At 35.4% G+C, this 72,089-nt stretch overlaps 1 protein-coding gene across 3 annotated transcripts; it reads right to left on the bottom strand.

Annotated features, from left to right (window-relative positions):
• Positions 1-51,367: 51,367 nt before the first annotated feature.
• On the bottom strand, positions 51,368-60,429 carry LOC127804953 (probable Histone-lysine N-methyltransferase ATXR5). 3 transcript variants are annotated; one of them, XR_008023774.1, is made up of 7 exons: positions 59,870-60,427; positions 59,686-59,766; positions 54,349-54,578; positions 54,131-54,231; positions 53,819-54,031; positions 52,672-53,582; positions 51,368-52,585 (listed from the first exon to the last, which is right to left on the bottom strand). XR_008023774.1 is itself a non-coding variant. In XM_052342074.1 (6 exons), the coding sequence occupies exons 1-6, from the start codon at positions 60,201-60,203 to the stop codon at positions 53,423-53,425; spliced, it is 1,116 nt and encodes a 371-aa protein (XP_052198034.1). In that variant the 5' UTR covers positions 60,204-60,429; the 3' UTR covers positions 51,369-53,422. The 3 variants fall into 3 exon arrangements, 2 of the variants coding, with proteins under 2 accessions (XP_052198034.1, XP_052198033.1); XM_052342074.1 differs by having other exon boundaries at positions 51,369-53,582; positions 54,349-54,575; positions 59,870-60,429; XM_052342073.1 differs by having other exon boundaries at positions 51,373-53,582.
• Positions 60,430-72,089: the final 11,660 nt, after the last annotated feature.

Below are 72,089 nucleotides of genomic sequence, written 5' to 3'. Positions count from 1 at the left end.
TTTATTTTTGAAGATTCCTTCGGGGCTCAAAATCAAAAGAAATATCCCCAAAATTCCCAAATTTTTAATTTTTTTTTAAAAAAATTGGCCCCCAGTGCTTGCTGCTGCACGCCCGCATGCCCATGCGCGCTAGGCCTCGCCTGCTGCCCAATGTGGCTCTCGGGGGGCCCTAGCTGCTGCCACCTTCCAACCTCACTCTTTTTTTTTTTCTCTTTCTCTTAGACTTCCTAGCCCAAAATTTTCAAAAATTAAATGCCCATAAAATGCATCATAAATCTACACATTTCCATCAAATTTTTTTTCTCCAACACCCAAAATTTATTCCAAAATAAAATACATCCATGGTCTTAGGCCTTAACAAGCCATTATCAACCATTAAATTATAACACATGAATCACATACAACAAATAGGCTTCCATAAGCCTTATAATGGTCTTGAATCTTCTTTATCATGCATTCACATGCTATCCCATCTTTACCTTGATTTTTCCATACCTTGACGACCTATATGTGAGGGTAAAAACCTCATGATCTATTAAACTCAGTAAGGGTGCAATGACAATAAGTATGAACATGAATATAAAATGTGATGCGAATGCATGTAATGCATCAAAGTTAGGGCTTCCACATCCTCACAACCACCTTGGTTTGAGGCTTTAACCTACCCTATCCCACACAACCTCATGGCCATAAGTCCTTGAACACAAACAACATGCCAATGCTCACATATTTGCTTACGAACCATACTTACAACCTTGCTAGCCACCATTGTAACACCTAGGATTTTTATAAGAGTAATCTTTGTTAAAGAAGATAAGATGGATTTAGGATTCAAGAAGGAAGGGATGAATTTCAGGCAAAATGTAGTACGTGTTAAGAAATTTTGGGCAAAAATGTAATTTTTCAAAAATAATTGGGGATCATTTCAGAGCCAATAATAGTACCCAAAAGTGAAGGAGCATTGTAAGAATGATTGGAAATGGAGGAATAGCATTTTGAAGGCCAAAAGTGGGATTCTCAAAGTTACGAGGGGTAAAAGTGCAATTTATGGAAACTTTGAGGGCCAAACCGTAATAACCACAAAAGTAAAAAAATATCAGCCCAAAATATCAGCCATGGGCTAATCATGAATGGCCAAGTGTCCCCCCTAGGTGTCACAATTGGATTGGTTGAAATCTTGTAATGATTATGGGTGTAATGATTAGCACAATCTCATGTGAATGCACAAATCTCTATGCATACGTGGCTTAATGATAAAGGGTGTAATGATGGAGCACAAATCTCCATGTGAATGCACAAATCCCAATGAATACATGGCTTAATATGGAAAATATCATGATGATTCCTTATCCCAATGCGACACGTGGCGTGATTGGATTCGTCGAAGTTGCCTATTAATATAAGGCTTTGGGGGAATGATTTTGGGCACCAAAACGAGAGAGAAAGGAGGAGATTTTGAGAAAGGAAACATTTCCAAAGAAGGAGGAAAACTCTACCAAAAACCAAATGAGATACAAGTTTTGTCAAAAAAACTACACGTCGTTGGAGTTTAGCCCGAATTGCTGAAAACCAGCAATTGAACCAGCAAGGTAAGTTTTTTTTAATTTGATATTCCTATAGAGGGACAAAATAGGAGTATGTAGGAAAAAATAGAGGTCAAATCGGAGTTAAAACAAGGGAGATATGGCCGAAAAACCAAAAAGGTGCAAAGCTGTCACGAAAATTAAGGGCGACACCTTTCGTCGGCATGTGAGGGTGCGTGACATCCCCTTTTCCCATGAAATTTCATGTATCAACCCCTTATTAAATTACCTACAATATTATGTAAAATTATTTTGGGTTTAGTTCACGAAAATACGTATTTTCTACAGAAAAACAAACCTGGTAAGGCATGAAGCCTTAAAACTCAGATCTCATCCAACCAAGTTGAGATATGTACATTATGAACTATTTATGATGTTTAAGCATACCCATAAATTATGTGATATGGTCCCTCGTGTTATGTTCATGCAAGTTTCGGGATCGGAGCTCGATAGCACTACGCACAAGGGTTGTGCCCCCATAGTTGGTGGAACCTGTTGTGTCTCCTTATGATATGTTATGTTATGTCATGACTTGTTTAAATACATATGATAGTTTTCTTCTACTTACTAAGACTTGCATGAATCTCATCTCATATTTCCCCCCCCAGGTGATAGCGAATGAGGAGATTAAAGGACGGACATGGAACGTGATGGCTTTTTAAAAAGGGATTTTCATAAATCTAAAATTAGTTTTTCTTTCCTTTATTGAAACAAGCTTTCAAAGTTAAACTCTAAATGTTATGAGAGAGTGGATTTTACTATTAAGAGTCTTGTTTCTCGTATTATGTTACCAATGTTTCATCATGGTATCAAAGCTAAAAAGCTATTATTATAAAGCTAGTCTTTGAAAGCTATTTTAAGGCGTACACTATTGCTACATCGTATGTCCTTAAAGCTTATATAAGTTTATGAAAAGGCCGAGTCTCAATTTAAGGCTGGATTTCTCAATATGAATACTATTGTTACAAAGCATATTTGCTAAGTTTTCTTTCTTATATTAAACCCATGTTTTCAATATCAAACGTTATATTTATGCGAAACATGCTCTGAATTCTATTATGTTGAAACATTACTTAAGTTCACAGAAGTATCATTTCTCAAGTTTCTTGTCTGGGTTAAACCTTGAATTTCATATGAATATTATTATTATTAAGCATGTTTTAAGTCACGGGTGTCACAACCATTCCATGGGGCTATTCCTTACCTCTTTTCTTTTAAGAGCTTCACCAACTTTGCTTTCAAGACTTTACATGCTTCCAATCCCTTAAAAATAAATCTTTTGATAATTATTTACTCTCTTGAAGACTAGAAAATAAATAAGCAAGAAGACTCTTCTTTCTTTTCTTCTTCCCATTACATAACATAAATAAAAAATAAAGCTTGCCTCTTTTGATCATTTTCTTCTTCCTCTCTTCTTCTTCTCCATTATTTCCTTTCTTCAAATGGCCAAAGGAAGACAAGTCTTCCTTACTTGCCATTATATATTTGTTCTCCATTTTTCAAAAATGAATTTATACCATTCACTAAAGGTACAATCTATGTGTTTAAGGAAGACTAAATCTCAACCATCCATTTCAAATAAACCAATCTTCTCTCTTGGAGAAAACACAAGAAAGCACAATCCATGTGCTTTTCTCATTTTAAATCCAAGCCTTTGGATTTTTCAAGAACCATCCACCACCCTTGGATCAAATCTTCCAATCCCAAAAATAGATTCTCTTTTTTATTTATTTAATTTGACCATTTTCCAACCATCACATGTGAGTGACTAATTTCACTCACCATTTCCTTTTAAATTTAAAACTCACATTTTCAACACTAATGAGAGACTAATTTCTTTTCCTTTTGGATTTATTTAAATCCTACACAATCATGTCTCCTATTTAATGCTCACATGACCATTTTCCCTTTTTCTTTTAGAATTATCTTATTCCATCTTTCTCTTGGAGGAGAACATGCCATGTGTCACTCTAAAACACAAGCCTTAGCCTCCAAGATTAAATCTCCACCCTCCATATGACTTCACCACATTAATTCACCAATTTAGGGAAAATCAATTATTTTCTCTCATAATTGAATATTCTCTATTTTCCATAATTTAATTTCCTTATAGAATTTCACTCCAAATTACTAAAATTCCCCTTGTGAATTATTAATTCCATTTATCTCCACATAAATACAAAAATGAGAAGTTAATTCACTTCCATACTTAATTTCACCTAGGAATTATTTTTAATTTACCAAATTATCCTTTATTGGACTTCACTATCCAAATTACTAAAATGTCATTCTCATAGGGCACCCTTATTCTCAAGGATCCATTACTTTTTCAAGGGCATTTTTGAAAATTTCTCACTTCCTTTCCCATTCTCCTAACACCAGTAACACTGGGTGTTACATAGGGCACCCTCATTCTCAAAGATCCATCACCTTCTCAAGGGCATTTTTTTAGAAGTTTCTCACTTCCTTTCCCATTCTTCTAACACCAGTAACACTGAGTGTTACATTCCACCCCCTTAAAAGAATTTCGTCCTCAAAATTCACTTTACTTTACTCTTCTGCCCAAGACAATCACATTTTCGGGCTACTCACCAAATTTCCCATACCATAACAAGCTAATATGGTTACACCCCCACCCTTGTATCGATCTTCTAGCCAAATTCACTCATCCAACTACAATTTCATTGGTACTTTTCAAATTTCATCATTTCTCGACAGAGCCTCATACTCTAGAGGCACGAAACTTTTCAGCCACCTTAAATCAGGTTCATTCTCAATTCGCATTAGACACTTAACTTAAACCATGCATAATGGTTCCCCCTTGTCCTCCTCGACAATGTCATTACCATGACCACAATGACACTTTTCCCAAGGTCATAGCATCTGAAATTCACAAGTTGTCTAAACCACCACGACGTCAATCTTTGATTAGCCTTTTCCTCATTACCATCCCTTTCTTAAATAATTTACTAATCCCTAAGACACTCCAACTTCTCCCTGGTTTTGCTTGTACCTTTCACTTTTAGCGAGTTCACACCATTTGGTTAGCAACCACATTAGATCTAATGCCACCCTCATCGGCTAAGACAGCCTCCTGCCATCGCTTGACGCCACATCCAGTCGAAATTGCAACTCCAGAGCCACCTACGCCACTGACCGACTACTCTCACGACACCGCACGACCATGGCCAGCCGTTGCTCGTTGTTGCTGCTATCATTGGTTAGTGCTTTCGGTTACCATTGGCTACCCCCAGCCGGTCACCAATCGGTTCCACTAGCTACTTTCTTTCACATTTATTAACCTTTAATCACGAGCTTAAATCTCATCAATTGCTCACACACCAAGGCATCCCCCTAGCTGTAACACTCACAGTTATCAGGTGATTTCATCACCTAAACACCATTCCTGGGAACCAATCTCATCCCATAAGCTCTTCCTTCGAGCTCTCGTCACGCATTGGCAGCATCTTAAATTCTCCCTCAACTTTCATCTAACAAACTCGATTAGCTCTTGTCGGATCGCTTGGCTCACAACCAACACAACCTTTCTCCAGGCACTACACTTGCAATCATTGACTATCACTTCGATTTAAGCTCTACCCACTAGAAATCACCCCTGCAACTTCTATGGAACTCACACTTCCACTCAATGCCGTAGGACTCACATTCCTACTTAGGCATTTTCCATCATGCTAGCTTTTCTCGGGTGATCCATCCTGTTAGAATTGTAGTGCATTAGGAAGTTCATTCAGTGTTGTTGCCCCATGTTCAACACTACCATCTCAAGTTCTACTCCAGCTACATTTCAACACTACTATTTATAACCTTCGTTACGGAGTAACACTCCTTCAAGAGACACAATTTTGTCACATCCAACCATCTTTTATAACCTTGGATCTCTTTCTCAAAATCTGCCTAGTTTAGCCACCAGGACTCGCTGAACCTTATATTAAAGGCATACACGGTAATCAATAAGGCTTTACATCACAGTCTTCGAGCCTCACGCTCCCATCATTGCCGTCAGGTCCTACCACCTGGCAATTGATCTCGTGTCATCAACTGGAAACCCATCCAGTGTTACATGAGGATACTTCCTCACTTTCACATTGACACATTCAGGACTAACACTAGACTGAGAAATTGCGAGCCTTCACGGATTTCGAACCATGCCTTAGCCACGTGTTCAGCCTGCCATAACTCACATAATAAGATTAGATATACCCTTACTTGAAACCTTCGCACGCTTCAGTATTCCCATCTCATGGTTGGCTTTCATCTCGTAAGTCTCACCCTCTACGACACTTACTTAACATTCAAGAGCCATTTACCAACTCCACCAATCAACCCATGTTCTAGCATTACTGCGACGTCACATTGGGTCCATCATCCCAATTTTTTCAGATCAATTTCAATCAAATTTAACTACAACTACATTAGCATCCTTTAACAAGGAGCATCACCACGCATATTGTTATCACACCATAAGATATCACCCAAATCGATTTACAAACCTTTTAATTGCCATGACAAATTAAAGGCATTACCACGATATTTCAACCCTCATGGAAATTTAGATCTAGCCCAGACATAACCTATAACATACCCCAGGTCTTCGGCTTCTAATCTTCTCCACCGTAGACGAGTTACTCCACACAGAGGGCTGCAGTCCCTTCTGTGAACTAACCATTTGTATCTAGTGGTCGCATTAGACCCATCACTGGTAGGCATCAACCGTAGTGTTATTCCCATGCTAGACTCATTTTTTTTCTACAAGTTTCTTTCTCAAACATCTCGAGACGCTACAACACCTGAACGTTCGCTAAACTATTTTGTCACCGCTTTACCGAAATAAAGGGCTTAGCCCCTACTTGGGAGTAACGCCCCAACAGCTCTTATTACTCGCAGCTGAGTTGTGGGACTGATCACAGCTTTCGTCACCCCTACCGTGCATCTCACAGATCTTCAGCCCCTAATCATCTTCATAATCACTGTGTTGCCCTGTGCTTTAGGCGAGCCAACACCTAGTCATCAATATCGTGTTACTCCCTTACGTTGGCCCAACAACTGTTCCCCATAGCATGGCTTAGCTTCATCACTGATTTGCTTCGCACCCGTAGCATGACTCCAGACCTTCCAGTCCCACCTCTGATATCAAACCCGGTGTGCTACGCCACCACGCTCGCAGTTATTATCCCCACCAAGCTTCCTACTTGGCTACTAATCCATCGGAACATTATCGCGTTCCGTGATTCCTCCATATGATTACTCTATATGTCCTATCCTTTGCAAGAGACTATCGATCTCACCTGACCAAATTTCCTAAGGTGCTGCTCCAGATCTTCGACATCTGATCGTCACCTGAGTTCATTATGTTGCTCTGGCCAATGGGCCACCTGCCCTAACCGTGAGCCAACACATTAGTCCTCTGCCATACGGTCCATAACATCAGATTTGTCACTGTGAGCCTTGCACTCGTAGCATTATGCTACTATAAAGCCTCCACGAGATATGTTGGCTTCGCCACCCTTGACCAAAAACAACCTCAAGCTCACACCATGAGCCTCGCTCCTCAAGATTTAACATCTCTTACCACCTAAGAGAATTTCAAACCACTCCAACTCTTGAGGCCTCATGATCTTACCCTACTAGATCATATCTCGCGGCTTCCAATCAACATTTGAAAGTTCCAACTTTCCATAACCATGGATCTAAGTCCACCATGATTCATTTCGCCACCTAGCTCATCCCAGAGCTTGACTATCAACGATCTCTCAATCCATGATCGACATGCTAAGCCTACCTCAAGCTCCGACACCCATAACCTAGAGCACCTACCATTACCCTTAAGTGATGAGAATCATGGAGGGCCGACTAAGAATGATGCAATCGGACAAGTCAACCTTGTCAACCATGTTGGAATTGGATCATTGACAAGATTTGCGCATAAAAAGGAATGGTTGTTGATTGACTGGTTGATTGCAAGATTTGGGCGTATGATTGATTGATTGGTTAATTGATTGACAAGATTTGAGAGCATAAAGAGGAATGGATGATTGATTGATTGCTTGATTAATTGATTGAAAAGATCTTGGAATATAAAAGGAATGATTGATTGATTGACCAGATCTAGTTATTTATTTATTTTCTATGTAATTTAGGATTTTTAGTAGTTTCCATGTAAAATTAGGATTTAATTATTCGCCTATTTAAAGGTTTTTCCATTGTAAACATTAGACATAGATTATTACGAATTTTTGAATTTGAGAGATTTATCTCTTCTATCTTGTTCTTCAATGAACAAAACTTCGAACTCATCAAAGGAATGATTCCTTTGTGGCGTTCAAAACCCGAACTTATCAAAGATCTGGGCAGTCTTTGTGGCGTTCAACAATTCTTGGTTCTTGTTTCCGCATAATCAACGGGTCTAGATTTTAATATAGTCTAGGGTCTTGGTTCGTGAATCAACGGGTCGGGAATTCTTTGCCTTTTGTTCTATTTTGGCTTTTCTAGGGTTCGTTTCAATCTTTTGTGGGTTCCTTTGGCCTTATCCCATCGCGGGTTCACATTATTTAGGTAAATCGAAACCTCCCGTCTCTCCTTGCACACCCATGAATGCATTCAGTCACTAGGCCCATCCTGGCCTTCCAGCACGCCTCACTCGGGCTTCCATGACTTGGAATTTCAAACTCGGGCCTCTACTTCACTTATCACACCCCTGCCCACTCGGCATCCAAAGTTGGCATTTCCTATGCGTGTATAGCCCATGGACGTCCCGTTGCCACACACTCATTGCCCTTGGCCCACATACCCCTCATGAGGTGACCTCCTTGTCTCCCCAACAAAGATCTCGTGATGTTAGGCATCATCCCCGACCTCAAGCATCACAATGAGGGTTTATTCACCTCTCATCTCCCGACCTTAGGCATCCCACCTGTCCCCAAGTGTCACCATTAGAGTTTAATTGACCCCTCATCTATCAATCACATGAACAATATTTTGGCCCTACACAACTAGGACTTCTAATCCAATGGCTCTCACACGCATATCAACGCATGCCCAACTCCTTAATTCCAAAATCTAGATTCCCTTGAATCCCAACTCGACCCACTAGGGATTTTCCATCTCATACAAACACCCGCTAGGGTCCATTTGCCACACATCTATCATTCCTTAGGATAAATCTCGTTTCCTCATGAAACCAACTAGGGTCCACCCATACCCTAGGCACATCCCCTCTGGGATCGCCATAACCATATGATCACCTCATAACATATACATTTATCATGCATACCTCACACCCGACTCCCCTTGGAGTCTTTTTGCAAGCTACTAACGTCATGTCATGCCTACCCTGGCCATGACATGCATATGCTTCACATGCTCGCTCCACCTAAAGCCTCACTGCAAGCAACATTATCTTACTCCCTTCTTAGACCTCGTCACACAACCTGTCGATGACTCCTTTCCTTGAGCTTTGAGTTAATTTCCACTTTAGCTCACTCTATCTCAAGCACACAACTCTTATCACACCACCTCTAAGGGAACTACTCCATTCCCTCCTGTATGCTTGCCCATCTCCCCAACATAGGAATGCTCCATTAATCCCTTCCCGTATTAGTTATATTTCGGGCTCTCCTTGCCCCATCATGATTCTTATCATGACTAAGCTTCATGTCCCCACACGAGCCTTAACACTTCAATCACCAGGAACTCTCATCCTTAGAACGCTTCATGTTCCTGTATTCCCATTTTCGGTTCTTGACACCAACACCCATACTTGGGCTTTTGATTCTTCTTTGCTCGACTCGTATACCTTTTACGGAATATCATCTCAACCCATGATGTTTTCTTATTCCTATAACAGGAATAACCGAGCACACCATTCGCACCACTATAGACCTCAATGCCTCGACCCAACTCTTAGGGTCCTTGGACATGTGGTCCTACTTCCAAGGTCTTCAGGTCAACCTTCTTCCAATTTACGCCAAGCATCCTCCACTTGGCACTCTAACCACTGCTCTGATACCAAACTGTGATGCCCCGCTCCCACTCACGGGTGCCACTCGTGAACAATCATCCGAACTGCTCACATGCCCGACCATTTGTGAAGGGCGGACTATGTTTCAACATGAAACGCCCTAGGTGGGAATTAGGCTTCGTCCTTCCCTTCCGTAAATCCCAGGATTAACTAGCAAATTTGGGTTTTAAAATATACTACACTTGGCTAATTAAATTCCATTAAGTTTTCCCAATCATCATTTTTAATTCTTCTTTTCTTTTTTTTTTTCAAGAATTTTACCGGGCTCCATATATTTCAAAATTCTAACAACCCAATGATTTTCCCAAAATTCGAGAAAAAATTCATAAATTTTCGTTTTCCAAAAATTCGGCATTTATCTCAAAAATGCCTGAAAAATCCCTTTATTTTGAAAATTCATTCGGGGCCCAAAATCAACTAAGAAATGCCTCCAAAATTCCCAAAGTTTTCAAATTTTTTTAAAAAATTGGCCTGCGGGGCCTACTTAGGGCCTCGCCCGCGCACCCCTGCACCTGCCCATGCTTCTCCTCGCACGTGCCTGTACGCCTGCTGTTGAGCGCCTAGGGCCTCACCTATTGCCCGTTGTGGCCTCGGCTGCTGCCACCTGCCAACCTCACTCTTTTTTTTTTCTCTTTCTCTTGGGCTTCCTAACCCAAATTTTCCAGAAATTAAATACCCATAAAATGTATCATAAATCTACACATTTCTAACAAAAATCATTTTCTCCAACACCCAAGATTTATTCCAAAATAAAATACATCCATGGTCTTAAGCCTTAACAAGCCATTACCAACCATTAAATTACAACACATGAATCACATACAACAAATAAGCTTCCATAAGCCATACAAAGTTCTTGGATCTTCTTTCCCATGTATCCACATGCCATTCCATATTTGCCTTGATTTTTCCCATGCGTTTACAACCTATATGTGAGGGTAAAAATCTCATGAGTTATTAAGCTCAATAAAGGTGCAATGACAATAAGTATGAACATAAATATAAAATGTGATGCCAATGCATGCAATGCAACAAAGTTAGGGCTTCCACATCCTCACAACCACCTTGGTTTGAGGCTTTAACCTACCCTACCCCACACAACCTCATGGTCATAGGTCCTTGAACACAAACAATATGCCAATGCACACATATTTGCTCATGAACCATACTTACAACCTTGTTAGCCACCATCCCATGGGGCTATTCCTTACCTTTTACATTCTTTGAAGCTTCAAGAACCTCCTAACTTCATTATCGTCTCTTCTCCTTAAGAGATCCTTGCACAACATAGATCTATATTATTAAAGGAGAAATAAAAAGAAAGAAATCTAGCCTTTAAATGGCTAAAACATAATCTTCTTACCTCTTGAGGCTTTAGTGTTTCCCCAAAGCCTTCTTGTTGGAGCTTCAAACCACATCCTTCCTTGCTTCCAACTCCCAACTCAAAGAAAGCTTTCTTCCTTCTCTATTTCTTTCTTTCTTCCTTTGAGAGATTTTTCCCTAAGTCTTGATATCCCAAACTCAAGAGCAAATCCTAGCCCTTGATCTTTCTTTTTGAGAGTCAATCGTAACCCTTGGAAGAAAACACAATCCATGCCATGGCCTCTTTAAATCTCAACCATTGGATCACTTTGCATTTTCAAGACTTAATCCCTCTCATTTATAGAAAGCACAATCCATGTGCTTATCCAAGAACTAATCTTAGTCATCCAAAATTAGTCTTTAATTTAATTCATTATTATGTTGGCAATCCTTGCCAACTTTCAAGACTAAATGATGGCCCTTAGATCACTTTCCAAATCCAACAATCAATCTCATCCCGTGAATTTTTCATTTCTTTCTCATTTAAATTAATGAGACTATTTTTTACCATTAATGCATGACTAATTTTATTTTTCTTTTGGATTTTCTTTAATCCATATAATCATGCCTCTCATTAAATGCTTGAAAGACTAATTTCATTTCTTTTGCATTTATTTAAATCTCTCTATTTTACATGAACAAGACTTTGTCAAGTGTCATCTCTAGACAGAAACCTTGGTTTCTAAGTTTCCATCCAAGCCATCCATGTGGCTGATATTTCACTCTTAGTAATAAAATAGTTTTGATAATGACTATATGAAAATCAATTTCTACTATGTGGATTATATGAATGAGTAAAATGAATTTTTAGTATATAAGCTTTGAAGCAAGATATGAAAACTTATAGAAGAAATATTGAGTATGGTTGAGAGTGATTTGAAAAACTTGCTTGTTGAGAGTGATTTGTTTCAAAATATACTTTTGATAATCTCAACTTGCTTTAAAGATAATCAAAAAGAGTTTCTAACAGAATCAATTAAGGATGTATTAAAAATTCAAGATTTTCTATAGAATAGTCGACTATCAGGATCATTCTGTCGACTATGCTTCAAAATAGTCGACTATTTTTGATGTTCTGTCGACTATTTAAGCATCTGTCGACTATTTCAGTAACTGTCGACTATCGAGTAAAAATAGTCGATTATGCGTTCTGATCTGTCGACTATTTTTGTTCATAAAATTCAAAAATTTCTTCTCATTTCAGCAACTGTCGACTATTCAAGTATGTCTGTCGACTATTGGATTTTTGTATTAAAAATAGTCGACTATCAGTATATGTCTGTCGACTATTCTTAGTTTTACTTGTAAAAATAGTTGACTAATCTTTTCTTCTGTCGACTATTATGTTTCACAGATTTTATAACGGCTAGTTTTTTGTGCATTAAATGCTCGCCAACCACCCACAACGGTCCAAATTTCAAACATACCCACCATCAACTATAAATAGGTGGTTGAAGATGCATTAAAGGCTGCTGAAAACATATTGGATATCTTGAACGATCGTGCCTTCACTGTTACATCGAGCTTTAACTTTTCTCTCTGTATTTTCATTTAAGAGGCTTTGATATTTTACTGTTATATTACTTTTAAGCCTCGATCTTACATTTAAAAGAGAGAGCTTGTAACTAAGAGTTGTACTCTTAGAATCTCCATTTCATTCTCTGTAATTTTTTCCTAGCGGTAGCTAGAGGGCCCATTAAGTTGGGAGGTTGTAAGTTCCCTAGTCAAGGACTAGAGGACCTGCTCATATTGAGTAGGGGTTTGAGAGTAAAGATTGGTTTTAAAATCCTTAGTTGATAGCTAAGGTAGTGGACTAAGCTTGGAAAGCTGAACCACTATAAATACGTGTCCTCACTACTTTCCATTTTTTTTTACTTCCTTTGCATTTATGTTTCTACTAACTTTGAATGCTCATTGATAAAATTCTATATTTACTCTTCACTATTTGAAAGTATGTTTGCTTCTCAAAAGAATTTTTTAATTATACCAATTCACCCCCCTTCTTGGTGTGTGTCACATAAGTTCAATTCTATCAATTGGTATCAGAGCCAAGTTCCCTTGTTTTTATCGGTTTAACAACCTAGGGAAAAAGATCTTATCATATGGCTCATTTTGCATCATCATCCCAATCCGAGGGTCTAAGCACCACTCGTCCCCCATTCTTTGATGGAACTAACTATAATTACTGGACGATAAGAATGCATATTTATTTGATGCAGGATTCAAGCTTAATGCAAGCAGTTTACAAGGACATCAAGTTAGCTGACATGGAGAAAATTGAGACCTGGACACCAGAAGAAAGAAGAGATATGGAGATTAATGCTAAAGCCATGAATACTCTTATCTGTGCACTGAGCTCAGAGGAATTCAACAGAGTGTCAACGTGCAAAACAGCTAAGGAAATTTGGGACAAATTAAAGGTAACACATGAAGGAACAAATCAGGTAAAAGAAACGAAAATCAATCTTCTTGTCCATGATTATGAATTATTTTCTATGAAAGATGACGAATCTATAAAAGATATGTACACTAGATTCAATGACATTGTTACTACTTTAGAGGCCTTAGGTAAGACATTTACAAATGGAGAAAGAGTTAGAAAAATTTTAAGAAGTTTACCTAGATCATGGGAATCTAAAGTCACTGCCATAACAGAAGCGAAAGACTTAGATACACTTCCATTTGACAACTTGCTAGGTTCTTTAATGACATATGAAATAATGATGAAAAGAAATGAAGTTGATGATTCCAAGAAAAACAAAAATGTAGCATTTAAAATTGAGGATGAAGATAAAAACTCTCAAAGTGAAGATGATGATTTTGCACTATTAGCTAGGAAATTTAGGAAATTTATGAAGAAAGGTAGGTTTAATCAAAGGAGAACATTTCAGAAAGAAAAAGATCAAAAAGAGTCTAATCCAACTAATGAGCTTCGATGCTTTGAATGTAAGAAGCTAGGTCACATTAGAAGTGACTGCCCTCAATTGAAAAAGATGGATCGCAAGGAAAGAAAAATGAAGAAGAAGGCTCTAGCTGCGTAGGGTGAAGAAGAGCTCTCATCAAGTGATGAATCTCAAGATGAAGAAGTTGCCAACATTTGTTTTATGGCCAACACTGAAGACGAGGTAAGCTCTCAGCATCTAAATTCAATTTCTGAATTTACATTTGAAGAACTTCATGATGCATTCAATGATTTGCTAGGTGAATGTGAGCATATGAATGAGAAAAATAGTGTTTTAAAAAGAGAATTAAATTCCTTAGAAAATAAGGTAAATGATCTGAAAATCAAAATAGGAATGTTGGAAAATGAAAGAGACAGTCTATGTACTGAAAAGGAAAACCTCTTGAAAGAAAACAAAGACATGAAGGAATCTTTAGAAAAATTAGTTGAAGGTAAAAATAAACTAGAGATGATACTTGGAGCTCAAAGAAATTTTGGAAATAAACAAGGAATTGGGTTTGATCCATTTCAAGCAAGCTCCAGTAAAACAGTGTTTGTTAAAGCATCAAACCAAAATTTTTTTCAAAGAAAATCATCTTTCAAACCAACATTTTCAAAAAGAGGTATTAACTGTCACTATTGTGGAAAAGATGGTCACTCAGTCAACAAATGCTTCATACGAAATTTTCCTCAAAAATTCAAACAAGTTTGGGTTCCTAAAGATGTAGTATCTTCTAACAAGTATGGACCCAAGATGATATGGGTACCAAAGGGAACAACATGAATGATTTCTTGTGTAGGCTGCATTGGTTTCAAATGATTCAAGGAGCAAGTGGTTCCTTGACAGTGGGTGCTCTAGGCACATGACAGGAGATCAAGATCTTCTCAGCAACATCGTTTTCAAGGAAGGAGGTAAGGTTTTCTATGGTGACAACTCTCAAGGTAAGATCATAGGTATGGGCTCTATCTCTTTTGAAAAAATTACATTAGAAAATGTATTTCTTGTTGATGGTCTTAAACATAATCTGATTAGTATCAGTCAACTGTGTGATTTAAGTTATAAAGTTTGTTTTGATGCTAATTCTTGTAAAGTTGTATGCTCCAAGACAAAAGAAACAAAATTAAAAGGAAATAAAATAGGAAATATCTATCTCACATTTCTAGAATCACCAAAAATGGAGAACTGTTTAGTTGCAAATTCAACTCAAAATTCCTGGTTGTGGCATAGTAGGTTAGGGCATGCAAGTATGAACCTAATAAACAAGTTAGTAAAACATGATCTTGTTATTGGATTGCCTAAGCTTAAATTTGAAAGAGATCACATTTGTGGCACTTGCATGAAAGGCAAGCAAATCAGTATTTCATTCAAACCAATAAAAGAAGTATCAACATCTAGACCTCTAACACTACTTCACTTAGACTTGTTTGGTCCAATGAGAACTCTAAGTGTAACACCCCCCTCTCCTAGAACTGCCCGAGAAGAGGTGTTACTGGGGATAATAAAATAAACTGACGGACAACTGAATTTTGATACCAATATTGTATATATCAATTAACTGTAATAAGACTCTGAGTCAACAAAAACTGAAATCATAATTGCATCTAAGGGAAATTCCCTAAACTGGAAAATAAAATGAAACTAAACTGATCAAGTACTAACTAACATACTAACAACTCCCAAACATCTTTGGTCTTGAGCGGCTCCATGTACACACACTACTGGACACTGCTGCTAGGCCCCACATCTGATACTCCCCCACTAGGACCTGGAATGGTGAAGAGTACAAGGTGAGCTACAAAGCTCAGCAAGTAATAAACTGGAAAGAATAACTGAAGCTGAATCAAAGAATATCGATACTGATAAAATACTTACTGAACTTGAACTGAGAGATATAATAATCACTGAATGGCATTTATAAGATGTAATGCACATAAGCTGTAAACTAAATGCAGATATGCAACTTTGGCCCATAGGTCCACATAACTGTAACACATACCTGACTGATCTGAGTCCTGCAAACATAAAAACTGTAAGCACATACTTTGGGCAATATGCCCCTAGCTCCCTGGTCGACATTAGGTGAGCAACTCATAACTGAGATATAATTATACTGATACTAGTGGGATCCCCGCGGACAAGCCGCCTGGCGCGCATAATGCAATGCTCATATAAATGCTGGCACACGATATGTAGTGCTCCACATAAGTCGTGCTCAATGCTCATACAATGTGTATGCATATAATCTCACAAAATAATGCTGACTATGTCATAATGAACTGCTAAACATGGTATATGATTTTTACTAGAAATATTGAGATCCAAATATTCTGAAATTTCTAAGTATAGGCATGGCATATTGGATTTTATGATATCTTGGCATAAAAATTCAATATTTGAATAATTGAATATTCATATTAAATTTAAGACTTGAATCAAGAGTTTATTGGAAGCTATTTGGATGCCATTTGATACTATTTGGGTGATTGAGAAAGTCTAAGGGGGGTAATTTGAATGAAAAAGCAGCCCATTCGAATGAAAAAAGGATTTCAGCAAGCTCATTCGAATGGCAGAAAACTCATTCGAATGACAGAGACTCATTCGAATGACAGAAGGCTCATTCGAATGATAGATGATATTTAAAGGCTATTCGGATCTGATCTGGGACTCATTCGAATGACTCTCAAATTCATTCGAATGAATTTTGAAAATTTCCAACTTTTGAACTGGCAAAACTCGACTCATTCGAATGCAACAGTAACTTTATTCGAATCAATTTGAAGATCATTCGAATGACAAGAAGGCTCATTCGAATGCTATGCTACACAAAACAACAACTTATTCACATCTTCAAGGGCTCATTCGAATGACAACAAGGCTCATTCGAATGACAGTCTAAAAACCTCAAAAATTCATACGAATGATACGATATCTCAGGACTCATTCGAATGACAAGGAACTCATTCGAATGACTGATACATTATAAGGGAAAAACATTACGATAACACTGAAACTTATTCGGATGCTTTGAAACTCATTCGAATGACACAAGACTTATTCGAATGACTGGATTCTTATCAGATATAAAGCTTATGATAACAGAGATCATAACTTGAATCAAAACTTAGCTTTACTACACAATTCCGAAAGAAAACTTGAGAAAACAAATCCCAACTGATTCCAAACAAACTTGAGAATGATTCAACAACAATATTGATGAGAATCGCTGAAAGAAATTATGCATGCCTGTTGTGAACTCACTATACGCATGTAGATATATATTTGTAACATGCACTGAACTGATATAACTCATTGTAACGCACATATATATAGATATACATGCACTGGAACTGATTCAATTCTGGAAATCTGATATCAAACTCAATCAAGACCTGTAAGAAAGGATTACAGGGGAAGGATACTTGCCTTATGATCTTCTTAATTGACTCAATAATCTCCCGAGAGCCTTCTATGCAAAGCTTGAACTCACTGTATATGCATGAAAAATATATACATACATACTGACTGTATTAATCTGAATTACACTAAGAATCTTGAATCAACTGAGGGTATCACTGAACTATAATCTCGTAAGAATGGATTACAAGGATGGAATACTTGCCTTAAACTCTCTGATCGAACTCGAATGCTACTCACTGTTACTGCAATAGCTCTTGGCTTATTTCCTTCTTCTATGCGATCTCTAATCTCCACGGCGTGAAGAAACTTAATGCTATGGGAAGATATATATATATAGAGAGAGAAAGAGAGCAACCCTAGGGCATCTCATTCTCCTAATACAACTAGGAGACTCCATAAATCCAAAACCCTTTCTCGGATGGACTTCCCATTCTCATAATAACTTTTATTAATTAATTAAATTAATAACAACTTCTTAAATGACCCTCAAGTCCTTGCATTTAATTTCAAAAATAAATAAATAATTAAATGCTATTTACTCAATAAAAATCTAAATTACGATATTAAATAATTAAATGGCAAATCCTCTTAATTAATTACTTCAATAATTAATTAACTAATTCTAAATAAATACTAGGCCCTCTAACGGGTTGTTACACTAAGCTTAGGAGGTAAACAATATGTTTTGGTAATAGTAGATGATTATTCTAGATTCTCATGGGTTATCTTTCTTGCATCCAAAAATGAAACCTTTAAGTCATTTGAAATATTTAGTAAAAGAATTCAAAGAGAAAAAGGTTTTTGTATTTCAAAAATAAGAAGTGATCATGGAGGAGAATTTGAAAATGAATCTTTCAAACTGTTTTGTGAAGAAAATGGAATAGATCATAATTTCTCTTGTGCTAGGACTCCTCAACAAAATGGTGTAGTAGAAAGAAAGAATAGATCCTTACAAGAAATGGCTAGAACAATGCTTTGTGATAAAAATCTTCCTAAATACTTTTGGGCAGAAGCTGTGCATATTGCCTGCCATATCCTTAATAGAGTTTCAATGAGACCATTATTGAAAAAGACTCCATATGAATTATTTAAAGGAAGAAAGCCTAACATAAGTCATTTCCCTGTCTTTGGTAGTACTTGCTATATTCTTAATAATGGAAAAGAATCACTAGGTAAGTTTGATGCTAAAAGTGATGAAGGTATATTTTTAGGATATTCATCTCAAAGTAAAGGTTATAGGGTATTCAACAAAAGAACCTTAGTAGTAGAAGAAACAATTCAAGTAATAGTTGATGACATAAGCATTGGGGTTCCAAAACCTAGAGAAGATGGTGAAAATGATGTAACTCAAAATTTTGAAAGGATTTCAATAAGACAAAATGAATATAATTCTCAAGAAAATGATCCATTTGAAGAAGAACAAGAGCAGCAAGTAGAAAAAGAACCAACATTTCCAAGAGAAAGGAAATATGTCAAAAAGAATGAAATCATAGGAGATCTATCCAAAGGCATTAGAACTAGATCTTCCATTAGGAATGAATGTCAATTTGCTGCCTTCCTATCTCAAGTTGAACCCAAAAACATCAAAGAAGCTCTTGAAGATGAAAATTGAATTATAGCCATGCAAGAAGAATTAAATCAATTTGAAAGAAATGGAGTTTGGAAATTAGTGCCAAGACCAAAAGATTATCCTATTATAGGCACAAAATGGGTATTTAGAAATAAGATGGATGAAAATGGAGTTGTAACAAGAAACAAAGCAAGGCTAGTGGCTCAAGGTTATAGCCAAGAAGAAGGTATTGACTTTGATGAAACCTATGCCCCTGTTGCTAGATTAGAAGCCATAAGAATGTTGTTAGCATTCGCTTGTTACAAAAATTTCAAGCTATATCAAATGGATGTTAAGAGTGCTTTCTTAAATGGATATATTAATGAAGAAGTCTATGTAGAACAACCCCCTGGTTTTGAAAATCACAAGTATGAAGATCATGTGTTCAAATTGTCTAAAGCTTTATATGGTCTAAAACAAGCCCCTAGAGCATGGTATGAGAGACTTAGTAAGTTTCTCTTAGAAAAAGGATTTAAAAGAGGCCAAATAGATACAACCTTATTTATAAGAAGTCATGATAAGGACATCTTATTAGTACAAATATATGTAGATGACATCATCTTTGGATCTACAAATAAATCTCTATGTGATCAATTTGCAAATCTTATGCAAGGAGAATTTGAGATGAGTATGATGGGTGAACTTAAGTACTTTCTAGGATTGCAAATAAAACAAGAAAAAGAAGGTATATATATTTCTCAACAAAAATACATAAGAGATCTTCTCAAAAGGTTTGATGTTCAAGATTGTAAACCTATGGCTACACCTATGAGTAGTTCTCAAAGCCTAGATAAAGATGAATTAGGGAAAGCTGTAGATAACAAGTTGTATAGAAGTATGATTGGCTCTTTGCTCTATTTAACAGCTAGTAGACCTGATATTATGTTTAGTGTGTGCTTATGTGCTAGGTTCCAATCTAATCCCAAAGAATCTCACTTGAAAGCAGTTAAAAGAATTTTGAGATACCTAAAAGGATCTACAAATCTAGAACTATTTTATGCAAAATCAAATATTTTTAAACTAGTAGCATACACTGATGCAGATTATGATGGATGTAAAATAGATAGAAAAAGTACAAGTGGTTCATGTCAATTCTTAGGAAATTGTTTGGTATCTTGGTCAAGTAGAAAACAAAATACAGTGGCTCTATCATCTACTGAGGCTGAGTATGTAGCAGCTGGAAATTGTTGTGCTCAAATATTATGGATAAAATACCAAGTAGAAGACTATGGCATAAGGCTTCAAAACATCCCAATAAAATGTGACAATACTAGTGCTATAGCTTTAACAAAAAATTCAGTGTTTCATGCAAGAACTAAACATATAGAAGTAAAACATCATTTTATTAGAGACCATGTTCAAAAAGGAGACATAAGTCTTGAATTCATAGATACAAATCATCAAGTAGCAGATATCTTTACAAAACCTCTTGATAGAGAAAAGTTTGAATATTTTAGAAGTGAACTAGGATTAATCATAACATGAGTAAGTGTGTTGTGCTCCTTTCTAATGTTTGTTTTATACATATATATTTTTGAGAAGGCAAAGATTCAATTCTGTCAAATCAATTTATATAATTGACATAATGTTATTGAGCCAAAATTCATTTGTGATGTTTGGGGCATCTCTGCAAGCTTATCAATATTATTCTCAAATATAGTCGACAGCAGTTTCAGCCTAGTCGACTATTCGCCTTGTGTTAGCCAAATTAGTCGACAGCAGTTTCAACCTAGTCGACTATTCGCATAGTGTAAACCAAATTAGTCGACAGCTATATTGCATCTGTCGACTATTTCCTTGTTCTTTTTAATAAAATAGTCGACAACCCTTATCATCTGTCGACTATCCCATCGCGCCTATTTAAAGACCAGGCGACTATCGGCCCCCTTTTATTTTTAAAAACCCTAACCGTCCGTATTGTCGTTTCCCTCCTCTCGAAGTATCGATTTTTCCTTAACCTAGTGCATTCGGTTATTTTGGTTTCTCGTGCTCCATCAAAGTGCCAAAGCATTTCATTTCGTCCGCTATCCCTCGGCTCTATCTGTCACCCGATCTCTCGGCCATTTCGCATGGTTACTCTTGCTCTGTCTATCCCTCTTGCTCTGCTTCATGTTTCAATCACTCCATATGGCAAGGACTAAGAACACAGACAAGGGCAAAGGCAAAGGAAAAGGGAAAGAAAAAGAATCGGGTTCTTCAAGCTATCCTCCATCCCATTCGAGACCTCAACTCCAACTTTTCATTTCTGAAGAACAACAAGAAAGGTATTCCATGTACTTTGAGTCTCGTGAAGTCCTTGAAGGTCGTTATTTGGACTTATCATTTCTAGAATCCATTGGTTTTCCCTATATTCAGACATTTAAGGATTTCGGTTGGTGGGATTTCTTAACAATTCATCGATGCATATATGAAGATGTGGTTAGGGCTTTTTATTCCAATGCCAACAATATCTTTCATAAGAGAAAATCGGATAAAAAGTTCAAGACTAACATTGGGGATGTTCATATGGAAATCACCATGATGCTAATCCACGAACAGTTTAAAATTCCTTTAGATGGAGAGGACTATGCTTCCTGGACTCAAGATTTTCTTCAAGCCAGTAAAGAAGTCATAGGAGATGACTCACTTACATCTAAGATTTCTGACACATCCAAAATGGACTTGAACACTAGGATTCTACATCTGATTTGTTGTCAAATGATTCACCCTAGAAATGGAAGTTTCTCTCTTGTTACAAGACTTGACTTGTGGCTACTCCAATGTATTAAGGCTAGGAGAAGGCCAAATCTGTGTCATCTGATGATTAACTTGATGGTAGGTGCTCTTTCCATAAAAACTAGGTCCCTTCCTTATGGTATGACAGTCAGTCTTTTACTAGATCGTCTGGTTGGAGACATGGATAGTGCTAGAAAAGTATATCTAAGCCAATCTCAACACATTAATGACAAGACACCTATTAGAACTGGCTATGCACACAGGGATGGGGAATGGGTTAAAGCAGACCAAATTGAAAGGCATAGCAAGAAAAGAAGATCAGAAGGACCATCATCATCTCATGAAGACTTAGTGGTTCAAGGAATGGCAGATCTTAAATTAGATATATCAAGAGTTGAAGCCAGCCTACAAGAATTTCGAGAAGAAGTCAGGCTAGATCTACAGAGTCTTCATCAGCAGCAAGAAGACCTATCTTCTCAGATGGGGTACCTTATTCAGTTGTTCTTTTCTCAGTTTCCTCCACCTGTTGCATCTCCATCTATTCCACCAGTTGACTCTCCTTCATCTGCTCAGTCTTCTCCTTCATCCATCTCTCCAGATGTTTAGATGATGCCCTCATCATACATTTCACTTTATTTTTACCTTATGTATGCTTGTTTTGGCAGATTTACTAGTAGCTTTTGTTATATGTTTTTGTTGCACTCAACTATTACTCTATGAATGAATGTTTTAGTATTGACATTTCACTCTTGCTAATGTATGTTTAAATAGGGCTGAATGATCTGGTTAAATTATTTATGTGCACCTTGGTTTAAGGGGGAGCCTCAGTGTGTTTCAAAAAGGGGGAGTATTCTTATTATTTGATATTGACAAAAAGGGGGAGATAAAATGAGTAAATTGATTTTCACATTTTTCATATTTGTTTTGTCATCATCAAAAAGGGGGAGATTGATATTTCACTCTTAGTAATAAAATAGTTTTGATAATGACTATATGAAAATCAATTTCTACTATGTGCATTATATGAATGAGAAAATGAATTTTTAGTATATAAGCTTTGAAGCAAGATATGAAAACTTATAGAAGAAATATTGAGTATGGTTGAGAGTGATTTGAAAAACTTGCTTGTTGAGAGTGATTTGTTTCAAAATATACTTTTGATAATCTCAACTTGCTTTAAAGATAATCAAAAAGAGTTTCTAACAGAATCAATTAAGGATGTATTAAAAATTCAAGATTTTCTATAGAATAGTCGACTATCAGGATCATTCTGTCGACTATGCTTCAAAATAGTCGACTATTTTTGATGTTCTGTCGACTATTTAAGCATCTGTCGACTATTTCAGTAACTGTCGACTATCGAGTAAAAATAGTCGACTATGCATTCTGATCTGTCGACTATTTTTGTTCATAAAATTCAAAAATTTCTTCTCATTTCAGCAACTGTCGACTATTCAAGTATGTCTGTCGACTATTGGATTTTTGTATTAAAAATAGTCGACTATCAGTATATGTCTGTCGACTATTCTTAGTTTTACTTGTAAAAATAGTTGACTAATCTTTTCTTCTGTCGACTATTATGTTTCACAGATTTTATAACGGCTAGTTTTTTGTGCATTAAATGCTCGCCAACCACCCACAACGGTCCAAATTTCAAACATACCCACCATCAACTATAAATAGGTGGTTGAAGATGCATTAAAGGCTGCTGAAAACATATTGGATATCTTGAACGATCGTGCCTTCACTGTTACATCGAGCTTTAACTTTTCTCTCTGTATTTTCATTTAAGAGGCTTTGATATTTTACTGTTATATTACTTTTAAGCCTCGATCTTACATTTAAAAGAGAGAGCTTGTAACTAAGAGTTGTACTCTTAGAATCTCCATTTCATTCTCTGTAATTTTTTCCTAGCGGTAGCTAGAGGGCCCATTAAGTTGGGAGGTTGTAAGTTCCCTAGTCAAGGACTAGAGGACCTGCTCATATTGAGTAGGGGGTTTGAGAGTAAAGATTGGTTTTAAAATCCTTAGTTGATAGCTAAGGTAGTGGACTAAGTTTGGAAAGCTGAACCACTATAAATACGTGTCCTCACTACTTTCCATTTTTTTTTACTTCCTTTGCATTTCTGTTTCTACTAACTTTGAATGCTTATTGATAAAATTCTATATTTACTCTTCACTATTTGAAAGTATCTTTGCTTCTCAAAAGAATTTTTTAATTATACCAATTCATCCCCCCTCTTGGTGTGTGTCACATAAGTTCAATTCTATCAGTGGCTTCACCATATTAATCCACTATTTTAGGAAAAATTAATTATTTTCTCAAATAATTGACTATTCACTATTTTCTCATTTTCCACAATTTAATTCCCTTTTGGAATTTACTCCAAATTTATCAAAAATACCCTTTTTGTGAATTATTAATCCCATTTATCTTCTCAAAATTACAAAAATAGGAGATTAATTCACTTCCATACTTAATTTCACCTAGGAATTATTTTCAATTTACCAAATTACCATTTATTGGAATTCACTATCTAATTTACCAAAATGCCCCTCTCATATGGCACTTTCATTCTCAATGATTTATCACCTTCTCAAGGGCATTTTTTTGGAATTTTCTTACTTCCTTTCTCATGTCTTAACACCAGTAACACTGGGTGTTACAGCCGGCAGCTGGCAGTGTTCACACTATTAGCTTTTTCAAAAATTATGACTTTGCCGTTTTTAAATTTTAAAATTTCTTTCTTGTCCTCTTTTTTAACCCCTGACCTTTCCAAATTTCCATTGAGGTCCTCAAGATTTAAAATTTTCATTTCTACACCGAAAATCTAAAATTTTCGTTGTTTTGATCTCCCTCGGGCATTTTTAAGAAATTACATTTTGGCCCGAATAACCAATTGAACCTTAAATCATTTCATTTCAACCCAAAACCACTTAAGGGTTGTTCCTCACGATAATTTTGAGTCTTTTAAGGATTTCATTGACTTTTTGAAAATCCCTTACAACAATTCAATTTTTCAGCCTGAATCGAAGCTATACCGAAAATTATCTTTGACCCGATTTCTTTTAACACTAGAAATCATGCCTCGAGACACTTGTCAGGGACATACCTATTTCCTAAGGTATCTAAGCTCCTAGGCCTTTTTTCTGATTGATTCGATCATTCTCTCAGGGTATTCTGATCTGGATTCTCATGAAACTTTGCATTTTCTTCCTAAACACCTATTCCAAGGATAACCCAAAGTTTCTGGGTATTACAAAAGAACCCTCGACCATCAACCCCCTATTTATACTAGATTTTGAGCCAAGACGAGCTATACCTTGTAATCCGAGCTCTTAATCCTCTAATACGACCTTAGAGTGCCTTAACTCCTCATGATTTGCCTAGAAACCCCATCCTCATTTTTTCGGAAACTCACAATCATTTCGCCATTCTTTCGTCAAATCAAGTTCGATCTCGGCCCATACCTTTCCTAATCGACTACCTATGCCTTGGAGCCTATGCTGGGCCCTATGGCGACCCTCCGGCAGTGACAGGTGGCTGGTCGGCGGTAGCCATGGCTGGTTTTTGAGAAATTTCACTTTGACCCCTACTATTTTATAAATTTCATTTTGGCCCTTATTTGAAGTTCTTAAGCTTTGATATTTTACCACTTGAACCCCTAAGTTCCATGCTCTTCATTTGGTCCAAAAAATTTAGAAAAATATCATTTTCAACATCTTTCCAATTAGAATTAAAAATTACACTTAGGCTTATCCTCTAAAAATTTCCATTCAAATCCACTTTAGGGTTGTTTTACTTATAAAATCAGTATTTTTTGGGTTCTGTTGATTTCATGGGTGTCTCTCTTGACCTTTTGATTTTCTAGGCTGTATTTTAATTGTATAAAAAATTGTCTCTAGTTTGATTTCTTTCAGTGTCATAAATCTTGTCTCGAGACGCTCATCAATGACATACCCTTCTCTTTAGACATTTACGTTCTGGGGTACTCCCTTCCATTGATTCGATCATTAATTAACTAAATCCTCAAGCCAATCTCGAGTTTCTTGAACTTACTTAATACTACGAAATAAGGGGTATTACATTGGTCCACAGTTTAATGGTTTATTTACAGCTACGTATTTTTAGGCCTTAGGTGCTAATATGACTTATATGGGCCCAAAGGCCATATGTGTGCATTTGTGCATGTATATAATTTTATATGATGTTGTGAAGTATAGTGTGGGCGTGTTTAATGTAAATAAGTAATTTCATCACTTGTTTTGATTCTTATTAATTTTGTGAGTTTTAAAATTATACTTGATGAGTCTTGCAGCTTCTATTTACTTTTATATCATTCTTGATAACGGGAAACGAAGGTTGAGGGTGATTCAGTGGAGCTTGATTCTTATTGGATAGACTTGTGTATGGAGCATTCCCGACCAAAAATGTCTTTGGGGAGTATTTTGGGTACAGGGTCAAGATTGTCACATTTTGTTATATTGAACTTAATTTAACCTTTTGAGAATTATGGATGAATAAGACTATAGTGATTGTATTAAATAAATTTATGGTTTATTTACTTGAGTTTTTATGTACCAATCTTTTTGAAGTTTTCTCCTAAATTCCTTTGATTGTGGGATCTCTGAGAGAGAGTCTTCACATTCGGTTAAGAGAATAATTTGTAATGAACTTAAGGAAAGGGTTGGCGAAACGTCTATACAAGAATTTTTTTTAAAAAAAAAACCAAAAATATAATATGGAAACACATTTTAAAGAGATTAGGCTGCGTTCTCTTTGCTTTTCAATAATCAGTTTTGAGTTTTGAATTCATTTTTAGTTTTCTGTTTTGGTAGTCTATTTTTAGAAAATTGAAAACGCATTCTATTTCAAATTTTGAAAATATTTTTTTAATAATATTTTATTCAATAAATTTAATGATTTAGTAAATTCTAAATATTTAATGTTAATATATTATTAAAAAAAATATACATTTTAAAATTAATAAATTTTATAATATTTTTTTCCATTACAATAATAAAATATAAATAAATAAATAAATATGTTTTGAGTTTAAAATTTGTTTTGCATGAAAACACTCAAAACATCTTTTTGTTATTTTGAGTTTTTTTTACAATTTTTTTTTTGTTTTCAAAAATGTATTTTAAAAAATAGCAAAGAGAACGCGTTTTCATTATTTTAAAAAATTAAAAATTAAAAATAATTTGAAAACAGTAAAAAGAACCCAACCTTAATATTTCACCTTATATCTCAATTTTGTAGGCATTACCCCAAACTCTTAGTGCACATTGCTTGATGTGTGGCTCCTCAATCTACTTATACATGCACAAGAGCCTTGGAGATTATAGTGGTACATTGCACCACGAAGGATCTACTTTAGCCTTTAGCTTTTAGCTTGTTTGAGGTCCTTTCTCAGTATTGCCTCTTTTTTTTTTCCCTTAGCATACAATCCTTCTAGATATGCCCTGATTGATGACGGATGTGACCTTTTAAAATTTTATAGAGTTTTAGAGTATTAATTAATGATGAAAAATAATTGAAATAGATATGATTGATGAATAAATTGAAAATTTTAATATTAGTGAGACAATCCAAAACCCTTTTAGAGTATCAATTTTTAAAAATTTGGAGTGTTAGGGTAATTAACAAAATTTATCGAAATTTTTGGGAAATAAATTTTTAAAAAATATCATAAAAAATAGCTTGATATATGATTATTCAAAATTTTAAAATACCAGTGTAATTATTCAAAATTTTGATATTTGAGTGATTTGGGAAAGTAATTACTTTGGAAAATAAATTTTAGAATAAATTTTGGAGTAAAGGTTTTAAGAATTGGATTAAAGATAAATTTGATTGATAATCGAGTATTAATATGAGATATAAAAAGTGAAATTTAAAATTTTATTCAGAAAGCAAATGTGAAATTAAAATTTGTAGAGTTCAAACCAAACACAATTAATTCGAACGTGTAAATATGTATTGATATATAGATATAAGTGGGAAATAAAAATAAAAATGAAGTGTATGTATATATATCTCGAAGGAAGAAAAAAAATATATAAAATGCATAGAAAGAAAAGGAAGATAAGAAAAAAAAATTAAGTAAATAAAATAAAATAGAAATAATAAGCTGCGCATGGCAGCATGAAAGGGGACATCGTCCCTTTAGTAAAGTATAATTATTTTATTTTTAATTATTTATTAATTTTAAATTTTAAAAAAATAAATAAATAAATAAATAATATGAAAGAAAGCTGGTGCCGCCGGCAGGCGAGCGTGCCAGCACCACAGCAAGAGGAAAGGGACCGATCGAATTCCCTTTCCCAGCAAGCTGATTGCAGGGCAGCCACCTGCCAAGGCAATGGACAGACTTCCATTTCCTTTTATTTTTCATAAAATGGGGACTTTGTCCCTTAGCTCTAATTTTTATAGGACCCTCTTGCCTTAGAAATTTTATTTTGGAATAATGGGCTATTTTTACATCAAAATGGGAGGATTTTTTGGTAGTAAAATTTTAAACTTATTACCACATTAATAGGTGAGTAATTTTAAACGAGTTTAAATGTATTAAAATTCTAATTATCACATTTAATTATATATATATTTTTTACAAATGTTGATGTTTCAAAATAAATCAAGGGTGATACTCTCTAGTGACTATAGTGTAAACTTATTTAATTAAATAAAGATAAGTTAAGAAATTCCAAAGAAATGAAAATTAATTTAACAATAAAATAAAATTAATTATAATTATTTTTTTAAAAAATCTCAATATTTAATTTCGTAACATTTTTTTTTTTTTAAATAAGAGAGATATTACAACAGATGTATGTAGCTTATAACAATTCCATTTGCTGCTACTTTTAATCTTGCCACTCCATACCCATATAACCAAATATAAATGCCAATAAAACCAGGAAGAATCAGTTGCCAAAGGTCTCATTTATATATTATTTAGAATATAGTCATAATTTATATAATAAAGTGGCTAAGTAAGTCAGCATAGTATATATAACTACGTCACATTCTGACCTTCAATTCAAAACCATCCATCCATGCTCTAACAGTAGTTAATTGACCCCATGAGATGAGCCGTAAAGCACAATAAGACATGCAATGCAATGCAATGGCTATATATGCAATGCAGCACACAACATATGACATGCAAATCAGAAACAGTAATGAATGCGTGTGTGTCATGCAGACTCTTCTCAAATAAATGTACCAAAAGCTCGATCACTTGTGTGATGCAACTCCTTTTTGCATGCTCTAAAGTATGTCATTATATATGATCTAAACTATATAATAAGCATCAGGATCATCAGCATATAATATATATATATATATATGCATTAAGCTTCTTATAAAATAAGGGACCATTGGTCACAATTTAAGGATCGAGAGCTTCCTTTCGGCAAAACCCAGGTTTAGGTGGCCACCTCTTAAAAATTCTGCCTATCAGCTCATTATTGTTATCCAAAAATAACTCACCACACAAACAGCACCTTATTCTTCATGTAATCACACAACAGCATAACTTCACTAACCCACCTTAGCATTTTTACTAACAATCACAGGTAACAATTTAACTTCCAACTGATCAAGAGGTTCATTTACAATGTACTGCCCGTATATATGCTATATACTTTTGTTCCAGTTCCAGTTCCAGCAGGCTATACGTATATATATTTCACAGCTAGCCCAACTGTATATAGACTCTACCCTCCATTCATATATATATATATATATATATAACTAGATATATATGTAGCCTTTCCTCACCCTCCCCATTCCCTGATTTCTGTTCGGTCACAACAGGTCCCAACCATACGTATAAATTGAGCTTAAGAGCCTGTTTGGGTAACCCAGAAGGGCTTATAACCTACTTTAACTTATAAGTTTTAGAAAAATGAGTTGATTAAATTGCCACTACAACAAAAATGATTTGTTGAGGCATCTTTTTTAGGACATTTTTTAGAAAGTGTCCTCTAAAATACCATTTTAAGGCACAATTTAAAAAAGTGCCCCAATACAATAACTTTAATGAGGTACAAATAAATCCCTGTATTTTAATTAAATCCCTGTATTTTTAACAAATAAATCCCTGTAGTTTATTTTTAACAAATAAATCCCTGTATTTTTAGAAATGCGATGAGATTAAGCTGAAATTAATTAACCTTTCTTCTTAATCTTAATTTAATTAAAAATAAAAACAAAAATTGGAAAAAGAAAACAAAACTGCACAGTTGCAGCCATTGGTAGAAGTTCCAGCGGAGGCAACTTAGAGAGAGAGAGAGAGAGAGAGAATTCTCTCAAAAGAACAATCAATTCAATCAGCATCAACATAACCTAAAATAATAAACTTGTACAGTAGACCCCTTGATATACAGCAAGATGTGCATCAAACACATGCTAATGCCTATCACAAGGTGCGTCCAAAAACTAGCTAATCAATCGCATTAACAACAAAAATGATGTCAAGCCTAATGACTGATATAATTCAGCTTTCCAACCATATTTTTATATAATATCGCCTTGGATAAACTATAGGTTTCCCCAACCAAGAATAAGCTTAGTATTTGGATCCATGAGTGTATCAATAGGCCTAAAATCCAACATTCGTCTCTTCTTAAATATCAAGGGCCTATTTCTATTGAGATAAACAAATACCATGCTTAAATTGAGCAACCTCAATATCCAAGAAATGCCACAACTAATCCAAATCCTTAATTTGAAAATGCAAATGCAAATGAGATTTGAATTGAGATATTCTCAATTCATCATCTTAATGATAACAATATCATCCACATAAACTACCAACTAGATGACACCGCTAGTAGCATGATGATAGAAAATAAAATAATCAACTTCACTCATATTTAAACCAAATGGCTAAACAATAGAGCTAAAGTGGCAATCGACACTAAGGACACTGTTTCAATTCATACAATGATTTCCTAAGGTGATCACAAACAAGGTACGACTCCCCCCAAGTAACGAACTCAAGAGGTTGCTCCATATTAACCTCTTCATGAACACCACCACGAAGTGGCTAATGTTTAATAAAATCCATAGAAAGAAAGAAAAGAACTAAAGCAATTTTAGCCACTAGGGGGAAAATATCACCATAGTTTTAACCTAAGATTTATGTATAACACTAGGTAATGAAACAAACTTTTAATCGATCAATGTAGCTATTAAGGCCAAATTTAATAGTAGAAACCCAATTATAACCAAGGATTTCCTTGGTGGGAGTGAAACTAGATCCCAAGTTCCAATTGCAAGTAAAGCAGACATCTCTCCATTTATAGGATGACACTAGCTAGGATAAGCCAAAGCCTTTATATCTATTTTAGGAACAAAAAAAAAAAAAAGGGATAAACAAGTGTATAATAGATAAAAGATATGCGACGATAACTCAAGCTCAAGCAAGTGTAAATAGGATGAGGATTTCAGGTAAAAGGAGTACCTTGACAAAAAGGATGCTAAACAAGGCAAGAGTCTGAAGAAACAATAACACAATTAGGAGAATTGGTATTTAAGGGTACAAAATCATCAGTAGAAGTAGGACTTAGATCCACAACAAGAGCAAGAGTTGAAGATTGTTAGTGTTGATGTTGATAAGGTAAAAGATCGAGGACAAGTAGAAATAGAGAAAGGAGTAGGTACCAAAGGGGAGAGAGAGAAAAATAGGAAACACCTTATCAAGTGACAAGGAAGAAGAAACAAGAGAAGGACTAGACTCAAAGAAATTCACAACAAAAGAGATAAAATAATGATTAAGATTAGGAAAAAAAAAATATTTATAGCCTTTTTGAGGACATAAACATCCCAAGAAGGCACACATTTAATAAATCAAGGTGACAACTTATCTCAACTTGGTGATAATAGATTCACAAAACAAGTGAAATAGAAAATGCAAAGTGGAAGAGGATACAAAGGCTCTTGAGGAAAAAAATAGTGCATGAGGAGTAGTACCATAGAAAACTATAGAAGACATCTAATTAATCAAATTATACATAAAGTCAGGATGGCAGTATCTTAGAAAAAAAAAGGAACAAACATATGTATTAAAAGTACGTAGAAGCCATCTCAATGAGAGGAACATTTTTACTCTATGTCACTCCATTTTATTGTGAAATATATGGCTATGAGATTTGATGAATAATACCATAAGAAGATAGGGAAGACTAAATAGCTATAGAATAGTACTCCTTAGCATTATCACTACGATGGATACAAATTAATAAAACAACTAAGATAAGTAGTAATCTCACTACAAAACGTAGTGAATAGAGAAAACAATGACGTTTGTGAAAGGCAACGGCCAAAGGTGCACCAAAAACACCAATTCGGTGTGGATCTATGCAAGGGTTTTATTTTCAAAATATTTTTCAATAGAAAAAAAGCACAACAGAAGCATAAAACATACATAGTGGAAACCAAAATCAACCTTGTAAGACTCAGTATCTATCAACCACGTTAAAAATAGAAAAGCCCATGCCATAGAGGGATTTTCGGTATACCTTTCGAATGAAGTTTGGTGTCAGTTGTCTACGTGATGTCTTCCTCATTTTTTTATCCAGCAAGCTCCAGCCAACCTACAATCATCTAGGTGACTAGCCTGCCTCCACAAGCATAGAAGACCTAGTCCATCCATGCCTGAACTTCCACAAAACCCTCCAACGGAGTCGTGGTAAGACCCTCTTGATGGAAGTAATCAGAAGCTATTGAATGCTTTCTTCTTCGGTTGCACTATGGTTGTCCAACAGCCTCTCTATGAAGGGAGAAGATGAAGAGGATGTTGCACCAACTGAGCCTGGAGCAACAACGAGCCTTAGTCGTAGCAATGGAGGAGAAGAAGATAGTAAAGAGAAAACATAAGAAGAACAAGGAAGAGAAGAAGAAGAAGAAAGGGAGTTACTCATGCCAAGCGTCTACTTCCTCAACCCTCCCAATCTCTTCTCAAATCCCTCCATTTCTCCTACTTTTACCATCCATGCCTCTCCCTTCTCCCATGCCTTCATCATCACAACATCAGAGCATTAATTTCTCTAATGTGACAAAGCTGCAATGCATTTAATGACAGAAGTGGTCGATCGCATTAGGCACCTGATCGACCTCTTGAAGCAGCTAACCTTCCTCACGTATTAGTCGACAGAGCCTGATCGGTCGTCCGCATGAAATCACTAATCAACTGTTCCGTGGACCTGTTGACCAGTTCCTTCTGCAATGCCCCAACTTTGTCTAATGGCACTTAACCCCCCATTATCCAATAACAATCTCCCATAACCATAGATCGATGTGTTCCACACATAACAACAACCAACATCATTGTCCCACAGTGATGAGGAACATGCTAATAGCAATGCATCATAATCCACTATATTACTCGGTATACGTGTGACTTTCTAGGTCCACATCCATTTAGCAAGCAAGACATGTCAACTCCTTGACGTCGACTAATCCCATTAACCTACTAAGAGGAACTCTCCAAATCCCTAAAGTACCCTAAAAGATCCTGACTATCCTTTAGCCAGTACTTAGGATGATCCTAATGGCAACGAAGTTTAGCTTCATATGAACCTATTAAGGCTCCTCGATTATCGTGCACTATAGTCATTCCACTAACTAATATCCCAACCGAGTGAGAGTTATGGATTGATTAAACTCACTGGACTCGGTAACTGAGTCTGATTTAGAAAGGTGTGATCGAGGTAGCATGTCGGATCCAATCCAACATTGGAACTTTTTTTAATCACATGCTCACCTTGGCCAGGGGATTTCCAATCACCACCAACACAGACTACGTAGGACATACACCTTTATCCAATGGAGGTCAATGGATCCCAAAGACCACATAGAGAGCATTCCCATCTCTTATACCAGATGGTTCCGCTCAATGAAAAATCCCTAACACTAGTGCACAAGAGACCATGTGGCCTCTGGTCTAAGGACTAGATACACAATCGAGATCTAGCAAAGATCATTAATCCTCCAAGCCATGTGATTTGTTGCAGGCCTCACATTTAGTGGATATTCTACCAACACCTACTCACATGTCTACTATATGCATCCCATCTAATGTGGTGTGTGACTCACCACCCCATTCCCATTAGCATCCCATGTTAACAATGGTAGTAGCCCATGTGCCAATCTACTAATCAATAAATCATATTCCCTTTCTAATAAATCTAAGGACCGAGAATACCTTTAAGAAAATTTGAACTAGAGATCCAAGTTGCACAGTCTCACACCTTGAGAGTACGGACTCTACTAGGAAATCTAGGGACTCATTCATATAGATGAGATGGAGAGATGTGAATGAAGATATAACCTTTATTAATATCAAGAATTAATCGACAGTTCCATACCATTACATCTTACAACGTAAATGTAAATCTAGAATTCGGTGCACTATCATTAATAGTTTGATCCTTCTAAGTAGAGGTACCTTGAGAGTAATCATCAATGAAAGTAACATAATAAGAAAAACCTTTTTTTGCTTTGGTTCTACTTAAACCTTAGATATTATAATGCATAAGAGAAAAGGATCACCTATTCATTTATCAACTTAACCAAGAAAATAAGAATGTGTTGGAATACACATACGGTGGTATAGGTAAATTTAAATTTTTTTGCATATCAGATATACACAACAGAATAAATAAATATATGCACCATACACAACTTGGGTATTTAAGTAAATACATGCACCCTAGCTCATCTCAGTTGAGGAAAGTTTTCTTCCCTTGTGCTTTCCTTGATTGGTGAGTCTTATTTGAAATCCTTATATAAAGGAGAGTGGTTTAACTAGTATGCATTAAACTAGGTACAAATATCTTCGATTACAAGGTTTGTCATTATTGTGTGTGAGAATTGAAAGACACCCAAGAGGGGGTGAATTGGGTTTTCAAAAACTTTTCTTAATTTTAAAAACTTTTTGGATAAAACAGTTTGAACTTTTCAATATATAAAGACTGATGCATTAAATTAAACCTTGACAAAAAAATATATGAATAAGAGTAAAACAAATTTAATACAAAAGGATTGCTTCTTTTAATGTCTTAGAAAAATATTGCTGTGAATTGCAAAGCTGAAATCAAAGATGTTGTACAATGAATCTTGCTATAAGAATGAAAGATAGTGCTGAAATGAAAGAAATGAAACAATGTAGCACACTCAGATTTATAATGGTTTGGCTCAACCAACCTAGTCCAATACCTTGGCTCCTCACAAAGGATTTTAACCAATCTACTATAGCTTTTGTAGGCTCAGCTATAACCTCAGTTTTTCATAGGTGCAACTATAACCTCTGTTTTTCACAAGCTCAACAATAACCAAAACAATTGATTTTCCAAGGCTTAACCAGAACCATCGTCTTCAACTGTCTTTCAAATGATCAATTGTAACCTCTTGCCTTTTCAAATGATCAGACGTAAACCCTTTCCTTTTAGGGATCAGGTGTAACCTCAACAAGATAAGAAAGGTTTACAATTTAGAACACTTAGAGAAACTCTTACAAGATAGAGTACAAATTACACATTTAGCTTCTCACAAAGAAAAGAGAGATAGAAAGAATATGAAGATAATAAGCACTCCTTTCTTTTATAATTGAAGATGTAAACTTAAAGAATTTCTTTGGCTCAAAGTAGTAAAAAGAATTTCAGAACCAATAGCCTTCTTCTTCAACTTCATCTCCTTTTATAGTTAATATCATAAGGATGAAAATTTGCAAGGATAGCTTTCTTTTTTCATAAAATAATAATTAGAATATACAAATATCATGTTAAATGATTTATGAAAAATTTAGAGCCTTTTTAGAGTCTAAACGGTCAAGACATTGCATTAAAAGCACTTGCAACGGCTAGTTTAACGGCTCTATTTTTAAGTTTCAACACAAAAATAATCAACTAACTTTGGCTAATACTCAACTAATATAGGTCAATAATCAACTATCAGATTTCAATAATCGATTAACTTTTGCTAGCATTCTATTATTCTCTTCAGCTACTCGAGTATATAAAGCACTGCTTTTTGCCAATTGAGAGATACATAAAATACTCGACTATTACACACTAATAGTAAATTGACCATCAACATACACTCAATTGTTCACCAAAAGTACTCGATTAAAAGGAAATAAAACCTTATAATCTCCGATCAAGCAATCATACTCAACTAAGGAGGGGAGATACTTGACTAATACAAGCTTATACTCGATTATGTTTATCTCCTAGTCAATTAACAAGGTATAACACTCAGCTATCACTTTGATCACTCGATTACTTTTGATATAGCCAAAACCTTGCAATAAATACTTGATTACAAAGAGCATTTACTTGAGTGATATTCAATCATACTCGACTATGCTCAATGCCTTAATCGATTATCATCTAATCAATATATATTGTTTTGAATAACATCATCAAAACAATTTCTCCAAATAGCATAAACTTTAAGCTCAAACAAATAAGATGCTTAAAGCACAAGTGACGTTTGTAAAAGTTGGTTAACACTAACTTTCCAATCACACTCACTTGATTACATAAAAAGCCTTAGAAGATAAATGAGGTATTCTTAAGGCACAAGACTTTGATAACAAGTTGAGAACAATATATGTTACTCAACACAAAGCTTATCTTTTTTAAATTCAAATATGAATCATTTTATTTAGCACATGATATGACATATTCCAAAGAAAAACCATTACACAAATAACTATTCATTCATATATCCAATATACACTCATAAGTTAAATAGCTTACTTGCTATTTAACTGAGACAAAACATATAATATATTGAGCACACTGTGTTAACAACATAACTCAACATTTAAGAAAAATGCATCATAGAAAAATGCATCATAGATATTCACAAATACTTTATGAAGCATATTCACATGAACCATTCATAAGTCAAGTAACTCATATTTACTTGATTGGAATACAACACACAAAACATATCAGATATGTTGAGCACAAAATATGTTGCTCAATCAACAAGGCATATCATACACAATATGCTACTAATACATAAATTAAGTAATTCTTGAAAGATAGAATCTATGGAATTCTATTACTCAAATGCATTAAATCTACACATGAGCAACACTAGGAAGTATTGCTTGGAAAATATACAGCATTTAAGTTCTTTCAAGAACTGTTCTAACTATATCTAGATGCTTCAAGATAGCATCACTTAATTGTATCTACATTCTTATTCGAGTGATTACCCATCACTTGATTATCATTCTTGCTACTAATACATACATTAAGTAATTCTTGAAATGTAAAATCTATGGAATTCTATTACTCAAATGTATTAAATCTAAACATGAGCAACACTATGAAGTATTGCTTGGAAAATATACAGCATTTAAGTTCTTTCAAGAATTGTTCTAACTATATCTAGATGCTTTAAGATAGCATTACTTAATTGTATCTACATTCTTATTCGAGTGATTACCCATCACTCGATTATCATTCTTAGAAGATGAATATTTAACAACCTAACCAAATGCTGCTTAGAATCAACAATCCTATAAATCAAGGCAACAAACATTCACTTAATAAAATCTCAAATGTTCTTCCATTAAATTTCAGAACAATAAGAGCCTTAAGAATATGATATTAAATATTACACAAATAACTTAGGCTTTGAAATAAAACTTATTATCACATGCCTAAGTATTTACTTAAGAGTAAAGATGTTAGATACTTATGCAACAACTAAAGCACATTGCTCTTTGATTTTTATCAATGCTTCCACATATTTTGAGTGCTTAAGATATTCATAACCTTAAGCTTACTCTAATCACCATGAGGTCTAAATGACACTCATGTAATATGGATACTTAAGATATCCCTTGAGATCTTAGATCAATCTTTTGACAAAACAAGCTTGATCACTTAATAAAACATATTAAGCACAACCTTAACAAGAAGGATAAGACAATTAAAATTCTATAAATCAAAACTCAAGTATCATTACTTGAGTATATGATTATTTATATAACAATCTTGATATGTAACACTTAAACATCATATATAAAATATAGAACACATTACTCTAGAACTTTTGAGTAATGTTGCCACATAAATTATATAAAATATCATATCATGATCTTCCACAAAACACTCATGCATTATCTTTAGGATAACCCTAAAGAGAGACATACGAATAAAACATATGGGCAAAACAAGTTTAACGCATTACACATTTGAGAGCATTAATCATACTAAAAGATAAACCTATCAAGTTTCCTTGACCAATGCAACCTCAACATATATTTTATCAAGATAAGCGTATCATACCCTTAATCACTATTCTGGAGAAGGATAACATAATTTCTACATATGCAAAACTACACATTAATAATCCTATAACATAACAAGATTCCTTGAGATAATTCTCAAAGTATCCTTAACATAGAACAATCATTACATTAAAGTTCTACTAAACTAATCATCATCAAAACATTCAAAAGCAAACTCAACATTGTGTCACCAATTTTCATTGGGGCAATCTTTGTGTTAACACATCTAAGGCACATTTAGCTAGTCTTACCTAACAACCCCATCAATCCAACTTGAATGGACAATCACAGCTAGCAAGTTAGAGTGTAACATCCTGCATCAAGTGATAGAAAGGACTGGATCAACTTACTCTTATGGGTCTACGCGAACTTCCTAAGGGTCACCATCCTTGAACTATCCTACCTCAAGCACGTTTAACCCATGAGTTCTTTATCCACATTCAGCCCAAAAGGTATATAGCTAGTGTTGTTTCCTTCCTTACTATCCTTGATATATATACTACCTTTTCTAGAGTCCCTTCTTGGACCTAACCTTAGGCTCTCGGGATATTTCATAGAGAGAGAGAGCATTTTATTAGCAGATTAAAGGTTCTTCAAGCTTTGGAAGTAAGCTTACATCAACTCCTTACAATTGGACAAGAAAGGAAATGTGTGATGTAGATTGTATGAGCAAATATTTTTGGGAAACAATATTTTAGGAGTAGAAATAGAAATTTATATTGTGTTATTATTTTTATTTCTTTTTGTTTCCTCTTATTAATTTGTTTCCAAATTTCTTTTGATACCTTTTTTTTTTTTGCTTTAGTTAGAAGAATCCTAATTAGATTGCATTAAGGAATCCTAGTTAAGCTAGATTTTTATCTATTAGTTGTCTATTATAATCCTTTTAGGTTGTAATTGAAGGTAGCTTTGATTATTGGCATTGTTTTGAGTAAACATTTTACTCTTGTGTTTTTTGTGTTGAGTTCTACATTAATTAGTATCAAAGTTGAAATTCCTATATCATTTTCAAGGGTTTTATAAATGTTTTTGGAAAACTTTAGAAAATTAACTATCCTTACAACCCATAATCCATCATTTCATCATAGTTGTAACACAATCCTCACCCTCTGTTTTGGCAATTAGAAAATCCAACATTATTTGTTGATCATCATCATCAACTATCTTCATCACAACAATTAACCCTTTTAATATATAACATCATTAGTCTTTGCTTTCCATTAAAGTTCAAAGTTTATTACAACATGCCATTTTTTTTAACCAGACAATACCTTCCCCAAAGCCTTAATAAAGCCAAAAGCTGAGTTTGCCGACAATTTTGACATCATCCATGATCAAATAAGGCATCTTTATGCTTCTTTTTTTTTTTTCCATCAGCAAAGCTATAGTTACCATTAGAATGGCTAAATGGTGTTGTCGCCATGGTTAGAAGTACTTTGCTGCTATGAGTCCTTATTACAATTTTGTTGGAAGCCCACATCACCAAATCCCTTGTTGCATCACACAATTTATAAGCCTTCATCTCTAACTCAATTTCTCCTTTACCTACCTAATAACTAAATTGCAACCAATTTAAAGACCCATTAACCCATCAACTAACCTATATGTTTTGTCCTAATTTCTTAACCCTAAACCACAATAACAAAGTATCCTTAAAACCAACAACCCACAAGTTTATTCCAACCTATTTGACCAAACCCAACCAAATTATAATTGCCCAACCAAATTATAATTGCCCAACCCACTTTGCTATATACTTGGTCTAAGTTAGCTTAATTAGTGCAAGAATAATTTCTTCCCTAAACTAAATTCAACTTTTCTTTGATTAAGGTGCACTCTTCAATTTGAAAACTTGATTAATATTTATTTATTTAGCTATCTTTAGTAAAAAAATTTAGGTCCATTTAATTTTCTTTTGTAGCTAATCAAAAAACTAGAAAAAAAAACTCATAGAAACGATACCCCTTACCCTATTTATTGCATCTTGAGGATTAATTTTATTATTGACATTGTCATATACTTTAAATTTTATAGCTTAATTATCACTCATCATGGTAGGATTGTTGTTTGCATTTAAGTTGCAATTTGAGTCCTCTCAACATTGCCATATCTTACATTACCTATTTTTAACCTTCTTTATATCACTTGTTTGATTTCTAATAGCTCCCAATAAACAACATAAAACTTCCTCCACTACACCTATATTGATCTCCAATCATTGCGAAATTCCACAAAAACCATTGAAACTAAGCAATCTCAAGGGCCTTTTGGGTATAATGGGAACACTTTCTAAGCAGATAACACTAGTCCTCAAAATGTTACGTAAGCAAAAGAGAGATGATTAGGATCTTATCATTCTGGTGAGTCTATGAACGGGGCACTCAATACTCCTGGGATACTCATTGCTTCCAATAAGATGCCTCACTCTTATGATACTGCCTCATTTAGAACATAGGTAACCCTTTGATAGAGACACACCATTTTGATTATCATCACAAATCACCTAAGTATGATTGAAGGCATCTATTAAAGGACTCATATCAATAATCCTAGAATAGATGAACATAATTACTGATAGGAATCTAGAAAGAGAATATAGACAATCACTTCTGCCCTATAGGTATATGTAGGAAGAACTGAGAAAAATTACTAGGAATGTGAAAGTGGAAATTCAAGAATATGATGGCAAGATAGATCCAGTCGGATGACATGGATGACTACTTCACATGGTATAACATAACTGACATTGGGATGATTTGTTTTACTAAAACTAAAATAACTAGTTTTGTAAAAAAAATATTAACAAAAGGTTCAATTTAATTTAGAGGGATTGGGTGAGCTTCTTATCACCCAATGGGATATTATGAAGTAAAAGTAATGTACCCACCTTCCATAAGAGTTAGTTACAATAACAATTGCTAAACCTAAAGTAATCAACTTGAAGTATAATTGATTACCTGACTTAAATGATGATCCTTTCATCACAATGCAAAGGTTTATAAATGGGTTGGGGTTAGATATGTAGAGAGAGATCATGTTTCACTCCCTAGAGACTTTAGAGAAAGCTTATCATAAGGCATTGAAGATATATATATATATATCTTTTTGTAACATAGGTGTCTAGTCCTTTGGCCCAACTAACCCCATGAGTCCGTACATAGCGCCTCCAACACACGAACCAAGTAAATCACTAGCAATGGTAGAGGTATGGCCTTAAGCGTAATGCAACACAGCCCTTTGGGCAACTCCATACCCCAAGATTTGATTCCAATATCATAGGCAAAACGCACAATGTAGTAAGTATTTGAGTTGCCGCTTGAAGTTTGATAGAAATATATTTTTAAGGTCCTATCTACTTGTCATGTATCCACACATACCTCTAACTCTTATCTGTCTAAGTCCTTCCCTTAACCTCCTCACGGAGAAAGCAATATCAGTAAGATAGCCTCTTATTTAGCTTCTAGGGATAACACTGTTAGGAATAGAATTTTTTCTTCCAATAATTCTAATGTATGGCTTGTTTTGGTAGCTAAATTGGAAAGCTAAATTGGAGCTGAGAAGTGGTAGTTGATCCTAGAGACACTTCTTAGGAGCTTTTGTGGCTGCCATTAGGGAATCAATTACTTTCATGTGACAACAAGGGTGGGACTAACAGTTGCTTACTTGTAAAGAGGATATATAAACTTGATTAGTTGAAACTATTTTCAAGATAAAATAAGAATCTCTTATTCATTTTATCACTTTTCTCTAAATCCTCTTAATGTCTTCTTCTCCATTTATCTTTGTGTCTCATTCTTCATTTCTTCATTTTTGATTATTCCATTCTACCTTGTATCAAACTGGTATCAGAGCCCTGATCCTCTTACCATGGTTGAAAACACTTGATCACAAGAATAACTTGAGAAATTGGAGGAGAAATTCAAGAGTTTTTCACAGAAACAACATATAAGCAAGGATGACTTGATAAATCAATCAAAAACCTCCAATAGATGAATGAATCGATGATTGAAATTTGAGAATCTAATCAATGAATTCCATTACCAATATTGAGTATTGGTGAATTAGGCACAAACAACAACTCTATCTAATATTGGTGATTCTGAACTTAATACTCGTATTCAATATTGAATCGTGAAAATAGAATTTCCAAGGTTTTTTGGAGAAGATTTAAAGGGAGTGGCTTTTAGGGTTGAACAATTCTTTGAATTAGATAACACACTAATTACAACAAAAAATCAATTAGTTGTAGTTCGTCTAGAAAAGAGAGCATTACATTGGCATTGATCATCTATGAAGAACAAAATTAAGAACTCAATGATATGAGAAGAATATGGAAAGTGTTGATTAGTAGGTTTGGAGAAGAAACATTGAAGGACCTTATGGCTAATCTTGGAAACTTGAAACAAATTGAGAATTTATAAGATTATGTTGATGATTTTGATGTGTTGTTAAATGAGTTGGTTTTAATGCTAGAATATGCCTTATGTTGTTTTTTAGCTAGATTGAGTATTGAGACACAAATTCCTATTAGAATGTTTTTGCCTAAAACTATGTACAGGCTTACTCCCTAGCCAAACTACAAGAAGCAACTTTGAATACCAAACCCAACAAGTTGAAATCTTCCAACAAAACTTCTCATTTTTCAACCAACCATTTTTATCAACCCTATGTAACCAAAACTAATATTTTCAATCCTCTCATACCTTTTAAACCAACTAATTTACTTCTTATTCAACCTAGATTATTACCTTTACCACCCCCTAAAATAAGATTTTACCACTTAAACCTTCAAGACCTTTACCTAAGTGACATAAGACACTTAATTAGCAAGGAAAATGATGAGAAAAAGGCCAAAGATCTTTGTTTTTGGTGTGATGAAAATTTGTACCTAGCCATAAATGTAGACAAAGAACTCAAATATACATGATTACTATTGTTGATGAAGTTGAAGGAATAAAATATGTATACTTGAACTTTGTAGAAAGGATATTTGATTAGGAAGAGGGAATGGCTAGAATCTATAATACCTTATATTACATGATCTTTTTGGTTGAGGAAAGATAAGAGTAAAATGATAGAATTCAAGGAGCTTGAATGCACACGGGTAGACCCCAAAAAGTGGACTTAGGAATATTTTAAAAAGTCTCAAGAGCTTGAGGAACTTAAGGATTAAGAGTTTGGTGTCCAAATGAGAAAATTGATAAATGTCGGGATATGTGATATAAGACATTTATGGAGTTGCTAGAACGAATTGGTGGTTTAAGTGAAATGTATAGAACCAAGGGGTTTATATGTGACTTTTGGGAACCTTGTGGGATAAGGTAGAAATATTGAGGTAAAAGTATGATAAACCAAAACTTGATATACATATATGTATATATATATATCAAGAAACCTACATTTTCAATTTCATTTCCATTGATAAAATAAGAAAAATCGAGAAGAAAGAAGAAAATAAAGGATGAAAGAAGGAAGAAAAATAAAGAAATGATTGCTAAAGGTTGTCAGAGAAGGGGAAAAGCTACTAAAGTAATGCCATAAGTCACCAAAAAACATAAGGGGATCATACAAATCCTTGCCATGCTCATGGTATGCAATTAATTGTAGAATATAGAAGGATGTTGCAATTATGGGAAAAAGTATCATTTCTAAAAAAGATGGATCTAGCTAATGTGAAATGGTGCTAGGGATACAATGGTTATGAACCTTGGGTGATTTTACCTTCAATTTCCAATCCTTTAATATGGAATTTAATTTAAAGGGTCACTTGGAATGAGCTCAAAAATGCATTCCTTAATTTCTGGGTGATTTTGCCATGGCACTTGCGAACCAACAATTAGAAGATATGAAGGGTACTCTTCATTTGGCTAAGTATCACTTGGAATGAGCTAAAAAATGAATGGAACATTTGGTTAATAAACACAAGATCAGCAAACACTTTCAGATAGAGGGGATAGGTTTATGTTAAACTTAAACCTTATTGACCTTCTACCCTTAAGTCTCATCATATCGAAAACATTCCCCTATGTATTTTGGTCTTTACAAAATTCTAGATTGTATTAGCATAGTAGCTTACAAACTCTAAATTCCTTCTTATACTTCAATTCATCCTACATTTCTTGTTTGCCAACTTAAGGGCAAAATTAGTTATTCTTCATTTTCTTCTACCCTTCCTCCCACTTTTGGTTTTACTCCCTATTATCTAGTGGAAATTTGGGCTCACAAATTGTGAAAGGGGTTGATCAACCTACTACTTAGGTTCTTGTGTAGTGGGGTGATCCTCATTTTAATAGTACTTGGAAATTTTTCTATGATCTACAAGTTCAAATTCTTGACATTTTCTTGTGGATAAGAGTTCTTAAAAGGGGGAAGTATTAATGTATGGATTGTTTTGGGAGTTGAATAGGAGCATATTAGAGATAAATTGGAGCTGACAAGTGGTAGTTAATCCTAGGAGACACTTGCCAAGAGCTATTGTGGCTACAGTTAAGGAATTAGTTACTTTGGTTAATCATACTTTCTTGTTACAACAAGGGCGAGAATGACAATTGTCAAGTTGTAAAGAGGATATATAGACTTTATCAGTTGTAACCATTTTAAGATTGAATAAGAATTTCTAATTACCTTATTCACTTTTCTCTGAATTCTCTCTGTCTTCTTCTCCATTTCTCTTTCTTCATTTATGATTCTTCCTTCTTATGTTGTATTAAATTCCTATCTTAGTACTTTGCATCCTAATAACCCTTCCATTCCATGCTATCATTGTCACAAAAAAGGTTGTATTAGTGCTTATTATCCTAAATGCACCTACACTCCAGAGCTAGAGCAAGAGCGCACTAACCAACTCGAGGATGGAGAAGGAATGATTAATCTATTAGATTTTTATAGAGGAGAGGAAGAGTTTGGTGAAGAACTAAAATGGAGAAACATGTTAATATTATGAGGTAAGTGTTAACTAAGAGTGTTGATGGTAATGAATGAAAATGCACTAACATTTTTTAGACATGTATTAGAAGTGGGGAGAGAAATTGCATAATGGTCATTGACACCATGAATATGTCTGTAAGTTTGCAATTACTCGATTAAACCTTAAGGTACAACCACATTTAAAGCTATTTAAGTTACATGGGTGAATAAAAAAACTTTGCCAATTTCTAAGAAATGCCATGCTCCTCTTTAGTTAGGTGACTACAAGGATAAAATTTACTATGATGTGTTGCTTATGGATGTTTCCCATTTTCTTTTAGGTTTCCCTTAGATTTTTTAACAAAAGTGTATTACTGTTGTTACCAGAATACAACAATGAAAACTTGTTTGTATTGGAGAAGCTCAACAAGGAGTTGGCAGAGCCACGTGAGAGAACAAGGTCTTGTTAGAGGGAGTCACCCAAAGAGGGGGTACTATGGAAGGATGGCTCTAGAAAGAAAAGGTTCTTCGGGTGTGAGAAGCCTCGAAAAGATCTTTTGAAGGGTCTTCATTGGTCCCCAACTTTCCAATACAAGACAAAAGGTAGTCAGGAGGCACACAAGGGTATCTCTTGTGTGGGCCCTTCGATTCCTAAGTAAGACATTGTCATAGTGTTGAAGGATGCAGGTGTAGTGCAGATGGGTGAGCAGACAATGTTCCTCGAATAGGAGAAGGTCTTCAGAAGAATATGTGCCGAAGAATATGAGGGGTTTAGGAGCATTATATCCTTTGAGGGATTGGGACACATGGCACACATGCACGAGGGCACGTGGCACAACCCTTAAGGTAAGAGTGTGTGATGCCCCGCTCTCACTTATGGGTACCACTCGTGAATAATCATCCAAACTGCTCACATAACCGGTCATTTGTGAAAGACGGACTATGTTTCAACACGAAACGCCCTAGGTGAGAACTAAGCTTTCTCATTCCCTTCCCTTAACCCCATAATCGACTAGCAAATTGGGCTTTACGAATTCCACATTCGGCTAATTAATTCTCATTTAAATTATCCAAAATCCTCTTTAAATACTTTAATTCTTCTTCTTTTCCAAGAATTCCACCGGCCTCCATAAAATTCAAAATTCCAAACAACCCATTGATTTTCTCAATTTCAAGGAAAAACTCATAAATTTTAATTTTCCAAAATTCGCATTTATCTCCAAAAATGCCCGAAAAATCCATTTATTTTGAAAATTCCTCTGGGGCCCAAAATTAATCCAAAAATACCACAAAAATCTCAAATTTTCAGAAATATTTTAAAAAATTGGTCGACGGGGCCTGCTAGTGTGCCTCGGGGCTCGCATAGGGCCCAGCAATGCACTGGCAGCACGGGTTGGCCATGGGTTACCCTCGCCCACACACCCATGCGCTCAAGCGCCTGCTTGCCCCTGCGCCTGGCCTGCCTCCCTCGCGCGCTCGGGCGCACCTGCCGCCTGCACTGCCCCCTAGTGGCCCTGCTGCTACCAACTACTTCTTCACTTTTATTTTTTTCTTCTTTTTTTCTTTTTTTTTTCCCTTGGGCTTCTTAGCCCAAATTTTTCCAGAAAATAACTTTAGTAAATAATCATCAAAAATCACATTCCGAAAAAAATCATTTTATTCAACCCCTTTGGTGCTTCCAACAACACATACCAAATATGAGATTTACATCAAGACTTAGGCTTCAACATGCCATAAGCCATTATTTTCTTTTCAAAATAAAATCATATATCCCAACATGGAGTTTAAACATCATATACTAAATAGAGAATTCATCCAAGCTTAATACATCATAAATCATAACCAACAACACAAATATACATCAAAGCATATTGGATCTTCTAAGGTTTCAAGGTTGCAACCTTTCCAACCTCTTGGCATTAAAAACCCGACAAGGGGAGGATAAAAACCTCATGAGGCATAAAGCTCAGTAAGGGTGCAATGCATGTAAATATGAATATAAACATGATTATGTATGCTAAGTAAATGTAAATGAGGCTAGGCATTTTCATCCTCACAACTCACCAAGGTTTGAGGCATCAACCTACACCTCCCACAACACTAGTCCTCCATATAGTCATAGGTCCACTAGAACTCACATCATGCAAGTGTTAAACACTACATGCAAATGCTACATAAGAAGTTATAAACCATATTTACCAACTTGCAAGGCCACCTCCACATAGGATCATCCTTTACCTTTTGAGGCTTTAGAACTTAAAATGCTCATTCTAGCCTCCAATCCCCTTGCTTCCAACTCTCCCACTTATAGCAATCTAAAAAAAAAAAAAAAAGAATGAAGAGGCTAAGCCACCATCAAGAGAAACAAAAAGGATTTATATACTACTATAAGGAAGAATCCTTACCTTTCTTCCTTTCTTTCTTTCATTCCCCTTTCTTCTCTTTTCTTTTCTTCCATTTCCTCCTCAAGCTTATGGAAGACTTTTTCCAATATCTCCACTTTCTCTCTTAAATTTTCTTTCTTTCTTTGAGAGATTTTTCCTTGTCTTGATATCTCAAACTCAAGACTCAATCTTAACCCTTGATCTTTCTTTATGAGAATAAATCTTAACCCTTGAAAGAAACACAATCCATGCCACCTGTTCTCTTTAAATCTCAACCTTGGATCACTTTGCCTTAATCAAGACTTAATCTCAACCACTCAAAGAAAGCATAATCCATGTGCCTATCCAAGATTAAATCTCCTCTATGGATTTATTTTGGAAAATAAATCTCCACCATCCATCTCATCTCCCTTTATAAATATCTACACATTTGGCAATCCATGCCAATCTTGAAGAATCAACTATGGCATTTGGATCAAATCTCATTCCAAGACCAAATCTCAACCATTGGATCTTCTTGAATTTCCCATTTCTTTCTCATTTATTTTAATGAGACTATTTTCCATCATAAATGCCTAACAACCTTTCATTTTCTTTTTCATTTAAATAAATCCCACATTTTCACACATTAAATGGGAGACTAATTTCCATTTTCTTTTGAATTTCTTTATTTCTCCCATAATCATTCCTTCCAAAAATGCTAGAATGACTATTTCCCATTTTTTTTATTTAATTAAATCATTCATTTCTCTTGGACAAGAGTTTGCTAAGTGTCACTCTTAGACACCACCCTTGGCTTCCAAGTTTTAATCCAAGCCATCCATGTGACTCCACCACATTTATTCTCCATTTTAGGGAAAATGAATTTCTTCTCACATATAAATAAATTATAAGTAATTTTCCTCTTTAATAATTTAATTCCCTCATGGAATTATACTCCAAATTACCAAAATACCCTTAGAAATTAACAATTCCATCAATTCTACTTATCATCAAAGGCACATTTTCAGAAGTTTTCTATCAACCTTCCATATTTTCTAATACCAATAACACTAGGTGTTACAGAATGTCTCTAGGTCTAGCTTAGAAGGACCTTAGTGAAGACCCCTCACCCAGAAGGTCTCCTAGGGAGGCTAGCTCGAAGATAGGAAAATCGTATTATGCGAAACAACACGGGTTGAAGCAATGGGGGGCGTGTCTCCCAAAGGGCTTCGGAGGCTAGTGGGCTAAGCCTTCAAGGAAGCTAGTCCCTGAAGGGTCTTTGAAAGATTGCCTAGGTCTTCGAGGAACAAGGCCCCAAAGACCCTTCCAAGAGAAGATATTCTCTCAGGTTTAAACTGTCTTCTCTAGATGAACTTCCTCGGGAGCTCTCTGAAGGAGATCTTGTGGAGGGTATGTTATAACAATTACATTATAGGTGATAAAATACTTATGTCTTCAACTATAAGGAAAAAAACTAACATTGGTACCTACCAAACCTTTTTAGTAAAGGCACTAAGACCAAGACCAACCAAGCACCACCAATCCCTAGTAAGATGCATATCCATTATAGTTATGGACTCCATTTTGAGTTCCTTTGGATTGAGTTGGAGTTTTTATCTAGTATTAAGTTTTGTAGGAATTTTCTAATATCATGCCCCCAATGAGCTTCCTAGTAACCTACCACTTATGGTCCAACATACCATTGATTTAGTTCCAAGGTCTCAACTACCTAATTTTTCCCTCCAAAGGAGCAAATTGAATTAAACAGGAAAGTGGATGAACTTTTGACTAAGAGTTTTATCTGTCAGAGCCTAACCCTTGTATTATACTTGCTTACTTAACCTCGAAGAAAAATGGATATTGGAGAATGTGTATGCATTGTAAAACCATTCATAAAATCATCATCAAGTATAAGTTCTCCATTTCGAGGTTAGAGGATATGTTAGATACGTTAGTTCGTTTTCCAAGATTAACTTGTGTAGTAGGTTTCATCATATTCATATTTAGCCAAGAGATGAGTGGAAAATTGCCTTTAAGACTCAAGATGTACTTTTTATGCCCCTTGGGTTGTCCAATGCTTTTAGCACCATTATGAAAGGTATGACACAAGTGCTCAATCCTTTCATAAATATTTAGTAAGCTCTGAGATAAGCATCTGAGCCACCTCAAACAAGTTTTCCTAACTCTTTGGATAGTAAAATTGCATTTTAACCTTAAGAGGTGCTCATTTCTACAACTCTAGGTGCTTTTCTTAGGCATCATTATTTTTGCCTAGTGTAGCTATTGATCCTAAGAAAGTTAATGGCTTAAACTCAAGATAATGTTTAACATTCGTAGTTTCTATGGCATGACTACTTTTCATAGGATATTTATAAATGGATTTAGTACTATCATGGCTCCTATCACAATTGTATGAGGAAAAGAGACTTTATGTGGCCTAGTTTTGCAACTAGAGTCTTTATGGAAATCAAAGAAAAGATGGCCATAACACTTGGTTCAAGGCATCTTGATTTTAGTAATGTTTTTGAGGTTTCTTGTGATGCATTTAACATTAGTATTGGGGGCATTCTTAGTCAAGAGGGTAGATTAATAACATTCTTTGGTAAGAAACTCATGAGACTAAATAGAAATATTCCATATATGGTAAAGAGTTTTATGTTATGTAGTCTGTTCACATTGAAGGTACTATCTGTTGTCACAAGAGTTTTGTCTAATATTGTCATCATCACAGACTAAGATATTTGCAATTTCAAAAAAACTTGAATTTTAGACATGCTAGGTTTGTCGAATTCCATGATGAGTACACTTTTGACCTTAGGCATTCTTTTATACTCGAAGTAGTTAATGCTCTTAGCGGGTAGTTAGTCTTCTTTAGGTGATGAGCACAAAGGTTATTTGTTTTGATAAATTGAATGACATTTACCCTACTTACCCTAGTTTTAGCCTTATTTACCTCGAGGTTAGTAAAGGTAAGCACCGTCTCTTTGTTAATTTTGTCATTTATGATGGCTGTCTCTTTAATGAAACTAAGTTATGCATCCCACAAACTTCATTTAGAGACTTCCTAATTTGGGAAATGCATGTAAGTGGATTAGCAAGCTATTTTGGGAAGGATAAAACCATTGCACTTGTTGAGGATAGGTTTGTATAGCCATCTTTAAAGAGGGATGTCTATAGGATTGTTTCACAATGCCACACCTATCAACTGTTTAAGGCTACGAAAAACAACATTGGTATGTACACTCATTTTCCTATGCCACATACGCTAGAAAGATGTACGGATTTTGTTCTAAGATTGCCTAAGACTATTTGAGGACATGACTTAATTTTGGTAATAGTGGATAGGTTTTCTAAGATGGCATTTAATGAGACAACCGATATTTCACGTGTTGTTATTCTTTTGAGAGATCATTAATTTATCTAGTTTGCCTTATTCCATTATGCCTAATAAATATGTCAAGTCTATTAGTTAGTTTTGGAAGATGAAATTGTTTGGGACAAGTTTGAAGTTCACCTTTTCTTTCCACCCCAAACCGATGGAGAAATTAAAGTTGTTAATTGCAATTTGGGAGACTTACTTCAATGCCTTGTAGGATAGAATCTTGGTAATTAAGACTTGGCTTGGTTTTGACAATTCTTGAATTTGCCTACAATAACTCTATTCATAAGTTCACTAGTAAGAATCCTTGAGATTCTTCATGCCTACTCCTCTCGCACCTTATATTGAAAATTTCAAAGCATGTTGAAAATTTTGCCCAACTCATCCATGACTTACATTGTGAGATTAGACAAAAGATTACAATGAGAAATGCCAACTATAAACTTGTTGATTGTCATTTTAGGGCTAGGGCATTTAAAGAAGGTGATTATGTTATGGTTCGTATTTGACTTGAATACTTTGCTAAACATTTCTTCAAAAAGTTACATACTTGAGCTAGTGTCCCATTTCCTATCATTCAAAAACATGAGACCTAATGCTTACTTACTTTACTTGCTTGATAATATGAGTATTAATTTTGTTTTCAATATGGAAGACTTATCAACTTATCAAGGCACATTGAGCCTCTTCTTTTGCCTACCATTTTTCTTGCAAGTCACAAGTTCTTTGTGCGACGCACCTACGTAACAAAAGGAAGTGATTGATGTTGTGCTTGATGATGAGATTTTGGCAACTTCTCATAGTGGTTATCAAAGATTCCGCATCAAATGGAAAGATCGACCAAATTTTGATAATATACTTGGATTACGAAAAGGGATTTTTGAGTCATGAATCACAAGCCCTCGGAGTGGTACTTGTAGTGCAACTTGTTGGAGTAGAGTTCTTTTCAACTAAGGGAGAATGATGAAAATTGTAAGAGCAAATATTTTGGAAAACAATCAATTAGGTGTAGAAATAAGAACTAGTATTGTTTTATCATTTTTTTATTTTTTTATTTTTAATTTGTTTTCTAACTTTTTTTTTTTCATTTCTTTTGTTACCTTTTTATTTCCTTTAGTTAGTGCAATCTTTATTAGATTGGATTGAAAAATCCTAGTTAGGGTACACTTTTATCTATTAGTTCCCTATAAATAGTCATTTTAGGTTGTAACTGAAAGTAGCTCTGATTATTGAAATTAATTATTGATATTGATTTGAGTAATCGACTTACTGTTTGTGTTTTTATTCCTCCCTATATATAAGCATCTTGGGCAATTGAGCTATGTATAACAGAAACATTTACCTTGTTAGAACTCAAAACTAATGCACCAAAATACATAATGTATTTTCCCATTGTTGCAGAAGTCCAAGTCCAAGTCATGCTGCTTAGCATATATAATGTACTTGGGTAAACTTGGGCACATGACATTGAAAACACTCTATGAGCATTAGACACCATGATTAACACATTACGACGCATCATGGGACATGTTGCAGCAGCCAGTCAAATGGTACATGAGAACTGCGCAGTGTGTGGGGAACCCAACCTGCTGCATCTTCCACAGCATGGCTCAAAATTCTAAACCTATACTCCAAACACTAACTAGAAGAGAGGCATCGGAGCAGCTGTGAGGGCTCTATAACAGAAAGGCTCCTATGTCAAAATACCAGAGAACCGGAACATTTACAGCAAGACAAAAAACCAACAGCAGCACTACCACAGCTTTGTTCCTATCCTATGGATCTAGAACTGATGACTACAGACACTTAACTACATCACTACTACATATATCATGTCTTCACACGCAAATGGCATCACGAACAATAATTTCATAATTGAAGTAAGAAGCTAAATCAAGTAAGCTGGGGAGGATGAATCTCTGAATTCTCCACAAGCGGGGGGCACTGACAAGATTGCAAGAAAGAAAATCTTCAAAAACTCTTATATGCACAAACTACATAAAAAAAAATATAAGAGAGAACGAATTCACCTTCCAAGCGAGCTTCTCTCACATCGTCATTGTCCAACATGAAAAGAAGCGATGTTGACGCTGACGCATTCTGGAAAATTCCCTGCAGCCCGCCCACACTCCTTTCCGATTCCATAGACATAGGCATGAATGTATTGATCCAATAAAAAGGGCCATTAGGTATAGAACCTTTAGTACATATCGGATGGTATAGACATAGGTATAAGTAATTTCCTATTCTATAGACATGGAGGGAAAGCTCAACAGACTCAGTTATCTGGGACCTAAAGAAATGCACCCATTAGGAAAAAAATAAAAACTATTAAGATGTAAGATGGTGCCATACAGCATAAAAAAAAAAAAGAATGAGAAACAAATGTTGAAGGAAAAAGTCCTCCAATAGTTCAACATGCTAGTCTTGAGACAATGAAAGGCAATATATGAAATTGCTGTGGTTTCATTGAAACTGCGGTAAATGAACACAATGTCATGGAAACCAAACATGTAGACCTTCATGTGCTAAATTACCAAAAATATCCCCTTCCCCACTCTATTTCTCTCAAATCACATGCACTACATGATTACTTACAGTTGATGGACCGAGCATAAAGAAAAAATGAGGGAAAAATTGAGGAGACTAAGAAGCAACAATTTGTAAGCTGTGAAAATGAAGTAAAAATAAATAAATAGTATTAGCAAGAGGATTGATCAGAATCTGGGGTTAATGGGGTATTCTGCAGACTTGTTAGACATAAATATCTGAGAGGATCTTTTAGACAAAATAATGGGTGGGGTATTCATGCTCATATCCATTATAATCATAATATAGCCTCTCCCCCTTGGCAATATCACGCGTAGCAACCAAAAGGACCCGGCATTCACCATTTACACTGTACCTCACGCATTTAAGGTTCTGCTTCTTCCTACCCTCCCTGCACAAAATTGGACAGGTTTCAAGAACAATGGGCTTAAATATTTTTAATTCTTAATCTTAATGCAAACAAACAAACAATTTTCTGGCATGGCTTCAATAGAAGTCAAAGCTTAATGATGTGAAGAACAGATATGCCAGAGACAATGAGATGGATAAAATAACCGTGAAAGAAAAGCCAGGGAAGTAGTTTTCAAGTCTAGAAAAAGGACAGGATGAGACAGGACACAATCTTACGGAGTATGGTTGTTAATGCCACTAATAAAGCGAGCAATGTTTCCACGTTTATCCGGACAGATAACAAGGCTGTTAGATGGGTCCTTTGCTAGAAGAAGGGTCATCATACTATCGCAATCGTCATGTTCCCGATTCTTAATGTAATCAACATCACCAGTATATTCTGTAATTAGAGTCATATCCTTTATAGGGCCATCAGCCTCAACGGTAAAACTGCATTATAAACAAATAACAAGAATAGATTCAATCTGCTTTAACAAATATAGTTGCCAGCAAACAAGATTAAATAAATAAAACAGAACTGAAAGGTACCCTTCACATGAATCAAAAACTACAATAAGGGGAGGGCATTCGCCTCTTTTGTACATAGCTCTACACTGCTCCAAAGTTTCAGTATCTTCTTTGGGGAGAACCTAATGGAAAACCACGATTCATTGCCAACACCAAACAGAGAAAATTGCCAATTGTAACCTGGAATAAAATATTTTGGGGAGGTTAATTAGAAGGGAACAAATAGTTTCAGGTCAAACCTGCATGCCACCATTTTCAAACTTCGCTTGATTGGCAGATCTAGGAGCCATATCAGGCATATAAGTGAGTTCATCACTAAATTCCATGAACAATGTCGTCAAAGCTGAAGCAAGGGAACCCATTTGTTCCAGTCTTCGGGCAGCATCTCCTGTTGGAGTAAATGGTAATAGCCTCCTCCTCCTCTTGTGCAAAACCAACATCCTGGAACGTCTCCGACGTTTTCTAGCTTCTAAAAGTCAACCCAGATAAAAAAAAAAAAAAAACGAAAAGAAAAGAGAATAGAAAGGCATCATTCCACAATCTCTTTATAGAGAACATGTAAACAAAAACACTAAAGTTCTAGGAGTCTTCAATTAGCTGCTCATTCCTTGAAAAAATTGTGTATTTAAACACAGAAAAATTGTAGGCAAAGCACATCTAAAAACTGGAAAATCATGTGATACACAACCTAAATATATAACATTTACATTGGTGTTCAGATATATGGTGCAACCTGCACAAAGAATGCACACATGTTAATGGTATAAAGGTTACATATAGATAAAAAGAGAACAAATCAAAGAATAGTATATATGGATCCAACAAACAAACAAGAAACAACAAAATGCAGAGAATTTAATATGGTGATAGGCCAGCTTCATGAAAAACACCCAACTTCTATTGAAAATTCTCCTATTTTGCTCTCCAAAGAAACCAAACAATAAATCCAATTGAGTTATTTACTACATTGTATTTAATACATGTCATTTAGATTACATAATTCAGCAAACTCACGCACCAAACTATGCATGAGCATGGGAATACTTAGTAATTAACAAAAACTGAGACTATTTATCCCAAACATCTATATGTTGCAAAAGAGAGGGACTGGCGGACCACCCAACAGCCTAACCCATAGAAAAACTAAACCAAGATTTGTTTGAAGTGACCCTCCATATCAAATAGCACCTCACTGCATGATGCTAAATAGGCCCAAACTGAAAAGACCTTTGAAATTTAACTTCCAAACGAAGACATAGAAGGCCTCTATGTCCTGATAGAAAATCCAACTTATAAATAAAATATTTTTCATCAAAAAGAAAAAGCCTCAAAAGGCAATCAACTACATCAATCGAAAAGTGGTAGTGGATATGGTGCAAAAGGGCATGTTACAAACAAGAAATTTGATGGTAAAGTTTGGGGTTGCACAGAATCGTGGTGTGATAAATATCATTTGAAGTGAAGAAATGCAATGTGTAGAAATAAACTGAGTAGAAGAGAATTCAAAGACTAGAAAGCATGCTTGTAGGAAGATTCATTTAGACTAGAAGAGTATTTCATAGATTGTTTAATTAAAATTACAAAGCCTTGAGTTTAGAATGATTTGGAGGTTAAGCAGCTAGTGGGAGAAAAATTAAAAAGTGAAATCAAGAGCCTCAGGAAATGAGAATACCAGAAAGGACTGTAATGGTTCCTGGAATTTTCACTATGCTAGTAAGATCTATATCCAATATGGTGTTTTCTGTTTCCTTTTTTTGGTAATATATGATGTTTTCTGGTCAACTATTTTGCTAAATGAGATTTTTGAAAAGTAAAAGATGCATACGATGAAGGGAAAACTTATACCTATACAAAAGATAAGTGTAAATCAAAACTACACGAACTATTTAACCATGGCATTTTATAATTCAAATTACAGAAACTTTAAGAGAACTGATTGAGTGGAGATACAAAGACTACAATGTGATGGGTATGAAATGATTAAGTGCAGAAATTATTTATTCAAAAATGAATTAAATAAAAAGTTAAAAAGTCTAAGAGGTAGAAAAGGACCTGCAAATTTTCCAAAAAAATAGAAATTTCTGCAAAGATGTCATAGTAGACGTATAAATGGGCCTAAAAAATGTAAGCCAACTTCATCTTGCTTAAAAAAAGGACATCCTTGGTGCACAAGGCCATTACTCCTGCTTTGCAAAGAGATTCTTTCCACAATTTGAACCTGTGACCTTCCAGTCACAAAAGGATCCACTTATGTTGCACCATATTTATAAGAAAACTTACAAAGGAACAACATTCATTGTGCTTAACTGAAAAATGACAATAATGTAGGGAACTTATTCATGAATATAGGAAAAAGTTGAAGATTGTAAAGGGTTGTACCCAGAGAGAGAGAGAGAAGAATTGACATGATAAATAAGACTATGCCACTATAATCAAAGAGGGATTACACAACTAGATAAATAATTTTGTCTGTCAGAGAAATGCTATCTAATAGCAGTAAAAGTTTTATGTAATGTCAGAATTGCCAAATTGTGAAACTGTTGTGCTTAAAGGCCAAACTTCCCTTGGAAAATACCAGTTACATATGGATTCAGAACCGTTCATAAGTTGTTTTCAGTTTTATGCAATTTTTTAATGTAATTATTCACCAAGAATTTATTTTGGTATGTTAACTGTAACAGGAAAAAATTTGTTACGAGCTGTGATATATTATAGAGGGCCAAATCATTCTCCAAATCCCAGTTCTTTGCCCTTCTCTACATGAGTACTCATTAAAAATGCAGCAAGGTATATTGCATGTCAACGGGCAAAAAATGGAAATATTAAATAAACAATGGAAACACAATTTATCCATTACACAATTTGAAATCTAAATTAAAAGATTGACTGCTGCTTCCTACTTATTATCTATCGGCAGATCATCATATACAAAATTGAATCCACCGTGTGCTTCATCCATGTCAACCATATCTGTGACATGAAAGGCCATGATTGGTGTCTTAAAGGACTTTGCCAATGGTGTTTACAAATAGAAAGATCACTAGACACCAAGCTCAGATGGTCTCTGAGATTGAAGAGAGGGAGAGAGAAGAAAACAACTTCTTGGGGAAGGTGATACCATGCATGTTCTCATTAATTACTATATCAATATCTGAACTATTATACAGGAGAGAACTTTATCATCATTACATCTTCAGTACATGTCACCTATGACCATTCTAAGCATCAGGCTGGCAGTGAAGTTTTAACATATGAATTGTATACTCTATACCATGGTAGCTGACTAGCAACTGATCTAAAGGCTTATTCTTTTAGATGGATAGTTGACCAAGAATCAGACATTCTTAAAGATGAAGGCCTATTAATAAACATCTAGAAAATGTGCCCTTTGGGTGCTACGAACCTTATATTGCCTGAAGCGATAGGAGCTATAAGAGCACTCGCCTGATTGAACGAGTGTTAAATTACAAAAATAAAAAATAAAAAATAAAAGAAATAATAATATATTTAAAATGAAAAGGATAATTAGACATTATAATATATAACATTAACAAAAAGTATAAGTTATATAATAAATGTTCAATATTTATATAAAAAGTAAGCAATGTTAAAAACTTATAGGAAAGAAAAAAAACATACAACATAACATATAATATTAACACAAAAATATAAGTTAGATTATAACTAATATAACGTTTTATAACATAAAACATTCACACACACAATATTTTATATAAAGGTATAAGTTACACTGTTATAAGCTTACAGTTATGGCAAACATATATAAGTTTGCACCAATAAAAGGGAGAGTGAAGTGCTGAACAGTGCAAGCAAATATTGAATTATCACTACAATAATCTAAACTTAAGAGTTATATTAGAGCAGGGATGGCCACTAGGGGGTTTCCTATCACAGGTGAGCCTACTGGTGTTGAGCAGCAACCGGAAGGATCAGCGACAGGCTGTCATGCTTCAAGGGTTCCTGGCTCATGATGGCTTGGTCATCTGACCTCGGATGACTGCTCTTGAAGTTGCCTCCCTCAGATCTATGGTATGAGGTCAATTCAAGCTATCCTAAACCACAAAAAAATGAGGAACTCAAACTGTGCGTTATGATAGGTTAAGTGAACAATGTTGGAGCCAGGTGTGTTTTTTTTTTTTTTTTTCTTTTGATTTTTCATTTTACTCTTCTAGTACACTGAGAGACCTTTCCCATACCTTCTGAAGACAACCCTTCATTTTTCATCAATTTTTCTTTTGATTTTGATTCGTTACAGCCTAGGCAAGTGCTTGCGGAGCTCAATGCCTCATCAAAGGCGCTCGTCTAGGCAGCACCTGAGTGAGGGAGCCTTTCCTAGCAGTAGGCAAGGCACTTCCCCAGCGCCTTATGCCACCTGATCACCTAGGAGAGCACTAGGCTAGCCAGGTGTTCACCTTTGTCTACACTGAGAAAATGAATGCCATCTGGCAAAACAACTAAATGTTAGATGGACTATACCATGTTCGGTCAGCATTAATTAGATTCCTAATGATACAGGATTTAAAACCAGTACCAGATGAGTAAGACCCAGACCAAGATTAGGTCAACTGGATTCCTTATTAATAACTAGTTTCTATTCTCAACAATGCCATTACCAAAGGCAATCTCTCTCTCTCTCTCTCATCATAATGGCCATTTCACATCCAAAATGCGTGCATCCTCTGAAGTTAATGATAGAATTCATGTAACATCAAGAACTATGTTAACTGCTTTTCCAAAATGAACATATAGTCCAAATAACAATCTCAAACACGATCGTCCCCGAGTATTTTTCCTATCTGAAAACTATATAATACAATTAATGTTTTAAACACATGTAGGACTCAGAAAAACAAACCCTCAAGGATCCTGAGAAGCTTAGCTTAAAATATCAATCTCTGTCCTAGACAAAATGAGATGTGTTTCCAACACATTCTAGGCAAAGTTATGCTGTAATCTGTTGCTGCAATTGTATTAGTTTCAAGCTTAATAACCATAACAGGATTCATGAAATTTGACAACGAATGAAAAGTAGTTTATAACTTATAGTTGTTCATAACAACTTTCATTAATATAAAACTATTCTTGGAACTAAGACTTGTTGAGAAAAATCAAATTACAAATATGTGCCGTGTTTTATGCATAACCAAACCATTTTTACAAACATTCAAATGGGGAAAAATTAAAAATAAGGAACAGAGATTAGACCCTTCCAAATTAAATGTCATTTCAAAGATAATTGCAACTGTGACAAAGGTGGATACAATAGAAGAAGTTTGAAGGAAATGAAGGATGACTAAACAAAAAAACTTGTTGGAAAACTCTTATGCATTACATTGGATATAATGACATCTATATAGAGATGATTGGAGAGTTAACATTCATGTAGCTACTTAAAAAAAACATTCATGTAGCCAGTAGGCTATGTAGTTCCTGCCACTTAGTGGGATTAAGGCTTGGGATGATATAAAAGTTAATTGCACCAAGCAGAGAAATAAGCCTAGTGTAGAAGTGATCAAATGAGTTGTAAAATGTCATAATTGTGATTTAGCAATCACCTTGAGAGGAGGCACATTTTTCAGCGGAATCAGCGCACTTTTGAATCCGGAAGAAATCAACAATTTTCTTCTGGGGAAAACCTGGGGAAAGAGAAAACACGCATTGTCTCCAACATCACTCGATAAAAACTCGTTCACAAACACATGCATAGAGACACAAAGGATAGAAAACGGGAATTGGTACGTTTGATAGGGGGTTGGTCAGAGCAGGTAGGGCAAGACCATGGACCAATGGGGACGCGGACGACGATTGGGCGGAGACAGCGCATGTGGTATCCCTTATCGCAGCGGTCGCAGAGGAGAAGCTCCTCGGCGCGTTCGCCGGAGCCGCATTGCTCGCAGACGAGGTCGCAGTAATCGTCCTCATCGGATAGGACGGCGGGCTTGGCCCTCCTCATCACATCCTCCATCGACCTGTACTTCCGACGCGGCGGCGAGTGGTTGCGCGTAGCCTCCTCCCGCCGGAGCGGAAAGATCCTCTGCGCCGGCCGGCCCGCCGGCGAGCTGGACGGTGCCATTTAGTTTGCGGGGGTAAAATGGTAATTGAAGGAGTTGTAGAAGGGTCGATTGGGATTTAAAATGGAAAAGGAAAAGGAAAACTTGTAGTAGCCTGCTCTTCAATTGCAAAAAAGAGAGTGGAAGGAAGGAAGAAGCAAAGAAGTGGTCGCGGGGAACCTGTAGAGCCTGGGGCGGGTGACCATGTAAGCATGACGTGGCGAGAGATTATTGGAGTGGGGCAACAGTCCGTTGCACGGAATGCTAGGCTAAGGCCGCACCTAGCAGAGCTGCGTATCTTTAGGCCTTAATAGCCGTTCGGATCCGAAGCAGCACACCAACGGAACCCATCGCCAAGCCAAAAGGCCAGGTCAACACCGTACTGTGCCGTTGACATTTCTATTGTTACTTTCCTTATATTTCGACGTTAATACGCCTTAATTTGATATTACCCCCACTAAAATTTTTAAACGTCAAAAAAATTCAAAATTCAAATTTAAAATTAGTGAGGGTTGTGGTCACTCTAAGATCAGAGCTTTCCTCTTTTTTTATTTTTTTTAATAACAAGATAGACATATTTCACATTTTAAAAAATAAGAGACATTTTTATAATTTTATAACTCTAACTATACTTTCTTCTTTATTGATGTTTCATAAATGTTTAAAAATTTTAATATATCAAAAATAGTCTTACATTTTTCCCCTCTTATTTTTTCTCCTCCTATGGTGAATTAGCCCGAATCTAATTGTTTGTTAGTTTATCTTTTCAATTCAATAATGGTCTAGCCATTGCTTAACTAGAGAAAAAGATCAATAAATTTTCGGATTCGAACTAGATTTAAGAAATGGTGGATAAAGGATTGGGAGAGAAATATGATGGTATTTTTATTATATTAACAATTTTAACAACGATAAGAAAAAAAGTAGCTAAAATTGTAAAAGTCACGAGAGATCATTATCATTTCTAAAATGCTAGGTGTGTTTGTCTTTTTACCAAATCTCATGAATGTTGAGTGTAATTTATTTTTTTTGTAAAAAGATAGAGTTCTCGTTAAGAAAGATCAAAACCAACTAGTGAAACAATCTAAAAGAGAAATTGATCATTTCACATGGCCTAACTAGATAGTTATGCCCCCAGCTCAGTAGAAAAATGACATACACGATTCTAATCATGACAAATTTGTCGAATAACAAATCTCTAACAAACTATCTAACAAATCAAAAATAGATTGAATATAATAACGACCATATGAAGCCAAGAAGTGAGATCAGTTAAGTAAGGACAAAACCACAAAGGTAGAATCCCTTTCCACATGTAAGTTTACCAACACCTCTTTCAACTATCAGATGTAAACCTTCTAGAAAAGTCCATCCCTCAATGTAAGCAACATCATTAACATAATTCACCAAACACGATAATGTAGCAACAAGCTTGCCATAATGGTTACATATCGTTGCCCCTACAGCTACTACCTGTTTGTGGAATGCACTATCCCATCTACGTTTAGTTTAAAATAAGACCATGGAGGTGATTGTCATTCTTGATCCTTTGATGCCATCATTGTAGTGTCAAACAATCTATCCCAAGTAGCCACAAAGCCTACAATATTTTACTTAGCAAACACACCACTAACAAGTCAAGTGTCAAATATGCGGGGAGTAATTGATTCTTATCATACCAAATGCTAACACATTACCATATAAAGAATCACCTGATTTGTTGACAGTGTGGAAACCAAATAGCTTAAGAAATCTGTGAAAGATGTTGAAACCAATGCAAGTACAAACATATCATTACCACATTTTGCACAAGTGCTCAATCACTACACAATCATGGAATAAATATAGCAACGTTTTAGGGTTGGCACATCACAAGCCGTACAAAATATTCGAAATTGCAATGCATAACACTAAATTTGTCCGTGTTGGAAAAGCATTCAATACAAATTTCCACATAAAAATTTTAAGTTGCGTTATCTTTACTGTTTTCAAGTCATTTTTAGTTTTCAATTTTCTAAAATAATGAAAACGCGTTCTCTTTATTGTTTTTAAAAATGTATTTTTGAAAACAAAAAAAAAATTGTAAAGAAAACTCAAAATAACAAAAAATTATTTTAAGTGTTTTCATAAAAAACAAACTCAAAACTCAAAACACATTTATTTATTCATATTTTATTATTGTAATGGAAAAAAATATTATAAAATATGTTAACTTTAAAATGTATATATATTTTTAATAATATATTAACATTAAATATTTTTAATTTATTGAAAAATCAAATTTATTGAATAAAATATAATTAAAAAATTATTTTCAAAATTTCAAAGAGAACACATTTTTTAATTTTCTATTTTGAGGATAGTTTTTCAAAATGACAAAAAAAAAACGCGTTTTTAATTTTCTAAAAACAAACTACTAAAATAGAAAATTGAAAATGAATTCAAAACTCAAAACTGAAAATTAAAAAGTAAAGAGAACGAAGTTTTAATTTTTGAGGAAAGCTTAAGATGCCAAATCCACTTCAAAAATCGTACCATAGACCTCGAGTCACTATTACATGACTATTGATCAATTTGGATATTTATGTCTTCAAAAATCTTGGTGTGCTAACATCAATTTGAGGTGTGTTAATATCACCACCTTTTTCTTGATTATAACTTTTTTCATTCTAAATTCAAAAATTGAATGTTTTCATACAAAGTTTTTATAAAACTTTCACTTCTTAGTTATAATTTTGATCTTTTTAATATCTAGGTTATGTTTTCCATTAAAAAACAACAACTAAAACTTAAATATGTTGTTTGATACAAAAAATTCTATTTTCAAAGTTTTGAAAACAAAAATTGAGCATCGAAGTTGGTATAAATTATATTTTATTTTATATAGTGAATGAATAAATTTAATTATTTAATTGATATTGCCAAAGAACTCTTGATCAACATAAACATTTTTTTTTTATCTTTTATCTTCCTTCATCGTTCTTCTTCCTATCATCCACTCCATTATCTCTTGCTGACTCCCAAATAGAATTTTGGAGTAGGTAGCACTCCCATACTTAACACAAATGATCTTGAGAATGAAAAATGCTCTTTTTTGGTCCCCAAACCTTGACTAGCTCTTTTGCCTCATCCTCTTTCCAAATGAACCATAAATTTTATGTTGAGAAACTTTAATTGGCTTTGGCCTTACTTAGATTAAATATATGGTGTCTAAAAGAAGGATGTATGCAAAGGAGCAAGAGGAAAAATTCTACTATTTATAAGGCTCTAAAAGAATGAAAATGCTTTAACAAACACAATATATATATATATATATAGAGAGAGAGAGAGAGAGAAGGGTTTCATACTAAAAGGATCTTGAACTTTTGATGTTTTCTTAAGGAGATTCTTTATTTGTCTAGATAAAGAAGAGTTGAAAAACCTATGGTAAGCTAGGATATTATTCCCTAGATTGATATAATCTGACTCTAAAATGAGAAGTTTCATTCAAAGGAAAAGACTAAAGAAACTCCAAATATAATCTAAGTATCACCAAAAAGGAAAGGGAAGTCAACAAAAGTATGGTCAATCATGGCGAATTCTCTAGATTGAAACTTCATTTAAAGCAAAGAAAGTGGTGGTAGTCATGGATCATGGGGTAGAGAGAGAGAGAGAGAGAGCTAATATCAAAGCCCTTGGCCGACATCCCATAACCTAGCTACAAAAACTTGTAAGAGAAAATCGAACTTCTATTTTTAGGTCCATTTTTCATTTTACAATATATGTCATGAGTTCCATGAATAGACCTAACATGTTGTGGAAGTGTCTTAGATATGTCCAAGGTCCTTTTTGTATCCTTGAATCAACCAAGGATCAATTATTTCATCATTAATGTAAATTGTCAAAAGTTTACATACAACAATTGAAAGTTTTTAAAAACTTTCAACAAATAGTTAATAGTGTAATCCCATCTATCAACAGTTTATTGACGATTAAATTAGTTTTTCTTATTACTTGCAAACGGTAGACAATCAACGAAATGTTGTTAATAATTAATGATAACTTCCACAAGCACTTTTAGCTTGAGGTCTTAGACCGTTATCTATTGCTTAGGCAATGAAATCTAGGAGTCACTAAGACATTGAGTCGAATTAGCAGTAGGGGGACTCAAGAATCACATAACTAGTTGTAGTTGGTACAATGCAAACTTGCAAAATGGATTATTTAGGGCCTTCAATGGTTAAATTAGATAGGGTTCTAAGAAAAAGGTATATTAAGCAAAGAAAAAGGAAGAAAATTAAGGAAGTATCAAAGTTGTTGTACTAGTTAGTGCCATGAATATTAGTGGGTGTTGAGAAATTTGTATTTTGATTTATGGAGAAAATAATATTTGAAAAATATATTTTTAGTAAATTTTGTTTATTGATGATTTTCAAAATATTTTATAAATTCTTTTAATTTGGAGAACTTCATGCCCATATACTTATATCTTTCAAAATAGTCAAGTTTGGTTTCTATTAATCGAGCATGATATGAAGCTTGTGAAAAGATTTTCTAAAAATCGGCTATGAAAAAGCCTTTTAATTATATACTCATATTAGTCGAGTATATATATAAAGCTTTTGACAATATTTTTCAATCTAAGTATTCTTTTGATTCAATTGAGTATTACTTTAAAAATAATCGAGTATTGAAAGTGATTTAATCGACTATCATAAAAACTTACTCGAATATGTTCATACAAAAGCTATGTTTCATAAAGCTAAATCGAGTGTGGTATTTTGTATAATCGAGTATTGATTGTTCACACTCTAGTAAGGTTTTTGAGAAAATCCAGTATTGTAACACCCCATCTCGCCGGGCGTGTCACTATAAGGGTATTTTTGAAAATCTTTTTTCTTTTTGTTCATCACTACGCGCGATGCTTTATAAACAACCTTCACGTGCACACACAGGATCCTGAAAACTCCAGTCTTTCCTGTTTAACTTAACAATTGATCAATAATCTCAATAACTAAACGAGACAAATCATAACGCAGCGGATACATTAACATCAAACACCGTGATTCTTATATAGTATTTCCATAACAAATTACGTAATACAGATAACCCAGATGATAACAACGTTATCGTACAACTATTCATACACAAGTTGAAATACATGCTAAAACCTCAAAAGGTTACAATGACTATCAATCTAAGCACCATTGGCCTTCAACCGGTCATGTCCTTGCCCTCGCAGTAGTCCCTGACTGGAACATTGAACGTTCCAGGGGCATAACCCAGGTTAGATGACAAAACATCTAAGTGATGGCATGAAGCAGTTTACATAATGCATGAACAAACATACGAGCATGGCATACATAGACAAAACGATATGCAACATGTCTATCTTGAGAAATCTCCCTGACATACTCAACCTCCCGTGGAAACACCTTCCACACACCGTTGGGGTTGACCTTGTCGCGACATACTTAATCTCTCGAGTGCCCTATCGTGTCACTCATTCACCAGGATTAACCTTGTCCCATTCTCAAGAAGACCCCATCCCGTCCCATATGGACCCAATAACGACACAAAAATCAATACCCCGATGATATGTAAATCACACGCCATGCACCGACTCTTTTGCAAGTAAAAACAATTGATGTAATATACCACATGATCAATATGCAAATGATACCATATATATATGAATAAAACGCATAAGCATAGCATCCCGAGTTTTGGTCTCGAGTGCCCTACCGTGTCACCCGTTCACTAGGACCCATTACACTCATACTAACACATATCCAAAACAAAGGTAAAACTAGAGTCAAACCACTCACCTTATGCAAAAGGTCAATTTTCATCTCGTAATGCGTGCTAAGCCTTGAAATGCGCGAATGAGTAATTTCTCGGCTTTGGCATGCTCCTTTAGCCTCAAATTAATCCTCAGAACTTTTTGGGACTTTTCCGAGAATTTTCCCCATATTTTCCCTATTTTCCTTTCCTTTTTCTCCATTTCTTCCATTTTTCTTTTTCTTTTTCCTTTTTCTTTTTTCCTTTCTTTTTTTCTTTCTCTTTTTCTTTTCTTCTTTTTATTCTCCATCTTCTTACTTCATTCTCTGCTTCCCACACCTGCCATGCGCGTACCAGCGCTGCCGACCACCATCCTTGGCTTCGCCACATTTTCGGCCTTGCCGCTGCCCACACCGGCCGCGACCGCCCTCGCTGGCCTCCTTCGCTGCACCTAAAACGCCGCCACCAACCGCCATCACTGCGGCAGCCCCCCCTGTGCGCTACAACCTTATAGCTGCTGCCATGGCCGAAGCTATTATGCGGCCAGCTTTGGCCGCCTCTGGCCTCGTCGGCCATCGCTTTGGCCTCTCGCTGGCCTCCTTCAGCCCTTCCGGTCACTGCCCACGAACCAGCAACCTTCATCGCGACTGCTCTGTCCACCATGGACGCTGCCCAGCCGTAGCAAGGTTGCGACTATGGCCTCAACTTGCTGTGCGGCCAACTCCGGCTACTTCCCATGCTTGTCGCGGCCACCACCGATCGCTTCTTCCCCCACGCAGCCCCTGGTTGCCTTCTCCTCGTCGCTGCTCGCCTTCCATCCAAGCTTCCATGGCACTTGGAGCTTGCTGCAACTCTCGACTTCTTCATTTCCATTGTTATTTTTTTTTACTTTATTTTACTACCATTCTCCCTCTATTTATAGGCTACGCACCGACTAAAGTGCCTTGGACACCACTCCAAGCAAAATCGGCCATGAAGCTTCTTCGAAGCTTCCCAGAAACTAGCCACACCCACACACGTATATGCATTATATATGTATATCTATATACATATTACACTTTTAATATAAAGAAATTACACATTAACCCCCTAATTTCAATCTTAATTTCGCTTAGGCAATTCCCTTATTGCAACTATACCCTTAAACATCGATTCAATTTGCATTTCAATACCAAAAATGCAAATTTAATAACTTTAAAGTTACTCGATAATGATGATTTCACCCCAGAGTCCTTATCGGGCTATTGTTTCATCCCGAAACAACTTAAGGGTTATTCCTTACGAAAAATCGGAGCCCTTCAGGCTTCTGTTGACTTCCCGGAGGTCTTCTATATCAATTCGATTTCTAAGCCTAATTTGCAACTGCATTTTAGCTGTACCAAAAATTGTTCCCGATCCCACTTCTTTCATCACTAAAAATCATAATTCGAATCACTTGTCGATACTATACAATTTTCCTTGGCTATCTAGGGTCCGGGGTACTCCCTCTGATTGATTCAGTCGCTTAAGATTGCGATAGTGTACCCTAAAGCTTCATTCTTTTGATAATTCTAGTTATACCCTTCATCAAATACCATTTATACCCTTAATAATTTCCCGGGTATTACAAGTATCTTTATAGATATGAAGTCTATGCATATTTTTCAATTGAGTAATGCTTAGTGTGTTTCTTAAATCAGACGATTATATACTTTAGCAAAATTGTTTTCAATCGATTATCAAGGTTCTCCTACTCGAGTATTTTATATAAGCTCTTTGTTATTTCATATTTAGTAGAGTAAGGAGCTATTTTTAATCGAGTATCTTTTGGTATCAAAATTATGAGTACCTCCTTAATCGAGTATAACTTTCTCATCAATCGACTAATGTATTTTGATAATCGAGTATCTTTTTGTATTAGTAGAGTAAGGTTGGATAGAATCTAACTAACTCTCTAGTCTTAAATATAATCGAGTATCAAATGTATGTACTCGAGTGAATGCTTCTGTTAGTCGAGGAAGCTTAGCCCAGTAATCGAGTAAGCAATACAAAGTTTCTGTACCTTCTAATTTAGTAGAGTAATGACTTGATCATACTTGAGTGAGACTTCTATATAATCGATTACTTGAGATGTCTAATCGAGTATCCTCTCTATTAGTCAAGTAAGTCCATAAGTTAGTCGAGTAACTGGTGTTAGATTTTAAAAAATAAGATCGTTACTCAGAGAAGAAAAAGAGGACAGATTTGATCGTTAGAGTTTTATCTCTTTATTCTATGAAGTCTAACTATGTTCTCTTATATAAAAATGATAAATATGGTTATGCATTTTATGAAAAATGTTTATATTCATAATATGCATATATTTCCTAACTAATTTGACTGTTATTAGTCAAATCAAAGAAGTTGGGAGTATGTGCAGGTATCAAAGCAAAATCCTAACTATCAAGCTTCTATAAAAGGCCAAGTGCAACAAGAGATGAAGCGACCATTTGGGAAAAACCTAAGCTGCTGATGTCCACGCAATATAGAGCCAATTCAAATTTAGACACAATAAAGGCCAAATAAGACTCATAGTGTAACGACCTGTGTAATACCCGAAAAATTCTAAAGGACTCAAGGGTAATTTATCTTGGGGCAAAAATGGAATTTAAGGATAAATGAAGGGTATAAAGGTAATTTATTACCGTATAGATGACCAAATCGACTGCCGGGAGTGCCCTAGAGCCGAGATGACAAATAAAAATGATATGGCATTAACGAGCACCCCAAGATAGGATTTATGGTGCCAAAAGAAATCGAATCGGGAATAATTTTTGGTACAGTAAAAAGGCAGCTGCCAATTAGGCTGTAAAACTGAATCTTTATAGGAGACTTCTCAGAAGTCAATGGAAGATTGAGGAGGCTTCGATTTTTCATGAGGAACATCCCTTCAGAGGTTTCAGGAAGAAACGAATGGGTTTGAGGCCAAAACGAAGATTCGGACCTAAATGCAGTTTTTTAAAATTACTAGAGGGAGGCCGAAATGATATTTTTTCAGAATCTTCAAAAGAGAAAGTGTGAGTTTTGGAACATGAGGGTTCTAATGGAAAGCTCAGAAAGTTCAGGGGCTTTAAGAAATGGGGCCAAGTGAAATTAAAAAGTTGCATGAGGGCTAAAGTGCAATTTTTGGAAAAATTACACAGCCATGGCCGACCAGCAACCTGCCATGCACGAAAGCCACTTCTGGTCACTGATCAAGGCCATCGATCCTTTGGAATCTCGAGGTAAGTGGTCGAGCAAGTGTGGGGAGCAAGGCTGGGTCGTCGGCAAGCTCTAGAGAGGCCAAAAAATCGAAGAAACCGACCATAGTTTGGTCGGCCATGCCTGACCTATAATTTTGGTTTTTGAGGGCTTGGTAGGTGGTTTTGGGTCGCCCAAGAGGTGTTTGAGAAGCTTGAGGCTTCAGGTAAAGCAGTCATACCCGATTGGAGGGCCAATTTTGGTTATAAATAGGAGTTCGTTTGGTCGAGGGTTTGGGTGATTTTGAGCTTCAAATCGAAGGCTCAACCGAATGAATTGAGGGCTGAAATCATAGGGCTTTTAAATCCCATAGCCTGAGGATGATTTCTGGTAAGTTTGAATCATTTTGGTGCACGTTCGAAGGTTGTTCGAAGCCTCGCCGGAGAAGAAGGCGAACGGCCAAGCCAAGGCTTTGGCTGGCCATTTAAGGGCTTTCCTGAGGTCCTTTCCCGCCGGCATGGCCGTCGCTGGAGAAGGCGGCCGGCGCGTGCCGGTCACGCGCTAGCCTTCACGCGCTCCACTCGCCTTAGGCACGTGAGGGCGCGTGGGTGCCAAGAAAAATTGGAAAAAAATCGTGAAAAATTCAAAAAATTATTTTATGGAGGTTCGTGAGAAAATATCTGAAGTTAGGATTCCCGATGTCTCGGTTTTAGCACCAAAGAGTCTTGTTTTACGTGAAATCGCAGCATCCGGGTAAGTCCAGTATTTTTCCTCGAAAGTTTATAGGCTATTATGAATTGTTGTGAAGATAGATTTGAGGAAATAGTCCCGAGGTATTTATTAGAATTTTTAGAAAGAAAAATAAAGGAAAATGAAGGAAAATAAGAAATAAATGGAATATTTAGGATATTTAGTGATTAAATATTATTTTATGATTGAGGAGATTGAGATGATGTGATTGGTGCAATTTTTGAGTTAGCATGAGAATCGAGGCGGTGCATGCATATCGAGGCAATGCACGCTTTTCGAGAAAATGCAAGTTTATCTCAAAAGGTAAGTTGTCCTATCCTAAGTATGATTTGGTGAGTGGTATTCTCACAAGAACTTATATTTATGATATGATTGTTATATATGCATGCTATTTATGAATGCAATGTTCATTTTGTCATATTGCATTGAAAGTCGTGATAATTGCATGGCACGATATTATTGTCATATTGATATTTGTGCATGGAAATGAGATGTTGCCCCAAGAGTGTAGCCGTAATTCCCCAAGGGCGTTGAGGGAATAACGTTAGGCTTATCCTACTGAGGTTCGGGATTTGCGTAGGATTCCTAGCCAGGCTTGCGGGCCAGGGAAGTTACACTAAGGGAAAATGTTGTTCATGTTATTGCATCATGCATTCATATATATGTTTTTGGACCCTCACTAGAAGTTTCATCTTCTAATGGGTTATGCCCCTGGAACATTCAACATTCCAGTTTTAGACTTGCAGTTAAGGCAAGGAGCAGGTTAAGGTATGACGGCACGTGATGGCGTGGCCGATGGATTTAGCAGATGGTTCCGAAAATTTATCTATCCGAATATGTTTCAGATGAAATGAGTAATGGCTATGTATTCGAGGTTTCATATGATTTACACCTAGGGTGTTTAGATGTTATCTAGGGAAACGTGTCTTCATGTATTAAGGCTGTTAAAGATATGATGTAATATATGGTACGAATTCTTTATGATATTATATAAGGTGAATTCAGGTATGTACCATATCAGGTTTCGATTATCGCTTCTACATTGTGAATGATTTGCTGGGGGGTTGCCCTTTGACATACAACATTTGATGTATGAGAAATGTATAAGAGAAAAGGAAATATGTATGTATACGATGGGCCCCAGCATAGTGGCACGTCTTTCGATGGGGCGGGGTGTTACAACCTGCATCAGGTGCTCATAGTGTAACGACCCTCTCTTGAAGATCCCACTAGCATAGGACATTAGAAAGGAGATCGTTAAAAGTATAGGTATAAATAAGACTCAATTTAAAACATCCACTTAGAAACTCAAAAATAACTTAGCCACAAAAGATCATATACATTTCTTTAAAGTTCAACATTCTTTTAAAATCTCCATAGGGCTGAAGTGCCCATACATTACAAAATAAAGGGCAAGAATGAAAAATTTACATCACAAGCTAATCTATCTTTGCCCTTAAAATACCCCAAGACATTTTGGTTGGGAGAGCCCTGTACACGTCTATTATCATGCCCTACTCGGACCAACCCCATCTTTAGTCTTACCTTTATCTGGAATGATGACAAAGAAGCAAAGGGTGAGCCACAAAACTTAGCAAGTATACAATATATAGCAAGCAATGAATGAAAAGGAATTGAAGCATGGATAATTACTATAAAATGGAATAAAGTTTTATCATAATAATTCATACATTCTCCCCACATACATATGATTTCATCATGCCTCGCATTCACCCTTATAACATGCCAACACAATGCTTAATAGTATCATACCATTATATTGTGGACCATTGTCCACCCACGCTATAGTCTTATACTAGGCGCACCTTGTGAGCCGAAGCTCCCACAATAGGCAAATGTCTACCGGCTTGCTAGGATATCCTTTTCCTCAACTATAGTTGTAACCGCCGCACGAACTAATAAGTGTGCTACCTTCTCTCATATATAAAATGCCATACATATTCCATACATTACAAGCCACACGTAGTGGTTAAGATCGAAATGCATATTCATTAACATGATTGGGATTACCATCTTTGCCATGCATATATAACCATCCCCATTCATTAATCACTCCTGACATAAGACCCGACAATTTTGCCCACATTTCCACATACTAGACTTCCTACCCTCTACGAATAGTAACTAAGATCATATATTGCTGAATCACCTTATTAAGGGCTCACATGCAGTATTGGAGG

The sequence above is a fragment of the Diospyros lotus genome, chromosome 6 (genome assembly GCF_014633365.1).
Source record: "Diospyros lotus cultivar Yz01 chromosome 6, ASM1463336v1, whole genome shotgun sequence".
In the NCBI taxonomy this organism is placed as follows: Eukaryota; Viridiplantae; Streptophyta; class Magnoliopsida; order Ericales; family Ebenaceae; genus Diospyros; species Diospyros lotus.
This window is presented reverse-complemented; position numbering and strand designations above follow the sequence as displayed.

What these genes read in the sequence shown, in the direction of transcription:
- LOC127804953 (XM_052342073.1), bottom strand. Translation starts at nt 60,203, where the DNA reads ATGGCACCGTCCAGCTCGCCGGCGGGCCGGCCGGCGCAGAGGATCTTT. An exon ending in TGACCAACCCCCTATCAAAC is followed by an intron (nt 59,767 to 59,869) that starts GTACCAATTCCC and finishes CTCTTTCCCCAG; the next exon opens with GTTTTCCCCAGAAGAAAATT. An exon ending in GGCATTAACAACCATACTCC is followed by an intron (nt 53,583 to 53,818) that starts GTAAGATTGTGT and finishes AATTTTGTGCAG; the next exon opens with GGAGGGTAGGAAGAAGCAGA.